The sequence below is a fragment of the Somniosus microcephalus genome, chromosome 9 (assembly GCF_052327205.1).
Source record: "Somniosus microcephalus isolate GS21.2 chromosome 9, FLI_Smic_1.0, whole genome shotgun sequence".
Lineage (NCBI taxonomy): Eukaryota > Metazoa > Chordata > Chondrichthyes > Squaliformes > Somniosidae > Somniosus > Somniosus microcephalus.
In genome coordinates this window covers 142,755,385-142,827,473 of record NC_140995.1, presented here as the reverse complement: position 1 = coordinate 142,827,473, position 72,089 = coordinate 142,755,385, and the positions used below count along the sequence as shown (strand labels likewise).

Here is a 72,089-nt window from a genome sequence, read left to right as displayed (position 1 = left end):
GATTATAGAGGTCATTTAGTGGTTATTAAGACCAGTCCCGCCTGTTGGATGCGGGACGGAGTCGGGACCATCAGACACGCCTGAGTTAAAATTGCTCGGAGTCGGGAACCAGGCGGGGTGGATCCCGCCCGCCAGTTTCTGCGATTTTAACCCCCCGCACGCCTCCAAGCCCGACTCCACGGCTCAATAAAAATTGAGCCCTTTGAGTTAGGATTTTTTTGTTGAATATCTCTAAATTTAGTTTTTACTTATCTAAATTTAGCTATGTCTGTCCTCTTGGCCTGACCTAGCATGAAATAATATTCTGGGTTTGTTTTATTATCTGTATAATGTAATGTTTTATATACTTTAACAAGCCCCCCCCCATATTCTTCTCTCTAGACTTTATCCTTGTCTAATCTTTTCTCGTAGCTCGTTTTTAAACACTAAATCATTCTTGTTGCTTTTCTCTACATCCTCTCTAATGCATGTACATCCCTTTTGAGGTATGATGACCAAAATTATACAAAGTAATTCTAAATGTGGTGTGAGCCGTACGTTATAAAGCCTCAACATAACATCTATAAGCTTTTCTGACTATATATGCCAAAAAATTATTTGCTTTTTATAATTGCTTCTCACATTGTCTCAGCGTTGAAACTGACCAGTCCACTGTTGCTCCCTGATCTGTCAAAGCCGACCAATGCTAATTCTATTTATTTTACATTTGTGTTTAGGTAGCAAAAAGATGGGGCTGTATTTTATGATTTTGAGAGAGTACATCCAGACAATGTATTATTTGATTACTTATTTTCCCTTTGTCTTTGAACTTTTTCAAAATGTTTATTTTTATCAGGAGGTGTTTCAATGACAGAGAAAACAAACTGCTAACAGCAGCGCAGTATTACAGATTGTTATCTTTTTGTTACAAACATTTTTCTTGTATTTAATGTTGACTTCAACATTTAATGGTCAGATATTTAATAAACAGTTTTGCAGTTGGTGGTGAGCAAAGTACAGTTTGTGTGCCATTCCGCGGGGGATGTGTATGATGGGGAACGGGACTCAGATGGTGCTGACAATAAGGGAGGCAGCAGAGACTTCACAAGGAAACCTATGCAATGTATTTGCTCTTCATAGATGACAAAAATAATGTCAAAGATTACAGATTTGCAATCTTCTTAAAACATCTGGGAGTCTAAATTAATTTTAAGGTATTGGTCTAGGAACAGTATGAATTGGATTAATCATCTTAACTTAAGTCACTGATCCAGATAGTCACAAGAAAAAATTATAGTGACTATCTAAGCCACTGCATTTCTTTTTTTTTTTGCATTCATTTGCCCTTTTGTGATTTCCTTTTCTATTGTCTTGTACTTGTCTCCTTTTCTAAAAGAAAACTTTCTTGGCATTCATTTTCACCAAAGTGAAAGCCTCCGTTCTTGTTTGCTAGCAGCAGGAATTACAGCAATTACTACTATGTAGCACTGTAACAAACCTCTGCAAAGATCGTTTAGTTGTATTTGAAGCTGCTTAGAATCAATACATCACAGGGTTGAAAGCTGTCACAATTTGATGTACGCAAACCTCTCTATTTGTTTGCCTTGTACATTTCTGTCACTTAAGAGGGTGACACCGTACTTTGGTGCTCCAGCATATTGTGACACTGAGTGATTAGACATGAGTTTATACTTAGGATTTTCCTTTTGATGAGTTTATATGCAGCAGAGATTTGGGAATGGGTTTTAAATTATATTTACTGTTACAAATACATATATATTTTTCATATGATCAGCTCTGGTAGTTATGTGGAAAAAAGTGAAGATGAGCAGTAAAATTCAGCAGTAAATTAAAAAATTTCAAGCAGCAAAATAGGAACCATAAAATGAAACTATCACACTTTAAATATATAGTGTACCTTTGTTAAATTCAGAAAATGCTTAATCTAACAATACTGTGCATATGTTTAACGACCTATTTGTACCATTAAAAGTTGTAGTTTTTAATCTTGCTCCTGTGCAACTATAATGTGCAGAGTAAACCAGGAAAGTTCACATTATGTGATAAGCAGGTAGCAAGAATTTGTGTGCGTGCATGTTCCAACAGACTTCTGCGTAAAGACATTTCTCCTAAATTCTCTCCGCACTCTTGGTGACAACTTTAAATTGATAAATCCTCATAACTATAGTTTACCATCCCTCGCATTATCCTGGTCAATCTACACTCTTGCCCTTTCTGTAATGGGGTGTCCAAAACAGCGCAAAGTACTCTAACTGGTGTAATCAATGTTTTGTACAAATCTTTCATTATTGCCTTAATCTTGCACTGTGCTGAATACCCTTATTTATAAAACTCAAAATGCTTTTTCACGGTATTTTCTACCTGCATGTGGCACTTTTTAGGGAATTATGTATATGAACTCCTAAGTCTCATTGTTTATCCCCACTCTTCAGTGTCTTTCCATTGAGTTTATAACTCCCATTCCTTGTTCTACCTCACACCTATCCAGATTGCAAGCATGTAACTGGATATCAGTACAACATTAAAAACTGTCAAACAAGACTTGATTAAAAGAAATTCTTTTCCCACTGAACAATGGATAATTGTAACAGACCCCCAGTTAAAATATAAGAACTGTTAGGAATGTAAAGCTTTGAAGTTTGTCCCTCTAGTTAATACTTCAGATAGAGCTGGGTAGGAATAGGGTTGATAGCCGTAAAGATAATTACAGATCAGAAGTAATTATGTGCATTACTGTATATTGATTCCTGAATTGCTAGGAACATGGAAACATCACGCCAGAAAGGCAACTGGCAAATGATGTGTACTGTAGGATTTACAGTTAAATAGAAATTCTGGATGTTGCTTGATTTATCTTTGGGATGTGCCTTTGAATTCTCTGGGCACAGTGATGAAGTTCATGCAACATTTTCAAAAATAATTTCAAATTGAAGTCTGACAAACTTAGAAAACAGTTATGTTTTACTGATGTGTACAATTCTGGCAGCTCATGTAGACATTCTGAAACCTTTTTCTTTTCACAGGGCAGTGGGATACAAACAATATGGTTGTCAGTACCGAGACCAAATTCTAGATGTACTCCGAAATACAGCTGAACACTGTGATTCTTTGCAGTGTTTTTTTTTAATTCACTCAATGGGTGGAGGTGAGTAACATCTCTTTACAAAGCCTTTGCCAGCAAACTGCCTATTCCAATTTTTAATTGATTATAGACTAGAACTAAATTACTAATTTTTTAACTGTCTGAACTTACTAAAGAAAGCAAGTGGCTCGAGGTAAAATTATTATGCTCTGACTATATAGGTGAATGAGTGTTTTTACCTACTACAACAAATATAAGCATCTAATGGGAGCATAGAAACAAGAGTAAGCCATTCAGTTAGATCATGGCTAATCTGTACCTCTAACTTCATTTACCCGCCTTTGCTCCATATCCCATGATACCCTTTCCCAACAAAAATCTATCAATCTCCGTCTTTGAAATATTAATTGATGCAGCATCCACAGCCTTTTGGGGGAGCAAGTTCCAGATTTCCACTACCCTTTGCGTGGAAAAAATGTTTCTTGATTTCACTCCTGAATGGCCAAGCTCTAATTTTAAGATTGTGCCCTCTTGCTCTGGATTTGCCACCAGAGGAAATAGTTTCTCTGTATCTATCCTATCAAATCCCTTTATCATTTTAAATATCGTGATTATATCACCCCTCGACTTTCTAAACTCAAGGGAATACAAACCAAGTGTAGGCAACCTGTCCTCGTAATTTAACTCTTTAAGCCTGGTGAATCTGCACTGTACTCCATCCAAGGCCAATATATCTTTCCTGAGGTGCAGTGTCCAAAACTGAACGAATACTCCAGATGTGGACCCACCATGGTTCTGTACAACTGAAGCATCACTTCCTCAATTTTGAATTTCAACCCATTGAGATAAAAGCCAACATTCCTCTAGCCTTTTTGATTACTTTTTGTACCAGTGCACTAGCTTTTAGTGAGTTGTGAAGGTGTTGACGATGGTTTGGAGTTCGACCTCCGAGTGAGCGCAGACGCAAGCATCGTCTGCATACTGTAATTCGACGACAGAGGATGGGACGACCTTGGATCTGGACTGGAGGCGACCGAGGTTGAACAGTTTCCCGTTTGTTCTGTAAATTAGCTCCACTCCAGCGGGCAGCTTACTGAGGGTGAGATGGAGCATTGCAGCAAGGAAGATCGAGAAGAGCGTTGGTGCGATGACACAGCCTTGCTTGACCCCAGTTCGAACGTGAATTGGGTCTGTGGTGGAACCGTTGGTCAGGATCACGGCTTGCATGTCGTTGTGAAGCAGGCGGAGGATGGTGACAAACTTTTGAGGGCAGCCGAATTTAAGGAGGACACTCCATAATCCCTCACGGTTGACAGTGTCGAAGGCCTTTGTGAGATCAAAGAAGACCATGTACAGCGGTTGGTGCTGTTCCCTGCATTTCTCACCTTCACCGAAGCGTATGAGAGCATGGGCCTTACACTAAACATCCGTAAGGCAAAGGTCCTCTACCAACCTGCCCCCGCCACACAGTACTGCCCCCCCCCGTTTATAAAAATCCACGACAAGGCCTTGGACAACGTGGACCACTTTCCATACCTCGGGAGCCTACTGTCAACAAGGGCAGACGTCGACGACGAAGTCCAACACCGCCTTCAGTGTGCCAGTGCAGCCTTCGGTCGCCTGAGGAAGAGAGTGTTTGAAGACCAGGACCTCAAACCCGGCACTAAGCTCATGGTCTACAGAGCAGCAGTGATACCCGCCCTGCTGTATGCCTCGGAGACATGGACCATGTACAGCAGGCACCTCAAAGCACTGGAGAGGTACCACCAACGCTGCCTCCGCAAGATCCTGCAAATCCATTGGCAGGATAGGCGCACCAACGTCAGTGTTCTCGCTCAGGCCAACATCCCCAGCATCGAAGCTTTGACCACGCTCGATCAGCTCCGATGGACGGGTCACATCGTCCGCATGCCTGATACGAGACTCCCAAAACAAGTGCTCTACTCAGAACTCCAACACGGCAAGAGAGCCCCAGGTGGGCAGAGGAAACACTTCAAGGACACCCTCAAAGCCTCCTTGAAAAAGTGTAACATCCCCACTGACACCTGGGAATCCCTGGCTCAAGACTGCACAAAGTGGAGGAGAAGCATCTGGGAAGGCGCCGAACACCTCGAGTCTCTTCGCCGGGAGCAAGTGGAAGCCAAGCGCAAGGAGCGCATGTCAACCCAAGCACCCCACCCACTCGCCCCTTCAACCACCGTCTGCCCCACCTGTGACAGAGATTTTAGGTCCCGCATTGGACTCATCAGTCACCTGAGAACTCATTTTTAATGTGGAAGCAAGTCATCCTCGGTTCCGAGGAACTGCCTAAGAAGAGTGAGTTGTGTACATGGACACCCAAATCCCTTTGCTTCTCCGCAGCTTCTGATTTGTCTTTCTCAGATCCAAATTGAATGACTTCGCACTGTCCCACATTTAATTGCATCTGCCATATTTTTGCCCACTCAGAGTCTGTCTATGTCCCTTTGTAATTTCCTGCTCCCATCTACACAACTTACATGCCTCCTTAGTGTCAGCTGAAAACATGGATATACAACTCTCTGTTCCTTCATCCAAGTCATTGATATATATATGGTGAAAAGCTGAGGCCCCAGTACAGATCCCTGGGGAGCACCACTTGACACATTCCACTAACCAGAAAATATTATTTTAACCCTACTCTCTTGTCTGCGACCTCCCAACCTGTCTGCAAACATAAGTCAAAGTTAACTATCTATTTGCCTCAATTGAATCTTGGATAATTTGTTTAGTGCAACAGGTGATGCCTGACCTGCTAAGTATTTCCAGCATTTTCTGTTTTAATATTAGTAGCATAAGCTTGTTTTCTAATCTAAATTGAGATATAGAAGTTTTAACATAAATTGTTTTTAGGGACTGGTTCTGGTCTGGGTACCTTTGTGCTGGGCCTTTTAGAGGACGAATTCCCAGAAGTCTACAGATTTGTTAATTCTATCTACCCTTCTGCTGAGGATGACGTTATCACCTCGCCTTATAACAGTGTTCTTGCCATGAAAGAGCTGACTGAGCATGCGGATTGTGTTTTACCTGTTGAAAACCAGGTATGCATAGGAATTTTTCAGGATACATATTTCAACACTAAATATAATTACAAACAACTTAAATTTATATAGTGCCTGACGTAAGAAAACTACTAGGCACTTGGTCTAAGCGTTAAGCAAAGCTTTAATCAACTGTTTTACAACATGGAGGTCTAGTTGTGTCCTTCACTAGTTCCTGTTAAGAATGTCCTGCGCAAGCTGGGCCCGAGTATTTATACTTTCCCTGGACAGCGCCACCCGTAGGCCGCTCAGTATTATTTCATAAGTCTTTCTCTGATTCATGTCAGTGCCTTTAAGGTAAGAAAACATGCCAATGCGCTTCACAGGAGTGTAACTCGGGAAAAATTGACACCGAGCCAAAGAGGGGATATTCGGACAGGTGACTAAAAGCTTGGTCAAAGAGGTAGGTTTTAAGGCGCATCTTAAAGGAGGAGGGAAGCGACAGGTTTAGCGAGAGAATGCCAAAGCTGAGGGCGTAGACAGCTGAAGGCATGGACACCAATGGTAGGGCGAAGGGACTGGGGGATGTATGAGGCCAGAGTTGGAGGAACGCAGAGTTCTTGGAGGGTTGTAGGGCTGGAGAAGGTCACAGAGATGGGAAGGGGCAAGGCCATGGAGGCCTTGAACACAAGAATGAGAACTTTAAATTGGGACATTGGTGAACGAGCCGATGTAGGACAGCACATCGTATCTCACCGGGGTGATCGGTGAGATACGGGCAGCAGAGTTTTGGATGGGCTCAAGTGTATGGAGGGTGAAAGATAGGGGCCGGCCAGGAGAGTATTGGAATAGTCGAGTATGATAATAACAAAAGAATGGATGAGGATTTTAGCACCAGATGGGCTGACGCAGGGGCTGAGAATGGAAATGTTACGGAGGTGGAAGTAGGCGGCCGTTGTGGTGGAGATGATTATGGGGTCACGAGTTCAGCTCAGGGTCATATAGGATGACAAGGTTATGAACAGTCTGGTTCAGCCTGAAGCACTAGCCAGGTTGAGAGATGGAACCAGTGGCGAGGAAGAACAGAGTTTGGGTGGGAGCCGAAGATGATGGCTTTGGTCTTCCCAATGTTTAATTGGAGGAACTCCAGACTGGATGTCAGACAAGCAGGCTGATGACATGGACAATGGAGGGGTCAAGAGAGGTGGTAATGAGGTAGAGCTGGTTATCATCAACATACATGTGGAACTTGACTTCAAATGGTGTCATCAAGGGGCAGCATGTAGATAAGAAATTGGTGGGGGAAAAGGATAGATCCTTGGGTGACTCCAGAGGTAACTGGGTGGGAAGAGAAGCCATTGTAGGAGATTCTCTGCCTACAAATGGATAGATAAGAGTACCAAGCGGGTAGTCCCATTCAGGTGGACAACAGAGTAGAGGCATTGGAGGAAAATGACATGGTGCACCATGTCAAAGACTGCGGAGAGGTAGAGTAGGATGAGGAGGGATAGTACACAGAGGTCACAGTCATAGAGGATGTCATTAGTAATTACCCGTTAATTATATTTACCCCCATTTGAGGAATATATTGTTACTGGGATTCCTCTATTTTCTTCACAACACTTTATTATTGATTTTGATCATTGAGGGTTATATTTGAAAGTTTTTAACTGTATCCAGTAGCAGCCTAGTCTGTGAATGATGCTGTGTGAGCAGTATTGCAAAATATGTTCTCTTTATCATTATCATAGAAATCATTGTGTTATTGTCAGATTTTGCCTTTATTTATGTTTCAGGATGCAAATTGTGGCAAATTGACAGTGTTGCTACAGTTTCTGAGCGCAAAATAGTACAGAAATTAAATCCATATCTCTTGTAGTTATTACAAAACTTGATATGCAAGGCTGAGCTCATATTACAAATGAGGAAGCAGGAAAATGGTAGAAAAATGCAGCCAACAAGTAACCGAATGAGTGGAAGAGAAAAAAGCAAAGAAAAACGTAATTAATGTACAATGATGCAAGGAAAATAATTCAATTTGAAGATAGCATGAGAAAATTAGGTATAACAAAAGGCGAGAACCTCGAAAGTAAATGGGAGCAAGAAAGAATCCAGTCAAAACCTGAATGACTAAAATCCCCATAATTCTTAGTAAAAGGGTCAGATGCTCAGTGTAAACTTCACTTTAGATATTGATGTTGGTGACTAGAATAGAAGACATTCTGTTGGTTTCTAGTCATTAAATCTGACTTTTAGGGAGTTCTGACCCTTTATGTAACTAAATCATTTGTTTGATGCTATTGAAATGACATCAGTTTTGCATTTGATCTTAACTCTCATGTCTCCCAAAAAACTGGCATTGTTGAAAATACTATTTTTCCTTTGTGTGTTCTTAGTAAGCACTTGTGTAAATACAGGCATGAATGTTTTTGAAAACAAATCATAATCTATTAATTATATATTTTGCAATTTATAGTCTGACGGTCTACTAATTTGAGTTAAGTCATATAAATAAAAGTGTGAACATAATTCCATTTTTTTTTTAAAGTACTATCAGATAATTTGAATTAAATGACTTTGAATTAAGATGAGTCGACTGTACCAACCATAATGGAGTGGACCATCTTGGCGAGTAATGGAATTTACAGGATAATTGAAATTTCCTGGCAAGACTCCCCTTCGTTGCTCTGCTTCTACTAGCAAGATCAGATAGAACAGCTGTCCTCGCACCATCAGCTAATCTGTCTGCTCAAAGCAACTGTCTGCAATTCTGAGCATGGTATTGTAGTGGTTATGCTACTGGTAGAGTAAACCAGAGGCCTGGGCTAATAATCCAGACAATGCGAGTTTAAATCCACCGTGGCAGTTTGAGAATTTGAATTCAGTTTAAAAAAAAAAAAAAAAAAAAAAAATCTGAGAATAAAAAGCTGGTATCAGTTTAAAAAAAAAGTGACCATGAAGCTATGAAAGATTGTTGTAAAAACCCAACCGGCAGCCCCAAGCTAACCTCTTTCCCTCCCCGCGATCGGCCGATTTCCCCAACCTCCCCCCGGCCTCCACGATGTCTCCCCCTCCCCTCTGCTGCCCGGCTACGGCCTACCAGCAAAGGCCTTCCTGCCTGACAGCAAACAAGCCTCTTATCTGGCTGGCTCCTGTCCGGGAAACAGAGAAATGTTTTTTTAAATGAGCTCCCGTCGCTAAATTTGGCAGAACCTCCAGGTTACCCACATTTCAAGGTTTCCTGGCCCCTACGATCCTCCCTCGCTTCCTCCACGCCTCCCTGTAAATATTGGGGCCTGTATCTTCATTCATGTGATTAGTTTTTGCATATGGCACTAAATTTTAAAATGTAGATTTCCTAAACTTTATCTTTTTTTCTTAAAACCAGTCCTTGGTTGATATAGTCAATAAAATCAATCGGATGGCCAATTCTGGTAAATTAGCATCTGCAATAAAACTGCAAAGTACACTGATCTCTGGTCAGACTGAAGTCAAACGGCAGGAAAAACCATTTGATGCTATGAACAATATTGTAGCTAACTTGCTGCTCAATTTGACCAGGTGAGTGATCATTTAATATATTAATAATTACAATATTCCTACAATGTATATAAGTCAAGGTCAGTGTGGTCTCCTAGACTAGTTTTGATCACCTAAAGGGGTGAGAGAGGAATTTTCCAGATTTTATCCCCCCAATTGGCCAGGGTTATTTTCTGGTTTATCACCTCTTCCAGGAGATCACATGGTGGGTAGGGAGTGTCTGTTTATGCATCACGACTATAGAACAGGCTGGATGAATCAGTTGGTCTTTTTCGGTCCGCCACTTTCGTATGTTCATATGTGTACGTCAAAGGCAGATGCTTCCATGGGTAAATAGGAGCAAAATAGAGATTTACAAAAGATACATATGGTCAATATAAGAGCACTAATACAGAAGACAATTGAGAAATATAAAAAGTATAGAAGGGAAATGAAAGGGGAGGTTGGTTAGCCGGGTATGTAAGGAGACTTAAAATCAAGATAAAGGGAAATAACCAGGGCTTTTATAAGTAAAAGAATGGTCAAAGAAGGGTGGGACCATTTGCAGATGAAGAGGCCACCTTGTATTTGAGAGTGAGGGAATGACAGAGATACTTAATAAGTATTTTGAAACACATTTTATAAACGAAGGTAAAGATAGGACTTGGGACCACCCAAAGAGGATATAGGAAAGCCAATACTGGAGACAAGGATTCAAAATTATACTGTAATAAGTTATTGAGACTAAAAATATAAAAGTCACCAGGTCCGGATGCCATGCATCCTAGACAAGTGGGCAGACACTCGGGAGTATCCTTAGAAGAATAAAGGGGTAATTTTGAATTTTTTTTGCATAGAAGCTTATTATAACATTGAATGCCTTAGCAATAGTGGCTTTTGAGGCAGAACCTCTATCAATCTAAAAGTGAATTGGATAAGTATTTAAAACAGGAGAATATAAAAAGATACAAGGATAGGGCAGAGAAGTGGGATTAGAGTAGCCATGTTCTGTTGAAGAGCGAGCAGTGGCACAGTGGGTAGAATGGCAGACTTCTGTGCTATAAAGCCTGTGGCCTGCACCACTGCGGGTGCTGTGATGTTGTGCATTATAAAAGTGCCAGTTGCAGGATAGTGAACCTATAATTTCAGATTTTATCCGATGATAGTAGTTGCTACAGTTGTTTGCTCCTGGGTAACAAATAAGGCAGAGAATCGTGACTCTTGTGTTTAAAATATTAAGTGGATTAGCAAGCCAAAGCTGTTTATTAAATATTGTTGGAAAAGGTTGGAGCTGAAGAGAAGATCATGAAATATTCCATTATGATTTACAGCAGATCGTAAAATAGCAAAAGTTTGTTAATTGCTTGAGAAATCTCAAACTGTATTCTGTCATATGTTGTGAAATCAAAATCTATTGTTTTAGAATGTTGTCATTATTTCATGCAATGAATGCTGGAACAGGTGATCTCATTGCAGCCAACTTGTATTCTGTAACTGTGCTTCAAAATTCTCCAGAGAAACTTGGCTCTTAACACAATGGTTATTTAAACAGTCCTGCAAATCTTTTCCTCACTGGTTGATACTTCTGACTAGATCTATCGATTATGACTTTTGAAAATGAAGAATTATGTTTAGTAAGCAGTGTTTATCTAATGCTTTACAAAATCAGTGGGCCTTGAATCTTTTTGTGTGTTTACAAGCATGCTGTGAAATGTAATTGACCCCAATTTTTATATTAAAAAAACCACAGCAATCTGATACATCCCCATTAGGAATTTTACTGACCAAATATTTTCAGCTATCGTTGCATATCAATAGACTTATCTCTCCATGTTCCCTCTACTTATGCTCCTCTCCAGTGCATGTGAGAAATGTAGTTTAGCTTTGGATTTTAGCATTATGAATATAACAGTTTACAAAAAAAAGTTTAAAGCGCCCATACCATTTAATTGTAAAATGAGAATTCCCAGCAGTATTTATATGTAACAGAAACACAGATCTGGCACTTTTGTTTATGTAAGTGAGATTTACTGCTCAGAGATCCAGCTAGTTACTGAGATACTACTGGTTTTGCATATGTAACATGAACAGTAAAATTGACCATTTGAATCAAGATTTACTATATTGCAGTTTGTTTAATTCTGTGTTTGTGTGCTAGTAGTTGACGCGATGGAATAGTTTCTGATGAAGCAGATGTTTTTTTTTCAACAACTGTTTAAAAGCCCAAGTTTGTGTAGATCGTTACTTGTATTAGTTTATTTTCTCTTGTTTTCACTGCAGTTCTGCCAGGTTTGAAGGATCCCTCAATATGGATCTTAATGAGATCACCATGAACCTGGTTCCATTTCCACGGCTTCATTACCTTGTTTCTAGTCTAACTCCTTTATACACCCTGGCTGATGTAAACATCCCTACAAGAAGGTAGGAGTTTCACCAGCAATTTTAAGAAAAATTCATACTACTGCAAAGTCATATGGTTCTGCGTGTTATTGGTATCATGATTGGGGTCATGCAAAAAGTGGTCTTCGGTGTGATGAATAAGACTTGAAGGAGCTACAGAATTTGTGTTGATTTAATTTGCTGTTTAATAACAACTTGTATTTATATAGGAAATACTAGGGAATACTATGTCCAAATATTCCTTAGAGAAGAAAAAATGGATACAAGAAGAGAGGAAAGAGCCAATGGTTGGGTTTGGGGGATGAGGCCAAAAGAGCAGAAGAGAAACGTGTTGAGAAGATTCTTGATAGCATGAATGGAGGAGGGAAGGGAGTTCCAGAGGGGAGGTATGTGATGGCTGAAGGAATAGCTATCAATGCTACAATGTAGAGCGCAGAAGAACAAGCAATAGACCAATGTCAGAGCAAAGACTGTAAGCAGGGTCATAGAGCTGAATGAGGTGACTGAGGTATGGAGGCGTTTGAAGGTTAAAAAAAAAAGGTTTTGAAATTGATACAAAGGAGCCCAAGGAACCAGTAGAGCTTGGCGAGATCTGGGGTGTTAGAAGTATGGAGCTCTGTGTAAGTAAGGACATAAGTAGCAGTATTCGGAATGAATTGTAATTTATGGAAGGAGGGAGGCTAGCTAGGAGAATAGAAATATTGAGTCTTGGGATGGGACTCTTAGAAGCAGTAGCAAAAAGATGGAGGTGGAGGGGGGACAATGTTTCGAATGTAGAAAAAGGCTTCTCAGTGACAGATCTGATGCGAAGAAGAAAATTAAGCTCCAGATCAAGGAACTCAGAAGGTGGCAATTCAGAAGGCTGACTGACTGAAGAGGAAATGCTCATTGGAGCTGACAGGAGTCAAAAATGATGGTTTCAGTTTTGCTTAGAGTTTGATTCATTCGTTCAAAACTTGATGTCAGTTAGAGATTGAAACAAAGGCTTAGAATCAAAAGAGGAGGTGGAAAGGTAAAGTTGTATGTCGTCAGCATACATGTGGAACCTGATTTTGTGCTTCTGGATGATGTCACCAAGAAATAGCTCAGGATTGCTGCTGCTAATTGCTGGACCTGTTGCACTGCCCAGCTTGGATCAGCTAATTCAACACAGATGAGTGTTCAAACTTGTGACTCAGTACCACTCCTGTAGTATATTTACCCGCTGAATCATCAGAGAGGGCTTCATGGTCCCTATTCATAGGATTAACAGATAGAATATGTCTCTGTATTGTAAGGAACCAAAGATCTCTGGAAGCTCTCCCAAAGTTTTATTCTACAAAAGAGTTAGTCCGTAGAGCCCAGCTGTTGGTCCAAAAGAATGGTGCCCATGAAGAGATACAAGCACTTTGAGCTGGGAGGAGACTAGAAGAGATAGGCTTTTGGAATACAGATTCACGATAAAACATATTTACATTTTTTTTAAGGATATTCAGGTTAATAATGCACTTTTTCTTGCCATTGCACAATAGCTGTGTTGAACTAGCAGTACTGATACTGTGCTGCTTTATGTTGCTGCTGATTTATAACCCAGTCCTGCAGGTTTAACACAACTTATAATGTGAGGAAGATGTATTTATATTTATTGGGTTTGACGTGTACTACGTATAGCAAACTATCCCATCATTGTTCATTTCTTCATTTAAACAGATTGGATCAGATGTTCACCGATGCTTTTAGTAAGGATCACCAGTTGATGCATGCAGACCCGAAACGTAACCTGTACCTTGCCTGTGCACTGATGGTCCGGGGAAATGTTCAGATTTCTGATCTTAGAAGAAACATTGAGAGGTTTGAAGGAAGCATGTGTGCACGTGCTAAACCACAGGCTAGAAATTCAGCATTGGCCCGGGGTTGGGGCGCTAACTTTTGCGAAGTTGGAAGTTTAGCGCCAGGCGCTAATCAATCTCGCTGCCCGCTAAATTCAGTCTTAGCGCTCAAAGAATGCAGGGGAGCACTAAATCAAGCGTTAATAGCATATGTGAGTGGTGTTAGGCTCCAAGCGATAAGGAATATGAGGTGTTGTGTAATCGGGAGTGAGCATTGACGAAGGCACCTTCTAGCCATTAAAGGGGTGGGTCACTGGAGTCTGCACACCAGCCCCCAATGATTCGGGGAGTGCAGAACGACGATATGCTGTGGGATGAAATGCTAATTCCTTTGACGTCCCGCAACACTCCAGGACTAAGCAGCCTTTTTTGGCTGCGGCTACATCCTGCGCTCTCTGGCACTCATAACAGAAGTTCCTTGACAGCTGGAGAGCATTCCTTTAAGTAGCGCCCCACCAGCTGGCTGGTTCACGCCTCTGCTCCCAGGCGCTGTCAGCGCGAGGCGGTAAGGCGGGGGGCGCTACTGAAGTTTGCAGATCGGGTGACCAGCGAGCGCTCGCTGACGTCACGATCTGCATGGCGAAAGGTGCCGAGGCACTAGCTGTTATCGCCAGTGCTACGGGGCCGGTGAATTTGCCGTGCTGCGCGGGATTTGACCTGCCTGAACGCTAACTGGGGGTGCTAACATGCCGAATTTCTCCCCCCACATCTTTTGCTGTTCCATTATGTTAAATTAGCATAGCTGTCTTTCATTTGTAAACTTCATACTTAACAAAAAAAATTTTTTAGTCAAATCACTTAATTTTAATAATTGTTAGTTATTCAAAAAAAATTAAGGCAGGATTTGATACTAGATTAGGAATTATATTCATAGAAAAACATATTCTTTCATATTTTCAAAGCTCTGTTATACTATATTTTAAATTAAATTTGTACTTTCTACTAGAGTGCACAAACAGCCATAGGTGATGTTTGAAAAATAAATTATCATACAGATTGCGATTAGCAAAAGTATAAAACTGTATTTTTTATATTTTTTCTTTAAAATGTTGCCAATTTTCTCCCCATCTGAAAGCTTTAACTTGTCGCTGGGTTCCATGGTGATTGAGCACCCTCTGGTACTTTGCACAACCACCCATTATTCGCTTGTGAACCTTGATGGTGAGGATCAGCAGACCATTTGCTGCTGGATGGGCAAAGAGGAACGGCATCAATGCTGAGCACGATCCTGTCTTGCCCAATATTCACTTCAAGCAAGAGTTTCTGGAGAGTAATGATGAGCAGGAGTGCAACCAATTTCCCCCTCCTTAGTCCAGGGGTATTGAGACCAGCCTGTTGCTGTCCCTAAGATTGGCTAATTGAATTCAGACTGGGAATCTAACCTAGGGTCTTCCTGGTTTATATGAATCAATGGGTAAATTTCCTGAGACTCCAGGAAGCTCTTTTTTTCAAAACACATTACCTAAATTAAAGCTTCCAGGTGCAAAACCCAGGTGAACCGTGAGTTAGATACTGCTCTTTTCTCTTAAAGCAGTTTTCAGTTTCAGCTGTTCTTTCCCCATATGAAAAGAACAAACTGAAAACTGCTTTGTTAAAAGAAGAAAATTAAGTTTTGCATGTTATCCATTCTTGTTTTGAAGGAGCAGATTAGCTGTCAGTGATCAGAGCTTTAGTAGATAGTTAATTTAAAAGAATATAAGAAAGAAAAAAGCCTCTTTGAGGAAAGATAGTTGACTATTGACCAAATTCTTAAGATTTCTTGCAATTTTGCTACAATGATTACTTAGTAGTAGCTTTTTATTTCACTATATTTTGCAGCATCATTGCATTTGGACCTCTGTGAAAACTATAGTTACAAATCACATTCTCAATTGAGTGATGAGAGAATAACCTAATGTATTTCTCTACAGGTTGAAACCTTCTCTCCAGTTTGTCTCGTGGAATCAGGAAGGTTGGAAAACAAGTCTCTGTTCAGTACCTCCAGTGGGTCACACTCATTCCTTATTGGCACTAGCCAATAATACCTGTGTTAAATCTACCTTCACAGATCTAAAGGATCGATTTGTAAAACTTTACAAGAAAAAGGTAAATTCATCTAGTGTGTATATATATAAAAATATATAGAGTGAGAGATTGGATCTTGTCCTCTTTTGAGGAGCTCTAATTAGCATTTAAAGCCATTGATTTATAACAGGCAAAACCAAATTTTGCTTCATAAATCCTGTCATTAACAACTTTTTTACACATACAGGTAATTACATTTTTCCAATGCAATTTGACTACATATTGATAGGCTATTGCTATCAATCACAAAATGTTTCAGTCAATTGTTTTATTAATGAGCCATGCTAATTTTGTCATTTCAGGCTCACATTCACCATTACCTCCATGTGGATGGAATGGAGCAAAGCTGTTTCACAGAAGCGAACAATTCTTTGTCATCCCTAATAGAGGAGTACAACCAGTTGGATGCTACTAAAGGGCTAACGGTCATCAATGCACCCCGACTTTCCATTGCAGTGTAAAATATATAGTGAAAGCAAGAACTGTTAAACCAATATTACTCGGTAGTAATTTAATTTTGTATAATATTGAAATAATCAGGTGCACAGGTATAGACATCGAAGGTGTGCAAAAAGTAACATGTTGCTCAAGTCCTGAAAGGTTTGTACAACTTGGTTTGTGCCAGATGTAAAGATATAAAATGTGTCCTGTGCAAGGTTCTGAACAGCGTTCTTCAGTATTTCTGAACGATTCCAATATTTATTTCAAAACATTTGCACTGTTTCTGTGATGAATTGGCGAGTCATCCCACATGGAGCATTAATATGGCAGATAGACCAGGGAAGTCCTAAATTCAATCCCTGGCATGCTTGGTAAGCTTTTCTCACCTGGGACAGTGGTAGAATCACTGAATTGGCCTCAGTGCTTAAAAGATAGGAAGAGAAAAATCAGTCAGTCTACCCTCTTCTGGTTGCTATTGTGTGATCCTTTGTGGAAATTGTGTATCCATGGATGTCACATGAAGAAACAACTGGGATTAGCTGTAATATCTTACATGATTAAGTATTGACATGGTTCCTCATTCTATTGATACTTTGTATGGTTATACATGGAAATTAGCTACTTTAATAATATAACAGAGGGTTGATAATGTACATAGAATTACACCCCAGTATTGGTATCCTCCTTTTGGAAGGGAGAAAATTTGTAAATAGAAAAATAAATACTGCCATTGGGTTACAGTATGTAAGGATATGTTCCTCGCACCCACAGTTCAACATTCTGAAGGTCTCTTAATTCCATTTTAGTGCACTGCAAGGAATTGAACTAACACTTCAAAATATGTTGAATTGTTTGAATTCCAATACTTAAACCCCTTTCCTCAGTGCTATGAAATTGGAACATCTGAGCAAACTTACTTGGATGCAAATAAAATCCTTTCTGGATTCCATTAGTATTTATTTTAGTTTGTATACTTGTTTGCTTATATTAATAACTACATTTTAATCATTTTTACAAATGATCTGCACCTGAAACTTTTTTGTCATTTTTGAAAAATGAATGAAACACCAAAGGTAACTTTAGTAGTTTCACAAGTATTCCAGCTTAATGGAGTATTAATGTTTAACAAGATGGGTATATATACTGATTTTTGCATGATTATTTAAAGTAATTTAGATTTACACATCAGAATCCAATTTTTAGGTTTTGTGCATATGTTACTGGCCAAAGAATTTAGGGGGGAATTTTTCAGGGGGGTTAATGGGCACATTTGGTGGTGGTCGGCTGGGAAAATTTTTACATCATTAGAGAGATTGTTAAGAGGCATTTAAATAGTATTTTAAGCTCACCTTTAGATTTTTAGAGTTCGCCAACGGCTCGGGGATCACGTCAGGTAAGGAAGTCATATGTTGTATCAGCATGTGATGATTTCTTTACTTGACAGCTGCAAATGGTCTATAAAAGCTCCCATTTCATAGGTGTTCACTTTCCAAGGTTAGAAGCTGTTGCTTACTGCATTTGGAAGACAGATTAAGCTTTATGCAGCTCGCAAGTGTTTGGAGCAAACTCTGCCTGCGATTTTTCTGGCACTCAGAGGGTGGGTTCGGAGACGGGTCAGGTGTTAAAGTTGTAATGATTGATGGCGGGTTGGAAACCCGCCGCAAACCCACCTCCGTGTGAGTTTCAAGAGTGTCGGGTCTGCGATTTCATAACAGACCTGACACCAAGCAGCGGGTAAGAGATTTAAGGCACTTCACTCCTTGTTAAGTACTTGTTAACTGCTATTTTGACAGCCTTTTCCTATTTTCCAACATTTTAATCGGGTTTCACGACTTTCGGAGATCACGCCAGGTAAGTGTGTCGGGAGGACCAACGAGCTGGCTACTTCACAGCTGCAACTGCAGTCTAAAAGCTGCACTATCACATCTGCTCAATTTCAAATGTCAGAGGTTGCTGATTTCACGATTTGGGAGACACATTCTGTCTTGAGGCTGTAAGTGTCTGGTGTTAACTCTATATCCACTGTCATCTGCATTGCTGGACATAAAAGGCGCCCTCACCCTTCACTGCCACCTCAAATTGTGAGCACACAAATGGCAACGATGTCAAACATTCATACAACATTAATTTATTCCAACATAATAAAAGAACAGAAACTTAACATTGAATTCTATCAGAACACCCAAGTGAGTACCCTTGTGATTATGTGTCAGCTTTCTCTTATGCATGCTTCTACGTTCTGCTACCCCTGTGGTTTCAGCAGATGTAGAGACAGCCTGCTCACTTCCCTGCTGCGCCTGCTTAGACTCCTTTGGTGGTCGTCCTCTGGGTTTTGGAGCCTGTGAAGGCCCCGCCAAAGTCTGCTCCTGCTGCAGCTGCACAGGGGCAGACTCTGCCATCACTGCTCGGGCAGTCATCTGGGGCTCTGACCGAGAGGTTGGAGCGCGTGGAGAGGAGCCCCACTTGCATGTCACCTCCCACCATCACCCATCTCATGGGCCACCCGCACTTCTCTGCTAGCAAGTAACTGGAGAGCACCTTGCTGCACATCTGTGGGGCCATGAGGACCCATCTCTGTATAGACAGTCCTCATAATGGGGACGTCCATGGACCTCTGGTTCCCCTCCATGATAGATGCCCATCTATCGTCCATGGCTGACCATCTATTTAGAAGAGTCACCATGTTGATTTGAGTCTGGCGATTTAGGTCCTCCATGGAGGTTGCCATCTTTGCCATGGTGGGACCTACATTCGCCATTGCATGCACCACGGCATTGTTTATGTTTGAGATGGACTCCTCCATTCCTTGCACACTCGCACTCACCATGGTTGCAAACCCAGTCAGAGCCTCCTGCACTTGTTCCTGACACTCCAGCAGCGCGCTTTTTCTGGATGGCCCCCGAGGCTCAGCGTCTATATGCAGCTGAGCAGAGCTAGGAGCGTCCTGCAGGCTCCAGCAAGGACTCTCCACTGCTGTCCCTAACTCCACCATCTGCTCTTGCTCACTCGTGCGTTGTGATACACCAGGTGACAACACTATCTCTCAAACAACCCACCGAGGTGTGCATCTCTGCTCTGGTGCTGGGTGCGATCATTTCTGCTGACGCTGCTCCCTCAGAGGATGCAGCATCCTCTGAGGAGTCCTGTTCTTCCTCCTGGACAGTAGGAAGGGGGGCTTTTGATGGTCCTGTGGGAGAGTAAAGACAATTTTGACATGTGATATGTAGATTGCAGATGCATCCCATTATGCACATGATGAACATTCAATTTCTAATGACATATGTGTCACTCATGAAAGCCAAATAAAATGGATGGAGAAGCATTGTCACCAGGTTGTTCAACTGAGCCTGTCTCTCCGTCCCCACTTTGAGCTGTTCCACTGATCCCACAATGTCCAGAGCGGCCTCCTCAGCGTGGGTGAGCTGTGATAAGGATGGTGGCCCTCCTCCTGTTCTCTCCCTCTTATTGTGGCCTTTCTTTTCCTGTAATGAAGGAAAGAAGTGGAGTTTCAGTGGGAGTGGTGGAATGAGTGTAAAGAATGGATAGGATGCATGTTTAGAGGGAGACTGTGAAGGAGTGGGTTCCCATTACGAAATTCCCTCCTTTTGAGTTGTATGTTGTCAGTGTATAACCTTGAGGGTATGAAATGGTGGTGCGTGGTGGTGGTAGAATTGGTTGAAACGGCCGCGACGTGAACGCTTCTATCTTGACCTTCAAGAACCACATCGAGAAGACAAAGGCAAAAGTGAGCGCACGAAACAACATCCTGAATAAGCTCACTAACACAAGATGGGGAGCAAGCCCGAAAACATTGTGAACCAGTGCACTTGCTCTTTGCTATTCCACTGCCAAATACGCCTGCCCTGCATGGGAAAGGTCTACTCATACCAAGAAGATGGATGCTGTTCTGAATGCAAGCTGCTTATTTATCACAGGTTGCTTAAAACCAACAAACACCAACAGCCTATATATCCTGGCGGGTATTGCTCCCCCTGATATAAGAAGAACGGTAGCCAGCAAGAAAGAGCGACTCCGTCAAACATCAGATGAGAGGCACCCTCTGCATTGTCATACACCTACACCCAGCCGCCTAAAGTCAAGGAAGAGCTTCATGAACAGTGTTGTTCCATTACAATCAACCTCATCTGAAGCCCGCATCGCCATGTGGAAAGACCGGCTCGCCAGTCTTGAACAACCCCCAGCGATAGAAATTTTACCTGATGAAAGCCTTCCCCCAGGAGCTAATTGCAACTGGGCAATCTGGAAGTGCCTTAACAGACTTAGGACCGGTGTAGGTTGCTCAAAGGTGTCACTAAGCAAATGGGGATATTCAACCAGCCCGACAACTTGTGAATCTGGAACTGAGGCACAGACTATGCAACATCTCCTGCAATGCCCATCGTTAGAGGAACCCTGCACTGTTGCAGATCTTGCCGAATCCAACAACAAGGCGCAAAAATGTGTCCCGTTCTGGCTGAGCTATGTATAGACTGTCCGTGGACACGATAAGAAGAAGACCTTGAGGGTGGGTGTGAGGGGTGCATAGTAAGATGGGGAAGTGATTCTGAGCATAGGGAGAGAGGAATGGGGGATGGTGCAAGGGATGTTGGGTTGAGTTAGGATGTGCAGGAGTAGGGTTAGCAATGCAGAGTGATGGGGATGTGATGACGGGCACAGCAGAATTAAGGTAAGTGTGCGTTTATACTCATTTTTCCAGAGCGCAAGAGATCATTGAACCTTTTCCTGCATTGGACCCAGGTGCGTCTGTACATAGACCTGGCACTGACCTCAGCTATTCACAGCCAGGCTGCCTTTGCCTGCTGTGGAGGTTTCCTTCTTCCACCACCTGGGTATAGGACCTCCCAACGTCCTCTGACTCCCTCCACTAGGACATGGATGGAGTCTTCGTTGAAGCGGGGCACTGCCTTCTGTTTCTCTGCAGACATTGTGGAGAGCAGCAGCAGTCAGAAGCATCAGAAACAATGGGAGATCTAATTGTGAAATGGCCTCCTTAAATGCACTGGCTGCAAACGCAGCAGCATATCAGTTCAAGAGACCTGCACCATTTGATCAGGGCAGGTAACCCACATGGCAGGCTTAACTAGCCCAATTAACCTAAAATTGTGTCAGCAGGCCGGCAGTGCAACCAGAACTCGCCGACTACCGTTCCCAACGCCAACCTGCCTCCAAGCAGAAATCCAGTGTCACCTCATTGGAACAACCTCTCGCCATTGACAGATCGCTTCTGTCATCTTAACCTCACCTGCGATCTATTCCATTAGCATTATTGCCCTTGAAAAAAATCTCACCTTGGTCCTCAGAATCCCACCACGATCAGCCCCAACACCAGCAGCACCAGGCACACCAGTAGCACCAACAACAACACCAACCTTCTCCGCAATCAGCTGGTGCTGCACAGGACACCAGGCATCAGCACCTGACCACATTGCTGCCAGGGATGACCTCACCATAGCCAGATTTACTTCACTTGACACTGTGCACCCTGGCTGCCACATGATGCGCCAGGTTGGCACCATCCCACACCAACACCATAAAGCATCCCTACAATGCCCAAGTCATTCCTTTCACACTCATCACCATTGCAGGGGTTACCGTTATGTCTCACCATTCACTGCAACTCACTAAGTCGCTTCCAAACGTGCACACAAATCTGTCCAAGAACGCAAAGTGTTGAAAATAAAGATTTCAATGTTTGACAGCACATTAACAGAAATGTCACATGAACATTGGCTAAAACACCCAAGTGCCTACCCTTGTGTGTTAGTTGATATGATTGGACTAGGATGAGTGTGAGGGGTTGTCTAGTGAGATGGGGATGTGATACTGTAGATAGAGATGGATGGGTAGAGGTGCAAGGTAAGTTGGTGTGAGTAAGGATGTGCAGGAGTAGGGTAGGGAAGGCAGAGTGATGGGGATGTGATGAGTGGCACAGCAGGATGAGGTTGAGTGTGGCTTTGCAGTAACATTTTGTGATCTACTGAGATCATTTGAAAGGTTTGTGCCACTGCAGCCTGGTGGTCCTGACAACATGCCTGCTTGTGTCCTCCTGTGCAATGTGCAACCAGGCTATGTTGATGTCCTGTGGGGTCTCTTTCCCCCCCCCCATGGGAAGGGAAGAGGACCTCCCTGAGTGCTGTGACTCCCTCGTGACTCCCTCCTAAGCATTTGGAGGGAGTCATGGGAGAGCCTGGGTGCAGCAGTGCTGGTCAGTGTTTGCAGCACCTCAATGCTATAGAACACTGACAGCAGAACTGTCAAAAACAATTTGCACATGGTCCCTTTAAGGAAACCAGCTGATGACGCATCATCAAGTGATGTCACCAGACCCGCTTCCTTCAATTGGCCAGGAAACGCACAGGGCGGGATTAACAAGCTCAACCAGTGTAATGTTCTTTTCACAGAGCGGGCTGGAGCCAGCAGCGGGGTTGCACCCCACCACCGACCCTGGCCGCACTAGACACGCCTCGGTAGGCGAAATTGTGGCCAGATTTTCTGACTTTTCTAGCATTGATGATCATTCTATTAAAAATCATTTTGTTCAATTACTTGCTATAGATCTTTCACTATTATTTGGCCTATGTATAATATGCACTTCCCACTTTGAGCATAAATTTTGGAAAAATGTATTTATGTACAATGCAGCTCCCACCCCATTGTTAACATAACTTATACTGCCATGTACTCACTAAAGCAACCACAAAGCAAAGAAGATTAAAATAGTTAGGTAGACAAAATGTATGACAACAGAGCTGTTGGGTACAAGTTCCAGGTGTGTAGTGTCCATAGTTTGGACCTTTTGCAATACTTTTTTTTTATCTCATGTAACTGGGTTAACCACAGCTTCCATGATGTACTGAAACTTGCATCTTTTAATCTCTCTCACACTGAGCTAACATAACCCAGTTCTAACAATAAGCTTGATTTAGGATAAACTGGTTACTGAAGACCCTGTAGAACACCCACTGTCAATTCAGTAGGTCGAAATTAAAACTAGTCCACTTTGTAAGTAAACCTGATCAGTCATTTAGCCAATACAAGTAAGCGATTCACAGAAACAAAAGGAGCCCAGGCAAAATACTAAACGGCATAATGCTTGCATAAGTGAAATGGAAGCAGTTCAGAAGGGATTAATGTACTTGTTTTCAAATGTTAACTTTTCCATTCTTAACGCCAAGCGGTACAGCAAATGCTGCTTTCAGCTTTTCTCAGTTTCTTGGAAACTCTATAGTTTCCTATTTATTTGCTTGGAATTATATAGTAAAACTCAGATTGAAGAGAACATCAAAATCGAAAAGGAAACTTGGTAGGCTTTACATAGCTACACACACAAATGCAATGCAGCTGACAATTTAAAAAAAACTTATTTCATACAAGTTATGATTATCTGGGATACGCTGCCTGAAAAGGTGGTGGAAACAGATTCAATAGTAACTTTCAAAAGGGAATTGGATAAATAACTGAAAAATAAAGTTTGCAGGGCTATGGGGAACGGCATTGATTGGACAGCTCTTCCAAAGGGTTGGCACATGCAAGATGGGCTGAATGGCGTATGCTATATGATTCTATGCTGTCATTTTAGCCAGTTGCTTAGACAGACAAATTTGTTTTGGGGAGATATTGCTGCTCACTTCTTACTTACAATCTGACCTGAAAGTGAGAAAAAAGTGTTTGTATTGCACAGTTAATGCTGGAGTTGCTAAACTTTAATGAGCGCCAACACGCTTCGACTGCCATTACAGAAAGCCATCTTTCTTGCTGTAGCTGGTTCTGCTTTATAATGACCCAAAGCGGTGTTGGTTAACTTTGTTACTTTGTATTCGTCCTCTGAATCAGATACCACTGAGGTGATTCATTTTCTATTTTGGTGGTTCACCATCTGTAGTGTGTGCACAAGGCTGCTGGTCTGGACACTTCCGACAGTAAGACAAGAATTACCTTCCACCTTCTTGGATCTTGGAAGTCACTTCAAATTCCTAACCCTTGGGTCCAGCGCAGTCGCTATCTTTAGCCATGTGAGTTTGATGTTTTCTTTGTGTTTAGATAAGTCTGCAGCGAACGAGTTCTTAAGCTGCACAACATGTTGGATCATCATCTGAGCCAACCATAACTGTGCAATGAATGGCACAGTGTGGATAAAACATGGAGCAGGAAATCTACATTTCTCTCCCAAGGAGCTTGGTCACATACCTGCTGGGCTCCAATAGGGCTTCCAACTTTCGGAGTTTTTCAAATTCAACATGTGTAGGCACTGCTAGATTGTGCTTCTGAAAAGCTAGTGTGACTGTGATATCTAATCTATTTCTACTTACATTTATATGGTGCATTTCATGACCACCGGATGTCTCAAAGCACTTTAAAGCCAATTAAGTACCTTTTTGGAGTGTAGTCACTGTTGTAATGTGGGAAACACGGCAGCCAATTTGCACACAGCAAGCTCCCACAAACAGCAATGTGATAATGACCAGAAAATCTGTTTTTGTTATGTTGATTGAGGGATAAATATTGTCCAGGACGCTGGGGATAACTCCCTTGCTCTTCTTCGAAATAGCGCCATGGGATCTTTTATGTCCACCTGTGAGAGCAGACGGGGCTTCGGTTTAATGTCTCATCCGAAAGACAGCACCTCCGACAGTGCAGCATTCCCTCAGCACTGCACTGGAGTGTCGGCCTAGATTTATGTGCTCAAGTCCCTGGAGTGGGACTATGAACCCACAACCTTCTGACTTGGAGGTGAGTGTGTTACCCACTAAGCTACAGCTGACACACATTATTTGCAATGTGAGTTCCACCTAGTTGAAACATCTTGTATAAGAGATTCTTGTTTCTGTCCATCTGTAGATTGATGTATTTCTTGTACTGGACTATTAGCTGGGCTATGTTTGAAACAAGTTTTCTACATTTTGCCAGTAAATTTTGGAAACCGGCATCATTAAGCGCTACTGTGATTGATTGCTGTAGACTAAGTGATGTGTTCCAATAGCTAAAGATTGGCTGCTGCTATCATATTGTGTGCATTGTTGGTACCTTGCCTTGTATATCCTAATCTTTCACAACATCCAAGAAAAGCTCTGCACATGTTTCAGCATAGTATCTCTCTTTGCTATGTTTTACTGTTAGCACAGAAGACTGTAGTGTCCACACAGCCTGAATCAGGCGTGCTGTGATTCCAAGTTAGCTGCATTACTCATGGACGTCTAGTAATCACCAGTCAAAGCAACAAGTGGCATGTTCTTCAGTAGAACTGATTTTCTTGTTTCGTTATATAAATTGTCTATTTGTGATGGTTTCTCCGGAAGGTGAGGTATACGACTGATTGAAAGATGCTATTTGATTAACATTTCTTAGCCTTTTATCACTTACTATGTTGATGGGTTTGCAGTTATCCACCTTGCAATAAAATTAATTATATTATCGTACTTGCAGCGATCCTGAATTTCTAAAAGAGTACTCTGTCAAAATTTGCTGTTGTATTGCCTGCAGCAGAAAAATTGCCAAAAAGTTTATTTTGAGAAGTGAAGGCATGTTTAACACGCTTGATGGTAGAGCAGACTAGATGTAATTCTATGATAGTGGAACTCAGTTTGACAGTAAATTCAGGTAGCCGCACAATAAAAAGATTAATCGTCAAAAAAATTAACGCATTCATTGCAGGTGTTAACTGCGATTAATTGTCAGTCCTGTAAGGTTTGCAAAATTACACATTTTCCCCCAAAGTAAGAAAGGAGAGATATTGGACTGTTTGAAGGAAATATTGGGCCAAAGGGATTTTAAAAATCAAAACCCCAGGAAGATTTGGCTGGTTTAAAAGGCATGTTCAGACTTGCGAAAAGCTGTGACACAGGGAAGGTGGGGTGGGCCCCCGAGTTTGGATATTGGGCCATCTGGGAATGTCCTGGGCCACCTCAGCCTTTACATAAAGACAATGAAACCTGTTCCCGCCGAAAATCGCAGAGCCAAAGTACATGAATAAAACAATACATGCCCACAGCAACACAAAGGAAAGAACATGGCCCAAGAGGAAACAACAATCAAACAGCAGTCCAAAACCAATCAAAGAGATTTACAAAACGTTTTACATTATTAAACTGGTTTCAAGGCAATCCTGAAACCAGTTAAAGGCCAATTAAGAATAGATGGGCTATCCCCAAAACTCGTTAAAGTTTTAAAACATATTAAAAATAACGAGCCCGCCAAATTTAACAAAGAAACCCAAGATTTGGCAGTCAGATAAGCCAGGCCTCAAACCAGTATAATTGAGACCTGCTTTTTCAGAGTTCACAACAGTAAGATCAAGTTCATCAGGACAGTGAGATCACCAAGACCAGATCAGCTCATCAGAAGTCAGCGAGAGCACAGTACCGTTCATCATCAGGATCGGAGACTTGGAGAAGGAAGAAGAAACAGAGATCGTGGCAACCAAAGGCTTCAAGAAATCAACAACTACCAATATTACCACCAACCAGGTAATATTGGGCTGTAGGATTCGCAAAATTGGACTTTATATTAATAAGGGTCAAATGGCAGAAGAGGCCGTGATTTTAAAGACTTTTAAAAGTAGCCCAGAAAAAGGGGCATACAAAATGGCCACCATACCATGTGACCAGCTTATTGGGACACTTTAAAATGGTTCCTGCGCAACCTCAGACAGCTTTGTGGATTCAACCTACAGCAAGTTCTGGAAGCTGTTTCTGAGAGAACGAAACCAGACCCACACATATACATATGGATTAGATGCAGATCCAGTCAAGATCGGCCTGGAGACAGAGGCCATCAAAATGTTGACCCAGACAAAAGGGGACAATTTCATATTCATGAGAACAGCACCCAGGACTAGATAACGAGATCAGCAGGACATTAAAAACAATGAAGGTAATTCCAGACCAGAGATGGGCCTTTACCGGCCATTTAAGACATTTTAAAATATAATAACTACCCCGCTGTGCTCCCAGCCCGCCAAAAGTAAAACAAAGACTAACCTGATTTTGGGCGGGAGACAGAAGTTTCTGGAAGAAAGTTATATCTGGAAGACTTTTCGGCAATTGGATAAGGGGCTTGAAGAGCTGGAACACAGACAAAGCTTGGAGACAGTGGCAGCTGGATGAGAGTTTGAATCACAGCCAGAAGAAGAAGCAGGCACTCGCAGGAGGAAGAAGAAAGCCAACATCAAGAAGGCCGTCTCGAAGCCAGCGTCCCGCCCCGGGGAAACACATCGGGAGATCATTGACCATCCCCGGGCCGTTGCCGGAACGAGAGGCCATCGACCCAACTTGGGAGAAGAGACAAAAAAATAAAAACCCCAAGAGAAGAAACCTTCCAGCCACCCCGGCTCGGGAGAAGAGATAAAAAAACTGAAGAAGCGATGGGAGCCAGCCCAAGGCTCCTCTAACCAGGGTCGAGCCGACGATCCTCGACCCTGCCGACATCCAGGCCCGCTGGTGTCCAGCCGCCCCCTGACCCCCACCTCAGGAGAGAGGTGTGGCGCAGCTCGCAGGGGCTCCACGATCCACGTGGAGACAAAACGCCTGAAAGGACCAAACACAGACTCGATTTCAAAACCTTGCACTTCCTGGTGGGATTGGTGAGCATGTTTCCGGCCCTTCACAATCAGATCTAGATAGGTTTAATAAGGGGGTGGATTTAAGGGTACAATTAACAGGAGTTGTCCCTCGATGTTCCGTGTGTTTCCTTATTTCATGATGATCTTTGTAGAGTATAAGATGCCTGTATTTGCCTTAGTTAGTACTGTGTTGTTATGATTTGTTTTGTGTTTTTCCCTCCCATGTACTCTCTTATCTGCTTGCATTTGATTTGATATTTTTCCTTATGCAATAAAATTTCATTTTGTTTCATCAAACTTGGTCTACAAGAGTTTTCTCTACATTGTAGTTCCTGCCCCTAAGTCCAGAGCATAGAATCTAAGGGGCGAGTGGGTCGAACCACTCAAGGTTTTACTGTGCAAGAGAGAGAGGCCTCTAGAGAGAGAAACCTCAGGGAAATCTCTCAAGGAAAACCCCTTACAGGGCCACCGCGACCAACAAGAAACCAACCACCGAAAATTCAAAAATTGAAGACTTTTTTCCACTCTACAGGCTAATCTGACTTACCCCAGGTAAGATTTTGACACAAAAGACCCTAAAACTTAGCCTAATCAAAGAAAATTGGGTACTCACCCGATACATCCAAAGTGAGCAGCTAACCGCATCAGCGGACAAACCCAAACTGAAGACCCAATGCAGATGCAGTCTTCTACCACATCCGGGGTACGGCAGGCCCCAACCGCCATGACTAAGGAGAACCCCGAAATCGCAAACCTCTACAATCTGTCAAGAAAGTCATTTGGTGAGCATTTCCTGGTCCTCTGGATTTTAACTTAGTTAGGATAGTGGGTGGGAGGGTAAGGGATTTTGGTCTATTGTAATTCTCTCTCGCATATTCTGAGTGTTCCCCACCCTTTTAGAGCATAAGTTTTATTGTATTATATATTTTCCTGTCTCAAAATAAAGATCTCGATTCTTTTGACCAACCCAGGTGTCTGTTGCAAGTTCATTACAACCCCCAAATAAGTCCAAAGTCCAAAACAAAAAGGGAGTGGGAGCGATTCAAACCGCTCAAAGGTGTCAGAGGTGAAGCTGACCAAAGACCCACACCACCACCCCTTACAGTCCGAGCAGTAATACGCTGCTATAGTGTGTGTGTGTGCGCAGACCTGGTCTATCACATCTTGGGCATCGTAATTGAGATACAAATCATGTACCACATTTGATTGGCTGAAGTTTCATTTTCATAAAATTGCAACAAATCACTACTGAATTGCTAGAAAATGTACCAATCAAAAGTGTATACAGAACCATTTGGAAAAACTACCTAAGCATGAAAACAACTAATTAATGATTTGAGCAGTGAACAAAACCTGCCAATAAAAAGGGGGAAATATTTTTAGCCTCTTGCATTCTCACTGCTGCGAAACCTTGTACTGCAAATAAAGTTTGTATTATTACAAGGATATAAAAATTACAAAATTGACTAGAAAGTGAATACATTTGATTATATTGTAGCATTTTTTGTGTGTTGGAAGTCTGCCTCCGCAGAATCTTGGGTTATCCATTGTCAGTTTTATGAAAGAACTAAAAAAAAGTAGCAGAGTAAAACTCCCATAATTGAAAGCAAAACTGACCATTCACAAAACATGCTTGGACTTGCTGTTTGTAGGCGCACAAATAATAGAGATGCACTGACTGCACTAACAGACAGAAAGGCCTGAATTTTGCCAGCGCTCAGCAGACAATATGGGTGATGGGTCAGCTGTTAAATTTTAAATGATTGCCAGCGGGTCAGGAACCCGCTGTCAAAACGCGCACTCTGGATTTTCCCGATGTCGGGTCTGCCGGCGCTGAGCAGACCCTACAAGCAGTGGTGGGGAATGTAGTGTATGTAACCTGTACCACCTTAAGAGGATACCTTAAGGTGATGGACTACTTTTTGATGGCTCCTGTACATTGTAGTACCGGTGGTGACCATACCGGTATATAAACCCTGCGGAGCAAAGTGTATCCCAGTTCAGCCCTGACCCTCAATCACTAAAGACCTGTTTAATTATTTCTGTAGTCTGTGTCCTGTTATTCAGCATAACTACATTTGAAAACACAGACTCAACAGGGAAGACAATTAAAATCATTAGTGGATTGTTTACAGCCAGTTATAAATGGTTTTTTCACAGCTTTTTGGATTTGACAGGTCGCCCACCGGCTCTTGCTGTGCCTAGACCTCGTCTGTGAAGCTGAGGCGGGAGGTCAGTGGCCATTGAATCAGCTGTTGAGTTGACCACTTCAAATGTATTGTAAAAGCTCCCATTTTAGAGTTTGTGGCTGAGGGAAAATATCTCTTTCTCACTGCATTTCCACAACAGATGGAAGTTGATGAAGCGTCACGCCAGTATCTCATGATCAACACACATAAGGGCTTATATCGGTATAATAGACTGGTTTTTGGAGTGGCATCGGCTCCAGCGATTTGGCAAAGGGCCATGGAGCAGGTATTGCAGGGAATCCCAGGCACACAGTGCTACCTGGACGACATCCTGATTACAGGAGATGACGATAAGGATCACCTCGCGAATTTGGAGCAGGTGCTCATCAGATTGAAAGAATATGGGCTCAGAGTTAATCGCCTGAAATGTGAGTTCTTTCAAAAGCGAATCTCGTACTGCGGCCACGTCATTGGCCAGGAGGGGCTCCATAAGTCACCTGACAAGATCGAAGCTGTTGTGAAAGCTCCTGCACCGGAAAATGTATCCCAGTTGAGGTCATTCCTTGGGTTGGTTAACTATTATCACAAGTTTCTTCCAAATTTATCCACGGTGTTACACCCGCTAAACACTCTTTTGCAAATGGGAATACCATGGAAGTGGAGCGATGATTGTAAGCGGGCTTTTCAAAAGAGCAAGACACTGATCACCTCTAAGGAAGTGTTGGCTCACTTTAACCCAACGCTGCCTATTCGCTTAGCTTGTGATGCTTCTCCATATGGTATCAGGGCAGTGCTCTCACAAGTTTCCAAATGGCTCGGAAAGGCCAGTCGCGTTCGCATCCAGATCATTGGCCTCCGCTGAGCGCAACTATGCTCAGATAGATAGGGAGGCTCTCAGCCTCGTGTGGGGAGTTAAGAAATTTAACCATTACCTGCAAGGCCAAAAGTTTACGCTGCTGACAGATCACCAGCCGTTGGTTTCCATCTTCAACCGTAAGAAGGGTGTTCCGGTAATGACGGCGCAGAGGCTTCAGAGATGGTCCCTTTTCCTAGGGGCATATCAATATGATATTGAATTCAAAGGTACAAAGCAACATGGAAATGCTGATGGGCTGTCGTGCCTGCCACTACCTACAGCGGAAGAGGCACCGGCAGTTGACCCTGTCGAGATATTTCACTCGACCATCATCGAATGCTTACCAGTCACCAATGCGGGTATTGAGAGAGAGACCCGAAATGACCCGACACTGTCTCGGGTCTACGACTTGACAGTGAAGGGATGCCCAGCACATGGCAAACCACTGTTACCAGCATTCTCAGCCAGACGAGAACAGCTGTCCGCATGTCAAGGAACATTGATGTATGGAACAAGGGTGATTATTCCTCCTAAATTAAGGGAGAGAGTTCTGAAAGAATTGCATGAAGGTCATCTGGGGGGAAGTCAAGATAAAAAGCCTTGCTAGGGCTTATGTGTGGTGGCCAGGTATCGACAAACAAATAGAGGATCTGACTAAAAGCTGCTCAGGGTGCCAGAAAGTTCAAAATGCACCTCCAATTGCACCGCTGCATCCGTGGGAATGACCTTCAACCCCATGGCAACGTGTGCATATCGACTTTGCAGGTCCATTCATGGATTCCATATTTTTGATAGCAGTAGACGCACATTCTAAATGGCCAGAAGTGATTAAGATGTCGACCACTACCTCTGAGAAGACGATCGCAGTTCTAAGAACCATATTTGCAAGGAATGGGTTGCCGGAACAAATATGTTCAGACAACGGACCACAGTTCGTGTCAGAAGAATTCCAGAAATTCATGAAAAAGAATGGGGTGAAACACTATACATCTGCCCCATACCATCCGGCTACAAATGGGTTGGCCGAGAGATTTGTACAAACGTTCAAAAAGGCGATAAAGGCCATGAGCGAAGACCATATTCCACTACAACACAAGGTGGACAATTTCTTGATGGCGTATCGAAACGCCACGCATGCAGTGACAAATCAAAGCCCTGCCATAATGTTCTATAACAGGAGGTTGCGGTCCCGGTTGGATTTGTTAAAACCCAATGTGTGAAGGGAAGTCGAAAACAAGCAATTCCAGCATGTAAATAACAAGGCCACTCGTAGTTTCGAAATAGGACAACCAGTGTTGGCCAGGGACTATAGGGATGATAAATGGCAATCCGGAACAATTTGTGCCCGACAAGGACCCTTGATGTACACGGTAGATGTTGGAGAGAACGTAATACGATGTCATGCTGACCAACTTGTGGAATCGAGAACAAGGGTCGACCCCATGTCTACGGCAGAGACACCAGTTGAAGAATTTATTGAGCCTGTAGCATCTACCTCAGACTCGAACGTACATGATGATGTTCAATCCATAGGAGATCAAATGGATGAGTCATCCCAGCAACGAGAACCAGAGACCCCTGAAAGGCGTTATCCGGCCCGGATCAGGAGGCCTCCTCAGAGACTGAATCTTTGAACAGTTTTGTGTGAAAATTGTATATATGTTATCCATGTAATGTTTAATTTGGGGTGTACACTGTTAAGCTAAAAGGGGAGGAATTGTAGTGTATGTAACCTGTACCACCTTAAGAGGATACCTTAAGGTGATGGACTACTTTTTGATGGCTCCTGTACATTGTAGTACCGGTGGTGACCACACCGGTATATAAACCCTGCGGAGCAAAGTGTATCCCAGTTCAGCCCTGACCCTCAATCACTAAAGACCTGTTTAATTATTTCTGTAGTCTGTGTCCTGTTATTCAGTATAACTACATTTGAAAACACAGACTCAACAGGGAAGACAATTAAAATCGTTAGTGGATTGTTTACAGCCAGTTATAAATGGTTTTTTCACAGCTTTTTGGATTTGACAGGTCGCCCACCGGCTCCTGCTGTGCCTAGACCTCGTCTGTGATGCTGAGGCGGGAGGTCAGTGGCCATTGAATCAGCTGTTGAGTTGACCACTTCAAATGTATTGTAAAAGCTCCCATTTTAGAGTTTGTGGCTGAGGGAAAATATCTCTTCCTCACTGCATTTCCACACCAGATTTACCATGCTGCAATTCAGTCTGACCTCATTACATCTCTCACCATTGACAGATCAGTTCTGTCATCTCTACTTCACCTGCCATCTATTCCATCAGTATGGGTGCCCTTAACACTCTCTCACGTTGGTCCTCAGAATCCCATCACGATCAGCCCCAACACCCGCAGCACCAGGCACACAAGCTGCACTGAGAACAACACCAACATTCTCCACAATCAGCTGAGGCTGCACAGGAAACAGGGCATCAGCACCCAACCACATTGCTGCCCGGGATGTCAGGGATGGCCTCACCATGGCCAGATTTACTTCACTTGATGCTGTACACCCTGGCTGCCATATGATGTGCTAGGTTGGCATCACCCCACACCAACACCATAAAGCATCCCTACAATGCCCAAGCCATTCCTTTCACACTTTCACAACATTGTAGGTGGTACTGTTGTGTCTCACCATTCACTGCAACTCACTAAGCCACTTCCAAAGGTGCACATGCATCTGCCCAAGAGCACAAAGTGTTGAAAATAAGGTTTCAATATTTGAGACCACATTAACAGAAACTTTACATGAACATTGCATAAATCACCCAAGTGCCTTCCCTTGTGTGTTGTTAGTTGGTATGATTGCACGAGGATGAGGGTGAGTGTGAGGGGTGGCTAGTGAGATGGGGATGTGATAATATAGATAGAGAGGGATGGGTGGAGGTGCAAGGTAAGTTGGTGTGAGTAAGGATGAGCAGGAGTAGGAGAGGGAAGGCAGAGTGATGGGGATGTGATGAGTGACGCAGCAGGATGAGGTTGATTGTAGCTTTGCAGTAATGTTTTGAGATCAACTGAGATCATTGAAAGATTTGCCCCACTGCACCCAGGTCCTCCTGATGACATCCCTGCTTGTGTCCTCCTGTGCAATGTGCAACCAGGCATTGTTGATCTCCTGGTGAGGTCTCTTCCATCCATGGGAAGGGAAGAGACCCTCCCTGTATGCTGTGACTCCCTCCATAAGCATATGGATGGAGTCATGGAAGAGCCTGGGTGCAGCCCTGCACCTTTGGACAGTGCTTGTCATTGTTTGCAGCAGGACACTGACGGCACAAATGTCAAAATTAATTTGGCCATGGTTCCTTTAAGGAAACCAGCTGATGACGCATCATCAAATGACGTCACCAGACCCACTTCCTCTAATTGGCTGGGAAACGCACTGGGCGGGCTTAACAAGCCCAATCAACGGGAAGTCATTTTGGAGGTCGGGTTGGATCCAGCAGTGGGGTCGGGACCCATCACCTACGTCACCTGCCATGGACCCACCGAGTTCGGTAAAATTACGGCCAAAGAAAGAAGTTATAATTATATTGCACCTTTCATGATCTTGGGATGCCCCAAAGCACTTTACAGCTAATAAAGTACTTTTGAAGTGTACTCATTGTTGTAATATTAGGGAGCAGCCATGGAAACCATTTTTTAGAAGCAATGAAAGTAACTGCAGTTTGTTTATTTTCTCTTTGGAAGCTACTAGGATCTCGGAGGACTTAAGTGCACAGAGTGATCCCAAATGGAGTGCTTTTAGACAGGGTGCTAAATTGGGAATTTGGAGAGAGTGAGAATTCAGAGTAGAGGGGAGAGCGAGAGGAGTGGCCAGAGATAAAGGTAAGCCCGAGAGCCCGGAGGGATTGCAAGTGTCAGGGAATGAGGTAAGTGATGTCAGCACAAGGGAAGAAGCTGAAGAGAAAAAAAAACAAATGGGTGAGTAGCTGGTGATTTTTCATTTTTAAGTCTTGAGTTTATTTCTGTTAAGTTAGTTAATCTATTAAGTAGAGGCATGGCAGGGCACCTCAGTCCCGTGGAATGCACATCTTGTACCATGTGGGAATTCCAGGATGCTTCCAGTGTCCTGGACAACCATGTGTGCAGGAAGTGTCATCAGCTGGAGGAGCTCGAGCTCCAGGTTTTGGAGCTTGAGCAGCAGCTGGCGTCACTGCGGTGCATCCGTGAGACTGAGAGCTACGTGAATAGCATGTTTCAGGAGGTGGTCAACCTGCAGCATAAGGGTGTGCAGGCAGAGAGGAAATGGGTGACCGCCAGACAAACAAGGAGGACCAGGCAGGTAGTGCAGGAGTCCCCTGAGTGCATCTCGCTCTCCAACCAGTATTCATGGCGAGGGCGATGGTTCCTCTGGAGAGTACAACCAGAGAAACTATTGGGTGGCTCAGCTGTACAGTGGGGGCGGGGGGGGGGGGGTTGCGGGGGAGGAAGATTGGCAAAGCAATAGTGGTAGGGGATTTGATCGAGGAATAGACAGATGTTTCTGTGGCCACAGATGTGATTCCAGGTTGGAATGTTGCCTCCCTGGTGCCAGGGTCAAGGATCTCACTAAGCGGCTGCAGAACATTCTGAGGGGGGAGGATGAAAAGCCAGAGGTCATGGTCCATATCGGTACCAGCAGCATAGGTAGAAAGAGGGATGAGGTCCTGCAGGCAGATTTCAGGGAGCTAGGAAAGAGATTAAAAAGCAGGCTAAATGCTAAAGGGATCAAGGGATATGGGGAGAAAGCAGGGACAGGGTACTGAATTTGGATGATCAGCCATGATCTCATTAAATGGTGGAGCAGGCTCGAGGGGCCAAATGGCCTACTCCTGCTCCTATCTTCTATGTTTCTATGTAGCATCTCAAAGGTAGTAATCTCTGGATTACTCCTGGTGCTACAAGCTAGTCAGTATAGAAATAAGAGAATAGAGCAGATGAATGCGTGGCTGGAGAGATGGTGCAGGGGGAGGGCTTCAGATTCCTGGGACATTATGTCTGGTTCTGGGGGAGGTGGGACCTGTACAGGCCGGACGGGTTGCACCTCAACAGGGCCAGAACCAATATCCTCGCGGGGGTTGGGGGGGGTGTGTTAAACTAATTTGGCAGGTGGGTGAGCACCAGGATGTAGCATTAAAAAGGAGAAACAAAGTGCACAAAGGATTGGGAGAGACAGATAGCACTAGAATCATAGGATCATAGAATGGTTACAGCACAGAAGAAGGCCATTCAACCCATCGAGCCCGTGCCGGCTCTCTGCAAGAGCACTTCAGCTAGTCCCACTCCCCCACTCTTTCCCTGTAGCCTTGCAAATTTATTTCCTTCAGATACTTATCCAATTCCTTTTGAAAGCCGTGATTGAATCTGCCTCCACCACCTTTTCAGGCAGTGCATTCTAGAGCTGAACCACTCACTGCGTAAAAAAGTTTTTTCTTACGTCGCCTTTGAGGTGAATGAGGTGAGTCAAGTGGAGCAAGTGTCAGTAGGGGAACATTTAGGGAACAGTGATCACAGTATCATAAGCTTTAGATTAGCTATGGAAAAGGACAAGGAGCAATCTAGACTAAAAATACTTAATTGGAGGAAGGCAAATTTCAGTGGGTTGAGAACAGATCTGGCCTAGATAAATTGGAATCAGATTGGCAGGCAAAACTGTAACCGAACAATGGGCCTCCTTTAAAGAGGAGGTGGTTTGGGTACAATTGAGATACATTCCCACAAGCGAGAAAGGTAGGACAACTAAAGCCAGAGCTCCCCAGATGATGAAAGAGATAGAGAGTAAGATGAAGCAGAAAAAGAGTGCATATGACAGATGTCAGGTTGAGAATACAAGTGAGAATCAGGCTGAATATAGAACATTCAGAGCTGAAGTGAAAAAGAAAATAAGAGAAGCAAAGAGAGAGTATGAGAATAGATTGGCAGCTAACATAAAAGGGAATTCAAAAGTCTCCTATAGGCATATCTATATATATAAACCGGTATGTCCCTCTGTCTGTCTCTCTGTCTGTCTGTCTGTCTGTCCGGCTATACAATCAAAGGTTATAGAGTGTACCTACACATATGTTATATCAAAAGAAAGCTTATCATTAGGGGACTCTCATAGGTATATTTACTTTTTGGTTGGACAAAAATTGTGCCGATGGTATACAAAAAACGTTCAAAATTCCACTCATTATCCGCTCATTAGCATAGAGTGACGTGAAGGTTGACCAATCGTACAGTCGAGCGACCCGACGGTCGACCAATCGCTGCGTCACGGGGGCGGGTTCATTGCGTGTGCGGGCGGGCCATCCTAGAGTTGAGTGACGTGACGATTGACCAATCCTACACTTCAGTGACCTGATGGTTGACCAATCGGTGCATGTGTGGGCGGGCCTAATCATTCTCAACTGAGGTGAGTGTCAGCCATCTTGATTCTTAACAAGTCATTTCTTTTTCCCATCGGGGTTTCATCTTTAAAAAAAAATACAAACATTTCAGCCTTTTCCTCCACACTTGCATTGGAAATACGAGGGGGGGGGGGGGTGGGGGAGGAGAACGTTTAATGGATTTTTCCCCGCTTTCATTACCGACTTTTAAAAATTTTACTTCAGTTTTTTCCTAAAAATATAAATAAACTCTCTGTTCATAGCTCCTTATTTCTTTCAGGGTTTTATCTTTTTCGGCTCCTTCTCCTCACGTCACCTAGCAACAGTAACCAGGGAAGCCTCAGTCCAACATGACAAGGAATGACTACAACTACCAGCATGCTGTGTGCGTGCTGCACATGCACATTCAGGGTGTAACTGGGCGTGCTCCGACTCACTCGCTCCCTTCCTCCAGTCCCGGGCAACGTCTCAGGCCCGAGACACAGAGTGCGGTAGCGCAGGCCCAGCTGCAATTGGCGGTCTTCAAGCCGGCTCGGGGGGGGGGGGGGTCCGGTGCTCGGGAGGGCAGGGGGCGGGGCTCGGGAGGGGGGGAAGGGTTACCCCGGCAACCGGGCCCGGCCGTCTCTCACAGCCTCAAGCCAGCTCATGTCCGTTCCCGGGGCTTGGCTCCATTTGTGGCCGCGGGCCACTCGCCCTCTCTCTCTCCATTCCTCTGTCTCTCTTTCCTCCCCCCCTTCCCTCTCCCCCCTTCCCTCTCCCCCCTCCCCCTCCCCCCTCCCCCCCTCCCTCCCTCCCCCTCCCCCCTCTCCCTCCCTCCCTCTTTCTCACTCCCCCTCTCCCCCCTCCTCTCCCCCTCTCCTCTCTCCCCCCCTCTCTCTCCCCCCTGCCTCACCCTCTCTCTCCCCCTCTCTCTGCCCCCTCCCTCCCCCTCTCTCTCTCTCCCCTCCCTCCCTCTCTCTCTCTCTCTCTGCCCCCTCCCTCCCCCTCTCTCTCTCTGCCACCTCCCTCCCCCTCTCTCTCTCTGCCCCCTCCCTTCCCCCTCTCTCTCTCTGCCCCCTCCCTCCCCCTCTCTCTCTCTGCCCTCTCCCTCCCTCGCTCCCTCTCTCTCTCTCTCTCCCCCCTCTCTCCCTCTCCCCCCTCTCTCTCTCCCCCCAGTCTCTCTCTCTCCCCCGAGTCTCTCTCTCTCTCTACCAGTCGCTCTCTCTCTTCCCCCCCCAGTCGCTCTCTCTCTTTCCCCCCAGTCGCTCTCTCTCTTCCCCCCAGTCGCTCACTCTCTTCCCCCCCAGTCGCTCTCTCTCTCTCTTCCAACAACAACATGCCCTCAAAAAAGCCTCGACACCGCCGGGCACTCCAGCTAGTAAATAATAAACTAGTAGAAAGAAGAGGGGTGGGGCCGATTAGGGACCAAAATGGAGACCTACGCATGGAGGCAGAGGGCATGGCTGAGGTACTAAATGAGTACTTTGGATCTGTCTTCACCAAGGAAGAAGATGCTGCCAAAGTCATAGTGAAAGAGGAGGTAGTTGAGATACTGGAAGAGATAAAAATTGATAAAGAGGAGGTACTAGAAAGGCTGTTGGTACTTAAAGTTGATAAGTTACCAGGACCGGATGGGATACATCCTAGGATGCTGAAGGAAGTTAAGGAGGAAGTTGCAGAGGTACTGGCCATAATTTTCCAATCCTGCTTAGATACAGGGGTGGTGCCAGAGGACTGGAGAATTGCAAATGTTACACCCTTGTTCAAAAAAAGGTGTAAGGATAAACCCAGCAACTACAAGCCAGTCAGTTTAACCTTGGTAGTGGGGAAGCTTTTAGAAACGATAATCAGGAACAAAGTTAACAGTCACTTGGACAAGTTTGGATTAATTAAGGAAAGCCAGCATGGATTTGTTAAAAGGCAAATCATGTTTAACTAACTTGATCGAGGTTTTTGATAAGGTAACAGAAAGGGTTGATGAGGGCAATGCGGTTGACGTGGTGTACATGGACTTCGAAAAGGCGTTTGATAAAGTGCCACATAATAGGCTTGCCAGCAAAGTTGAAGCCCATGGAATAAAAGGGACAGTGGCAGCATGGATCCAAAATTAGCTAAGTGACAGGGAGTAGTGGTGAACGGTTGTTTTTTGGACTGGAGGAAGGTATACAGTGGTGTTCCCCAAGGGTCAGTACTAGGACCACTGCTTTACTTGATATATATAATAATGACCTGGACTTGGGTGTACAGGGCACAATTTCAAAATTTGCAGATGATATAAAACTTGGAAGTATAGTGAACAGTGAGGAGGATAGTGAAAGACTTCAAGAGGACGTAGAGAGGCTGGTGAAATGGGCGGACACGTGGCAGATGAAATTTAACGCAGAAAAGTGCAAAGTGATACATTTTAGTAGGAAGAACGAGGAGAGGCAATATAAACTAAAGGGTGCAATCCTAAAGTGGGTGCATGAACAGAGAGACCTGGGGGGTATATGTGCACAAATCGTTGAAGGTGGCAGGGCAGGTTGAGAAAGCGGTTAAAAAAGCATTCAGGATTCTGGGCTTCATAAATAGAGGCATAGAGTACAAAAGCAAAGAAGTTATGATGAACCTTTATAAAACACTGGTTCGGCCTCAACTGGAGTATTGTGTCCAATTCTGGGCACTGCACTTTAGGAAGGATGTGAAGGCCTTAGAGGGGGTACAGAAAAGATTTACGAGAATGGTTCCAGGGATGAGGGACTTCAGTTTCGTGGATAGACTAGAGAAGCTGGGGTTGTTCTCTTTAGAGCAGAGAAGGTTGAGAGGAGATTTGATAGAGGTGTTCAAAATCATGAGTCTAGACAGAGTAGATAGAGAGAAACTGTTCCCATTGGCGGAAGGGTCGAGAACCAGAGGACACAAATTTAAGGTGATTGGCAAAAGAACCAAAGGCAACACGAGGAAAAACTGTTTTATGCAGCGAGTAGATAGGATCAAGAATGCACTGCCTGAAAGGGTGGTGGAGGCAGACTCAATTGTGGCTTTCCAAAGAGATTTGGATAAGTACCTGAAGGGAAAAAATTGCAGGCTACAGGGAAAGGGCGGAGGAGTGGGAGTAGCTGAAGTGCTCTTGCAGAGAGCTGGCACAGGCTTGCTGGGCCGAATGGCTTCCTGTGCTGTAATCATTCTATGATTCTATGAACCACCAAGCTGGTGCGAACAAAGAACTAATTGCAGCCACCAAGAAGAGAACTCCAGGTCAGTCAGGGAGCTGGATGTGTTAATGTACTGTCATCCATTCCAGAGCATGTGTTATTGTAAATAAAAAAAATAAGACTTGCATTAATATAGTGCTTTTCAAGACCTCAGGATGTCTCAAAGTGCTTTACAGCCGATTAAGTATTTTTTTAAAGTGTAGTTATGTAATGCAGGAAATGTGGCAGCCAATTTGCACACAGAAAGCTCCCACAAACAGCAGTGGAATAAATGACCAGATAATCTGTTTTAGGTGTTGGTTGAGTGATAAATATTAGCCAAGCCACTGGGAGAACTTCCCAGCTCTTCGAATAGTACTGTGCGATCTTTTACGCCCAGCTGAGAGGGCAGATGGGGCCTTGGTTTAACATCTCATCCATAAGACAGTGCAGCGCTCCCTCAGTACTGAACTAGCTGTGAACAAATTTAGTCAACTGAACAATAAATCTGTGTATCAACATGTGCAGAATAATGGATATTTAAATATAGTATTTGCAACTTAATTGCAGCAATGCATTAGATATGTTCCTTTCAGTGCTCTGCAGCCATTACAACTATCTGTTTTGAAACCTATCTATGAAGAAGCTAGTTATACAGCATCACAAGCAGTGACTTTTTATTATTGTACCTGTAGATTTTTTTGATACTGACTTTTATAGGAGAGGGTTTGTGCTGAGCTGTACAAAGCTCAACAAAAATTCAATTTAAAGAAAGACTCATGCAAAAAAACTGATTATACATATATGCTTTACAAATGGATCCTGTTTTACAGGACATAACAGAGTAAAATAGGGCTCTGAAATGAAGAAGGTATTTAGTCTTGTGGGAGATGCTGCACTTGATTTTTTTGTTGCTGTAGAACTTTTGGAGATTGGGTTTTTTTCTCTGTAGTTTAGCTGCATAAACATAGACATGGTATAAGCAAATTCACATTCTTCCAACGAGAAAACATGTACAATTGTTTTTGTTCTCTATGTGATTGACTACAGCAGTCTCAGATCTGAGAACATGCCCTCTGAGTCAATACAGGCCTGTTGACATTTGCAAGATGTGATCCACATCATCTTCCACATGATAATTCCTCCATCAGTACAGTTAAATTCTACTTTCACAGTTTTTTCTTGGTTAGGAACACAGCAGCGGGAATCTGAGCATGCACCACAGTATGTCGGTCTATAATTTCTTCTACTTGTGCAGCCAGAGAGAGCAAATTTTTCAGGCTTGGTATGTTGGAATGTCTGTAGACACTTCTTACCTCTCTAAAAGGAAAAAGGAAAAATGTAATGCTTATTTGTGTGTTTGTTAATCAATAAACAGTCCAACCAGAGGATGATAGAAGCCTCTAGTTATGCTATTTTGCTAAATAAATCAAGATCACACTTCCTTGCACTGGTTTAGCATCCATACTTGCACTATTGCCAATTTTGAAAAGGCAGCTAAAAGCAAGAAACTATTATTAAGGGAATCTTCCATTGTTTTGACCAGAATTGTCAACTAAACCTAGAGCCCAAAAATTCCACTCTTCTTTGGGTGGAATTCTGGTGTAGTTGATGTAGAGACACTAGAATTTGGGGCATTACACAGGCACTTCTTCTACTCACTGTCCAATATCCTGGATGCAGTTTAGAACATAAGAACATAAGAAATAAGAGCAGGAGTAGGCAATACAGCCCCTTGAGCCTGCTCTGCTATTCAATAAGATCGTGGCTGATCATCGACCTCCACTCCACTTTCCTGCCAGATCTCCATATCCCTTGATTCCCCGTGAGTACAAAAATCTATCTATCTCAGCCTTGAATATACTCAAAGACTCAGCATTCACAGCCCTCTGGGGCAGGGAATTCCAAAGATTCACAACCCTCTGAGTGAAGAAATTCCTCCTCCGCTCAGTCTTAAATGGCCTACCCCTTATCTTGAGACTGTACCCCCTAGTTCTAGACACTCCAGCCAGGGGAAACAACCTCTCGGCATCTACCCTGTCAATCCCCTTCAGAATCTTGTATGTTTCAATGAGATCACCTCTCATTCTTCTAAACTCCAGAGTATAGGCCCATTCTACACAATCTCTCATCATAGGACAGCCCTCTCATCCCAGGAAACAATCTAGTGAACCTTTGTTGCACCGCCTCCAAGGCAAGTATATCCTTCCTTAGATAAGGAGACCAAAACTGTGCACAGTACTCCAGGTGTGGTCTCACCAAGGCCCTGTACAATTTTAACAAGACGTCCTTACTCTTATACTCCAACCCCCTTGCCAACATGCCATTTGCCTTCCTTATTGCTTGCTGTACCTGCATGATAGCTTTCTGTGTTTCTCGCACGATGACACCCAAGTCTCTCTGAACACCAACATTTGAAAGTTTCTCACCATTTAAAAAATATTCTGTTTTTCTATTCTTCCTACCAAAGTGAATAACTTCACATTTCCCTACATTATACTCCATCTACCACCTTACTGCCCACTCACTTAGTCTAACTATATCCCTTTGCAGACTCTTTGTGTTCTCCTCACAGCTTACTGTTCCACCTAGCTTTGTATCATCAGCGAACTTGGATACATTATACTCGGTCCCTTCATCTAGGTCATTAATATAGATTGTAAATAGCTGAGGCCCCAACACTGATCCTTGCGGCACCCCACTAGTTACAGCCTGCCAACCTGAAAAAGATCCATTTATCCCTACTCTCTGTTTTCTGTCCATTAACCAATCCTCTATCCATGCTATTATATTACCCCCAACCCCATGAGCCCTAATCTTGTGTAATAACCTTTTATGTGGCACCTTATAGGATGCTTTTTGGAAATCCAAATATACTACATCCACTGGTTCCCCTTTATCTACCCTGCTAGTTATATCCTCAAAAAACTCTAATAAATTTGTCAAACACGATTTCCTTTTCATAAAACCATGTTGACTCTGCCTAATCATGTTATGATTTTTTAAGAGACTTGATACCACTTCCTTAACAATGGATTCCAGCATTTTCCCGACGACTGATGTCAGGCTAACTGGCCTGTAGTTCCCTGTTTTTTTTTTCTCCCTCCTTTCTTGAGTAGCGGTGTTACATTCGTGACTTTCCAATCCACTGGGACCATTCCAGAATTTAGGAAATTTTGGAATATCAACACCAATGCATCCACTATCTCTTCGGCCACCTCTTTTAGAACCCTAGGAGGGCAGCACAGTGGCATAGTGGTTAGCACTGTTGCCTCACAGCACCAGAGACCCGGGTTCAAATCCAGCCTCAGGCGACTGTCTGTGTGGAGTTTGCACATTCTCCCCGTGTTTGCGTGGGTTTTCTCCGGGTGCTCCGGTTTCCTCCCACAGTCCAAAGATGTGCGGGTTAGGTTGATTGGCTATGATAAATTGACCCTTAGTGTTAGGGGGATTAAATACGTGGGGTTACAGGGATAGGGTGGGATATGTGTCGGTGCAGGCTCGATGGGCCGAAATGGCCTCTATCTGCACTGTGGGGTTTCTGTGATTCTGTGATTCAGGCCGTCAGGTCCAAGCGATTTGTCGGCTTTTAGTCTCATTAGTTTCTCTAGTACTTTTTCTCTACTTATATTAATTACGTTAAGTTCCTCACTCTCGTTAGACCCTTGGTTCCCCACCATTTTTGGTATGCTTTTTGTGTCTACTACTGTGATATTTGTTTAACATTTCTGTCATTTCCATTTCCCCCATAATAATTTCTCCTGTTTCAGCCTCTAAGGGACCAATGTTTACCTTTGCTACTCTTTTCCTTTTTACATACTTCTAGAAACTCTTACAATCTGCTTTTATATTTCTTGCTAGTTTTCTCTCATTCTATTTTTTCCCTTTTTTCAATTTTCTGGTCAACCTTTGCTGGTTTCTGAAACTCTCCCAATCCTCAGGCTTATTATTATTATTTGCAACATTATAAGCTTCTTCTTTCAATCTAATGCAATCCTTAACTTCTTTAGTTAGCCACGGTTGGATCACTTTCCCCGTGGAGTTTTTATTTCTCAATGGAATGTATTTTTGTTGAGAATTATGAAATATTTCTTTAAATGTTAGCCACTGCTTATTTACTGCCATACCCTTTAATCTATTTTTCCAATCTACCTTAGCCAACTCACCCCTCATACCTATGTAATTGGCTTTATTTAAGTTTAAGACTCTAGTTTCGGACTTAGGCAAGTCACTCTCAAAATTAATGTGAAATTCTATCATATTGTGATCACTCTGCTCCAGAGGATCCTTTACTATGAGATTGCTAATTAACCCGGTCTCATAACACAATGCAAGAGGGAACTAGATGTAATATCTCCAAGCTTGCAGACAACACAAAGCTGGGTGGGCATGTGTGCTGTGAGGAGGATGCCGAGAAGCTCCAGTATGATTTGGACAGGTTGGGTGATTGGGCAGATGCAAGGCAGATACAGTATAATGTGGATAAATGTGAGGTTATCCACTTTGGCGGCAAAAATAGGAAGGCAGATTATTATCTGAACGGCAATAGATTGGGAGAAGGGGAAGTGCAATGAGACCTGGGTGTCCTTGTGCACCAGTCGCTGAAGGTAAGCATGCAGGTGCAGCAGGCGGTTAAGAAGGCAAATGGTATGTTGGCCTTCGTAGCGAGAGGGTTTGAGTACAGGAACAAGGATGTCTTGCTGCAGTTGTACAGGGCCTTGGTGAGACCATACCTTGAGTATTGTATGCAGTTTTGGTCACCTTATCTGAGGAAGGATGTTCTTGCCATGGAGGGAGTGCAGCAAAGATTCACCAGACTGATACCTGGGATGGCAGGAATGACGTATGAGGAGAGATTGGGTCGATTGGGCTTATACTCGCTGGAGTTTAGAAGAATGAGAGGGGATCTCATTGAAACTTATAAAATTCTAACAGGACTAGACAGACTAGATGCAGGAAGGATGTTTCCGATGGCAGGGGAGTCCAGAACCAGGGGTCACAGTCTAAAGATAAGGGGTAAGCCATTTAGGACAGAGATGAGGAGGAATTTCTTCACCCAGAGAGTGATGAACCTGTGGAATTCTCTACCATAGAAAGCAGTTGAGGCTAATTCATTAAATATATTCAAGAAGGAGTTAGATATATTTCTTAAGGTTAAAGGGATCAAGGGATATGGGGAGAAGTCAGGGACAGGGTACTGAGTTTGGATGATCAGCCATGATCTCATTGAATGGCGGAGCAGGCTCGAGGGGCCGAATGGCCTACTCCTGCTCCCATCTTTTATGTTTCAAACATAGCCAGTTCCCTGGTTGGTTCCATGACATATTGGTCTAGGAAACTGTCCTGAATGCATTCCATTAACTCATCCTCCAGACTACCTTTACCAATTTGATTTGTCCAGTCTATATGAAGATTGAAGTCCCCCAAGATTATTGCATTACCTTTGTTGCAAGCTCCTACTATTTCTTGATTAATATTCTGTCCAATGGTATAGCTACTGTTAGGGGGCCTATATACTACTCCCATCAGTGTTTTATGCCCCTTGTTACTCCTTATCTCCACCAATACTGATTCTACTTCCTGATCTTCCGAGCCAAGATCCTTTCTCGTTACTGTCCTTACGTCATCCTTTATTATCAGGGCTACTCCCCCTCCTTTTCCATTCTTCTATGCATCATGTTTAAGAATTTTTGATTTTTTTTTTCTTCCTTCATGGTAACAATTTGGGAATGAGCTGTGTTTAAATGTTGATTTTTTTTAATGAATTCACTAGTTTTTTTAAAAAACTACAGCAATGAACATGTGTATTAAAGCCAGATGAGTCAGTTTGTGGAATGTCACAGCATACTGTTGATGGAGGCAATTCAAAATATGAAACAACAAATATGAATAGCAACAAGGACATTTCAAAAGTGTCTAATTCAAAAGAGATCGAGCATGAGTTAGCAGGGTTATCAGCTAAAGAAAAAGCAAAGGAGAGAGAGTTTCAGCTAATAATAGTGAGAGTTTCAAATACAGCTTGAGCAATGTAGAATGACAGAAGGGCAACGCAAATAGGAAGAAGGGCAAGAAAAATGCAACCTGCAGGGGGAGTGTAGTGTATGTGCCTTTAAGAGCCCCATGTGTACTGTAATTCCGGTAATGTCCACTCGGGCTATATAAGCCTGTATATTATGTTGTATCCGTTAGTTCCCCTCCAGACTTTGCTTAGTAAACACCTATGAAACCAACTTCTGTCTTCAGTGTCTCTATCAACACACAGACACAACAGTGGCAACAAAGTGGAAACGGACTTACCTGCAATTCGGCAGCACCTCAAGGACATCGATTCCTCTGGCGTCCAGAAGAATCAAGAAAGTGAAAGAAGCTGTGGTTTCACCAGCTGGCCAAGCTGGTGGCAGGTACTGCGCTAATCCTTCCTGGGCGTCAGGCTGGGGCTCCAGCGGCTGGCTCTACAGCTGGGCCAAGCAGCGAAAGCGGAGGCAAGCAATAACAGACGGGGAGGGAGCACTCGGGAGACGGCCGGCGCTGCAAGCAGGTCGGCGTTCAGAACTAGAGAGAAAGTCCAGCGGGAACGAGTCTCCAACTGTAAATAAATAAATTAAAAAAGAACGGAAACCGCGGGAAACAGCGTTGTCATCGGCAGCAGTGGCGGGAAAGCACGGGAAGCGCCATATCTTTTCTGCAGAAAAGAAAGAAAAGCGCGGGAAGCGCCATATCTTTTCTAAGATGCCTAAGGCTGGCAATATTGATGCTTTTAATAACGAGATAGAGGATTGGACCACATGTGGAAAGAGTGGAGGTATATTGCACTGCAAATGGAATAGAAGATGAAAATAAAGCTTCAGTACTGCTAAATCTAATGGGCGCAAAGACATACGGGCTGTTACGAAATTTAATCACTCCAGCCAAACCAAAGGACAAGAATTTTGAAGAAATTGTTGATACCCTACAGGAGCACTTAAACCCAACACCGCTGCTGATAGCGGAACAATTCAAATTCTTCAAGAGAAATCAACACAAGAATGAAAGTAACGCTGATTACCTCACCAAATTAAGAAAGCTATCAAAACACTGCCAATTCGGGGCAGGGCTAGCAGATTATCTTCGAGACAAATTTGTCTGCGGTCTCTTAAGTGAAGGAACACAGAAAAGGCTGCTTTCTGAAAAAGATTTAACACTGGACAAGGCTTTCAGTATGGCTGTATCATACGAAGCAGCCGCAAGAGGAGCTGCAGAGATACAACAAAAGGCACAGGACTTCGGCACCCATGAAATGACACAGGGTTTCGAGAGATGTTATCGCTGCGGCAGATCCACCCATGACCAGAGGGACTGCTGGTTCAAGGACAAAGCATGCAGGCAATGCGGAAAGATTGGACACATTGCACGGGTATGCCGATCTGGACAAAAAAAATCCACAGACAGGAAAAAAAAATCAATAAAGAAAAGTACAGAAAGGTACAAATGATGACGGACAGTAGCTCCGAAGACCAGAAGAGCGATAACGACTCCGAAAACAAGAGACTAAGCTGTCGCAAATTACATAATGTACTTGCCAAAGATGATTACCAGACCATTTGGGTTACCCTCACGATAGCAGGGTCCCCAGTTAAAATGGAGCTAGATACAGGATCAGCTCTGACCGTCATAAATCGACGGGATTACGAGCGGATATTTCCGCATATACCTTTAAAAGACACATCCATTATCTTGAAAGCATATACGGGGCAGAAAGTATACCCCAAAGGAAAAATAAGGGTGCCTGTTGTATAAAACGGCAAGGAAATACAAAAGTTGTATTTATACATTCTACAAGATGGTGGCCCACCGCTGTTGGGACGTGAATGGATCAGGAAAATACGTTTAGACTGGCACTCCATTCAGGCACTGACAGTGACCAGTAAGAAAAAAAACGATGATGATGTCATACCTGAACGATTAAAAGACATCTTGGCCAACGCCAAAGAAGTGTTTCAAGAGAAACTAGGAACCTTGAAAGGCATCACCGCCTCAATAAAAGTGGAAGATGCAGCAGTTCCCAAGTTTTTTAAAGCAAGACCGGTGCCATACGCAATTCGTCCAGCAGTCGAGGCAGAGCTGGAGAATTTGGAAAAAACAGGCGTATTATCCAAAATAGATTGGAGCGAGTGGGCAACACCCATTGTTCCAGTCATGAAGAAAGCATTGAATAATGATAAATCTGAAGAACAGAGACAAATTTGCATCTGTGGAGACTTCAAGGTGACGGTAAACCCGGTCCTTCACACAGTACAGTATCCTCTTCCGAGGATAGAAGATATTTTCGCCTCACTATCCGGAGGGAAACGTTTCACCAAAATTGACTTGGCACAGGCATATCTACAGATGGAGGTTTAAGAGGCCTCTAAAAAATATCTCATGATAAATACACACAAAGGTCTGTACCAGTACAATCGACTGGTTTTCGGAGTAGCATCCGCTCCAGCTATCTGGCAAAGAGCTATGGAGCAAGTCCTCCAAGGGATTCCGGGGACTCAATGCTACCTAGATGACATCCTTGTAACAGGAGAAAACGACAACGAGCACCTTGCCAATTTGGAGCAGGTGCTCACTAGGCTGAGAGAACGGGGCCTACGAGCAAATCGCCTCAAGTGCGAATTTTTCCAAAATCAAATATCATATTGTGGCCACATAATTAATAAGGAAGGGTTGCATAAGTCACCTGAAAAAATTGAAGCGGTCATAAAAGCCCCAGCACCTGAAAATGTTTCACAATTAAGGTCGTTCCTGGGATTAATAAATTACTATCATAAATTTTTACCGAACTTATCAACTCTTCTACACCCTCTTAATGAACTGCTACAAACAGGAGTAACTTGGAAATGGAGCGAAGACTGTAAACGTGCCTTCCATAAATGCAAAGACTTAATCACGTCCAAAGAAGTTTTCGCTCATTACAACCCATCACTGCCAATCAGACTGGCATGCGATGCATCCCCTTACGGCATAGGAGCAGTATTATCACATAAATTCCCTGATGGCTCGGAATGGCCGATAGCTTTTGCGTCACGCTCATTGAACTCAGCTGAGCGTAACTATGCCCAAATCGACAGGGAAGCACTCAGCCTGGTATGGGGAGTGAAGAAATTCAACCATTACCTACATGGACAAAAATTTACCTTGTTGACTGACCATCAACCCCTCATCTGCATATTCAACCCTAAAAAGGGTGTTCCCATTATGACAGCGCAAAGGCTACAGAGGTGGTCCCTTTTTCTAGGGGCACACCAATACAACATAGAATACAAAGGATCAAAACAGCATGGGAATGCTGATGGGTTATCGCGCCTACCATTGCCAATGGTAGAAGAGGCACCTACAGTAGACCCAGTGGAGATGTTCCACTCAACCATAGTGGAATGTCTACCAGTAACAAATTCTGCCATTGAAAAGGAAACGAGAAATGACCCGACCCTCTCACGAGTCTACGACTTAACGGTGAAGGGATGGCCAGCACATGGCGAACCACTGTTGCCAGCATTCTCGCAGAGAACAGCTGTCAGTATGCCGAGGAACCTTGATGTGTGGATCCAGAGTGTTGATTCCACCCAAACTCCAGGATAAAGTGCAAAAGGAGCTTCACGAGGGGCATCTGGGTGGAGTGAAAATGAAGAACCTAGCCAGAGCGTTTGTATGGTGGTCAGGTATCAATGGAGACATAGAAGAATTGACCAAGAGCTGCCTAGGATGCCAGAAGGTCCAAAACGCTCCACCCCAAGCCCCTCTACATCCATGGGAGTGGCCCTCCTCTCCCTGGCAAAGGGTACACATCGACTTTGCTGGTCCATTTATGGACTCAATGTTCTTAATCGCGGTTGATGCACACTCCAAGTTGCCGGAGGTAATAAAGATGTCCTCCACCACCACGGAAAAAACCATCACAGTATTAAGGACCATATTTGCCAGGAATGGGCTGCCGGAACAGATCTGTTCTGATAATGGACCGCAATTTGTGTCCGAAGAATTCAGGAAGTTCTTAAAAAACAATGGGGTTAAGCACTACACGTCCGCCCCATACCATCCCGCCACCAATGGATTGCCTGAAAGGTTTGTCCAGACCTTCAAGAAGGCCATAAAGGCCATGGGTAATGAAGACATAAAACTTCAGCACAAGGTGGATAACTTCTTGTTCGACTACAGGAATGCAACACATATGGTTACAAACCAAACTCCCGCCATGATGTTCTTCAATAGAAGCCTAAGATGCCGGCTGGATTTGATCAAGCCCAACATCAGAAGGGACGTGGAGAACCGGCAATTTCAACGCATGAATGAAAGGCCAACTAGAACCTTCCAGATAGGTCAACAAGTTTTGGCCCGGGACTACCGTACCGAGAAATGGCAGCCTGGAACTATCTGCACACGACTAGGACCGCTGATGTATACCGTGGACATCGGAGAAAGCATAATAAGGCGCCATGCTGACCAAATCATAGAGTCATCCGAAAAGGGACAACCTACACCACAACTCTATACACCTAACGATGAAGTAGAGATACCCATATCTACCTCCGATCCAGTGATATTGGAACCCGATGAACCCGACACTGGCATTCAAGCCGAATCAGCCTTGCCAAAAGAACCTACTACACCACCAGAAACCACTACACCACCGAGGCGTTATCCGGACCGAGTCAGGAAGCCTCCAGAGAGACTGACTTATAATTAATTAACTGCAGCAATGTGTATATTATTTTTCTTATAACATGTAATTAATAATTACTTAAAATATTATGTACTGGTTAGCTAAAAGGGGAGGAATTGTAGTGTATGTGCCTTTAAGAGCCCCATGTGTACTGTAATTCCGGTAATGGCCACTCGGGCTATATAAGCCTGTATATTATGTTGTATCCGTTAGTTCCCCTCCAGACTTTGCTTAGTAAACACCTATGAAACCAACTCCTGTCTTCAGTGTCTCTATCAACACACAGACACAACAGGGAGGGAATGATGCAAAGCTGAAGCGAATGAGTAACAAAAAGTGCCAGCTTGAGGCTGACCAGAGGGAGAAAGAGCATCGTCATATTCTTGAACAGACAGAGAGGAACACTCATCTAGCTGGCTCATGCCACGTCATGAATGAACAACTCGGAGCTAGCAACTTATCCCACCCCGGGTGAGGCCAGAGGTTGCCATCCAAGCAGGTCAGAGATCTGAATATAATGGGATCAGTGCCTGGAACTTCCACAGGGCTTCTCTCAATTATCCACTGTAACTTTGACAGAAATCAGGAGAAACGGGGTAAATAGCCATTTATGGTGGAGAACCTGTGTGGAAATTATGACCCTAGGTATTTTAAATGGGGTAAGTTAGGACACAAGGCGAACCACTGCTGGACTCTTGTGATGCAATCTCAGAGGCCTTGTGAGCTCATAAGGTATGCGACGGTCAGTAATGTGACGATAATCAATGTAGGTAGAGGATCGATCTCCTTTCTCAAGTGGATGTAAAAGATCCCCCAGCACTTTTCAAAGAAGAGCAGGAGTGGGGTGGGGGGGGGGGGAGTTCTGCTGGTGTCCTTACCCACAGTCACAGTAAATGGAATGCACAGAAAGGGGTTGAGAGACACTGGTTTTTCACAATATTTATTAATGCCAGGTGAGGGGCTAGCATAATTTAAAGACCAAAGTTGCCCACATTCAGGGACTGCAAGTAACCACAGAGTTTGGCTGGAATATTTTGGCTATGCAGGTATCATCCAAGCCATTCAATGTCTTAATAACGAATGATATGGACACCAAAGGGGTGATAAACAAACAGCTCAGGGTAAAGGAGATCAGAACAACACAGTTCAGGACTGGCCTTATTGGTTCAGCACAGGCATGAGCAGAAGTTGCTGAGTGAGTTTAGGGTTCTAGGGGTTCCTGCACATAAAGAAAATCGATACTAAGGTGATTTTGGGAGGATGACTTGCTGGGCCGTCTGTGCACTTACAATTTCCTGAGATGATCTCTCTATTGGGAGTGCAGGAATGGAGAATCGCACTTATAATTACTGCTATGTTTTGGGTACTTTACACTTTTTTACTCCAGTTATTTTTGGTTTCTGTGTGTCAGAATACTCCCGAAGGTGAGCCCTAGGTCCTTGTGTCTTTGAGAATGTGTCCACTTATCATAGAATGGTTACAGCATGGAAGAAGGCCATTTGGCCCGTCAAGCCCATGCCGGCTTTCTGCAAGAGCACCTCAGTTAGTCCCACTCTCCTGCCCTTTCCCCGTAGCCCTGCAAATTTTTTCTTTCAGGTATTATCCAATTCCCTTTTGAAAGCCGTGATTGAGTCTACCTCCACCACCCTTTCAGGCAGTGCATTCCAGATCCTAACCACTCGCTGCGTAAAAAAGTTTTTTCTTATGTCGCCTTTGGTTCTTTTGCCAATCACCTGAAATCTGTGTCCTCTGGTTCTCGACCCTTCCGCCAATGGGAACAGTTTCTCTCTATCTACTCTGTCCAGACCTCTCATGATTTTGAACACCTCTATCAAATCTCCTCTCAGTCTTCTCTGCTCTAAGGAGAACAACCCCAGCTTCTCCAGTCTATCCACGTAACTGAAGTCCCTCATCCCTGGAATTATTCTCGTAAATCTTTTCTGCATGCTCTCCAAGGCCTTCACATCCTTCCTAAAGTGCAGTGCCCAGAATTGGACACAATACTCCAGTTGAGGTCGAACCAGTGTTTTATACAGGTTCACCATAATTTCCACGCTTTTAGCCCGTAAGCTTTTTTAACTGCTTTCTTAACCTGCACTGCCACCTTCAACGATTTGTGCACATATACCCCTAGCTTTCTGTTCATGCACCCCCTTGAGGATTGTACCCTTTAGTTTATATTGCCTCTCCTCATTCTTTCTACCAAAATGTATCACTTCGCATTTTTCTGCGTTAAATTTCATCTGCCACGTGATCGCTCATTCTGCCAGCCTCTCTATGTCCTCTTGAAGTCTATCACTATCCTCCTCACTGTTCACTATACTTCCAAGTTTTGTGTCACCTGCAAATTTTGAAATTGTGCCCTGTACACCCACATTCAAGTCATTAATATATATCAAGAAAAGCAGTGGTCCGAGTACCGATCCCTGGGGAACACCACTGTAAACCTTCCTCCAATCTGAAAAACAACCATTCACCACTACTCTCCTGTCACTTAGCCAATTTCATATCGATGCAGCCACTGTCCCCTTTATTCCCTATTATGTAGCACTTTGTCGAACACCTTTTGGAAATCCATGTACACCACGTCAACCGCATTGCCCTCATCAACCCTCCCTGTTGCCTCATCAAAAAACTTGATCAAGTTGGTTAAACACGATTTGCCTTTAACACATCCATGCTGGCTTTCCTTAATTAATCCACACTTGTCCAAGTGACTGTTAATTTGGTCCCTGATTATTGTTTCCCCACTACCGAGGTTAAACTGTAGTTGCTGGGTTTATCTTTACACCCATTTTTGAACAAGGGTGTAACATTTGCAATTCTCCAGTCCTCTGACCCACCCCCGTATCTAAGGAGGATTGGAATATTATGGCCAGTAGCTCCGTGATTTCTTCCTTCACTTCCCTCAGTGTCCTGGGATGCATCCCATCTGGTCCTGGTGGCTTATCTACTTTAAGTACAACCAGCCTCTCTAGTACCTCCTCTTTATCAACTTTTATCCCATCCAGTATCTCCTCTACCTCCTCCTTCACTATGTCTATTGGCAGCATCTTCTTCCTTGGTGAAGACAGATGCAAAGTACTCATTTAGCACCTGAGCCATACCCTCGGCCTCCATGCGTAGGTCTAATTTTTGGTCCCTAATCGGCCCCACCCCTCCTCCTTTACTATTTATATGCCTATAGAATACTTTTGGATTACCTTTTATGTTAGCTGCCATTCTATTCTCATACCCTCTCTTTGCCCCTCTTATTTTCTTTTTCACTTCTCCTCTGAACTTTCTATATTTAGCCTGATTCTCAGTTGTATTCACAACCTGACATCTGTCATGCGTGCTCTTTTTCTGCTTCATCTTACTCTCTATCCCTTTCATCATCCAGGGAACTCTGACTATAGTTGCCTACCTTTCCCCCTTGTGGGAATGTACCTCGACTGTACTTGGCTTGATATCTCATTAAAGTATCGTAGCAAAACGTGGGTATCCTTTCTTAGACTACTTCAGCTATTCTCTGCCTCAAGAATCCTCTGTTTTCAAAAATTGTAGAATAATTGCAATAGACTTTGTTTTGGCTTTAATTACAAAACAAATTTATTAAACTGTAATAGAACAAACAAATAGTAGCAATGGAAAAACATTTTTACAGTAGTTAAACTTTTCTAACTCCTCATAGAATAGAAAATAATAAATAGTTTGCAACTCTGTGCCAAAACTATAATATAGTTTCTTACATAGTGATTCTGTTTTCCTTTCATCAACTTCAGGGTTTATGTTGATCCTAAAGAGAAAGCTTGGGGAGTTTATTGGACTGAAGATGCCAGAAAAAACATCCCGCAGGGAGAAAAGCTGCAGTTTGAAGGTAATTGAAGTCCTTGGGATTAGTTAGTTTTTGTTTCTTCATATCTTTGGGGCCTTTGGCAGACCAACAATGGAACCTGCATGTGCCTAAAGGAGGGGGCAAGCTGAGTGGAATTCTTGGGGTAGTACGGGGACGCTCCAGACATGCCCCCAAATTATTGGATGTGGGGTTGTGCGAGGAAGAAAAGCCCATCTGTGTGGATTGGGATTCCAACTGAGCATCCAGGTTCTTTCACACATTTTGCACCCACCCTCTTTTTGAAAAATACGCAATTTCTGCCCTTCCCCAATCAACAGTTTCAGGCCCATTGCGTTTACATACCAATCCCATCTCTGACTACCAGATGGCCCAGTGGTATGCCTGTTATTTTCAGGTGGTGTCTTCGTCACTGTAGTACATGAATATTTACTTCCATGCAATCAAATTAACTTTTTATCTCTCTATCACTCTCTCTCTCCCCCTGAAAAAATGTTGCTAATGTGACTGGTAGATTCTTTCCATTGTGATTTACCTTCAGATTTTTCAATATGCTTGTGTTGCAAGGTCGAATAAAGCACAATCTACTTTCTCTCCCAAGTTCACACTTGCTGTTGTCATTTGTCACTCTGACTGAAATTCCTATGTCACAGGATTTTGAACATGTGCTCCATGGAGTTGTTTGAAGCATGCATTTCTTCCGCCATATTACTGGTCTTGCCTTATAAACTGGTAATATAAATAAACATAGGACTAAGACATGTCAATACAGAAATTAATTTGTCTTCAGATTCAAGTTTAAGGCCCATGGTATTAAAGATGAAGTAATGGCATAGAGAGAGATGGCTGAAGGATAGAAAGCAGAGAAGGATGAAATAGATCTTTCTCAGATTAGTAAGATGTAGCTAGCAGTGTGCCCTTAGGATCTGCATATACATAAATTATTTGGACATGGATATAGAGAGATCACTCAAAATTTGCTGACAACAGCAAATTACACCACATAGCAAACTGTGAGGAAGAATGCAGAAGATTACAGGATATAGAGAGGTTAGGGTATTGGCAGATAGGTAGCAACTGCAGTGAAATAGTTTGGAAAATAGAGAATGGAAATATAATCTAAACAGTAAAATTCTCAATGGACTGCAGGAACAGACAGCTAGGGGTACAGATAAAAAAAAGATCTTTAAAAGCAAGATTGCAAAATAACTTTAAAAGGGTTCATGAGTTTTATATAAAAGAGAATTTAATACAAGAGTAAAGAACCAAAGATGATTCTGTACAAGACAGTCGCAGTACTATGTTCAGTTTTTGGCAATGCCCTGAACCTACCTGCATTTCTAGGGCAAAGTCATTAGCCCACCCCTGATGTGCCCCCAGCATGCACTTGGAAACAAGGAACTTCAGCAGTGAGAATGACTACTGGCATTGGAGCCCTCTGGCTACTGTCCAAAAGCAGTGCCAATCTCTGTCCTGAAAGGAAAGCAGGACTTATCTTGGGTCCTCGGGCCTTTGTTGCCTGTCCCCCTCTAATCCTTCAACCGGAGAGCATTATTTCCACTTCATTACCATGGACCTTACATTACTTGTGCCTGTTGTAGGTGCACGTACTCTTACCACTCCAAAAATCGCAGGACAACATCAAGGGAATGACGACCCATGTGTCATGGTTCTCTGCCTCTTTTCCTCACTTTGCACTTTGGAACTTAAAAATCAACCCCTCTACTGGAGCCATGGAAAAGGTGTAATTTACTAGGATGATACTACGGAGGAAAGAATTGAAAAACATGGACTGCATTTCTTTGGAGCAAAGAAGGTTAAGGAGGGAGCTGGTAAAAGAATTAAAGTATTTGAAAGGATAAATAGTGAAAACATTATGTCCACTGGGTGGCAAATAGGTAATTAGAGGGCATACATTTTGGATTAGCATAAAGAGGAAGGTTAGGAGATTTTTTTCCATGCAAAGAATGATCAAAATATGGAATGTATTACCAAAACTTTCAATTGAGGCTGAGTCAATCACAGCATTTGAGAGGGAATCAGGTAAACACTTGAAAAGGAAATATTTGAAGCATGCAGGGAAAGAGCAGGAAAATGTGATAGTAGATGAGTAGATAACATTGATGTATAGTTAGCAGTGGCACAAGCACAATAGACCAAATGGCTATTCGCACTGCCCAGCTCTCTCCCCATACAGGGCTATGGGATTCGTTTTGGATTGCTCGAACAAAAAGCTGGCTCAAACCTATTGGGCCAAATGACTTCCTTCTGTGTTGTAGACTTCAATAGCTCTATGCTTAAATTTCTGTTCCGTTTAGTAAAATTATAATACTGTAGTTAAAACCAGAAGGGAAACGTCATTATAACTTGTCAACCCTGTAATATTACTCTATCCATCTATGACACTAATAATAGAATTGGGAGGAGGAAAGAAGTGATACATGTGGCTGTGTAAACATTTTCATATACTTTGTAAGTCTCGTTATGGAAATAGAAAATGAGAGGGACATCTTACTTTACTTTACCAGACATCCCGTCCAAATCTATCGTTACTTCAATAGTTTTGGAAAGACCCTGTTAGGATATGTAAATAATTCTTTTAGCTGATCATGTATTAATTATAGTACTGTACTTTATTAAACAATATTAATTTAGCATGAAAGCTGATGGAATATGATGAAATAATATACAAAGAGCATGTTGGGAGGTCCCACTGGTTCTGATAACCAGTTGGTTGGGATACATCCATGTGATCCTTGTGTGCCACAAAGTTTTTACATTTTCAAATGATGTTAAAATGTTAGCAATATTTTTTGGTCTTACTGCTGTACTAAATCTTTACGAAATCAAAACCCCTTCCTGGACAGGATTAGTTCTCTGATTATGTTATCCGCATAATATTTAAACAAAGTTATTCAAAAAAATAAATGTCGGTGTTCTAATCCCAGATTTCAAAAAATTCCCTTGCCTTATATAAATAAATGTAACTTAACAAAAATAAGCAATCTCTGGTGTGACTGTTTAAAATTCATTTTTCTTGCAATCACATACTAACTCTCATTTTAAAAAAAAATGAAAATGCTGAAAATTTTACATTCCTTAAATGTTAGAATCAGCTATCTTAAAAAAGGCTGCATTATAAAACAATTCTATGCCAGTATTACATGGTCTGTACTCGGTGCCAATTTTTCTTTTTATTTATTTGGATTTTAATTCCCAGTTTGCCTGTTTGAGTCTTTTTTCTTCCATATCCACAGATTTGCAGGCTCCTTCAATATCAATGCTGTTCTGTGATTTTTCTGAGAGCACAAATGCCAAAAAGGGCCTATGAGTAATCCAGGCTATTCTACCTCGAGTGGAGGCATCGCCACATTTTTGGCTGGCTAAGAACTGACCAAATCCATCACACACCTGTCAGACAAGTCGAAGTGCTATCCATTGACTTAGCTGAGTATGACCAAATGTGTTACTCCTTCACAACTGAGGTATAAACATTATTTACATTGGCAACCACAAGACTGTGTGAACTTACTTAAATCACCTACCAGACATTACTCTATATGCTGTAGCCTGCTGACTCTTCCCTCCAGTCTCATCACAAGTGGACTTTTCACAGCAATATTCAGCGCTCTTTATGGCCTTGGGATTTCTACACTGGCCAGCTGCCAATTTCTTTGTACAGGTAGGCGTACATCCAAACGCACCATTCACACATGTGCATTTATAGTGGCAGTGAGGCTGGAATGTCTGACCATGCGCATAATAGATTCCATTTAACGCACACCCAACTCCAATAGTATCTAGAGAAAGCAAAGAGCAGTTTGAGAAATTAATAAGTAAATGATATATAAAATATAGGTGTCAAAAGTATAATTGCCAATCCCCATTTTTGAAACCCTTTAAACAGATAAATATTTCACTACTGTCCTAGCCTATTGGCTGTGCAAGGTTCTAACCAACTGAATTTTGATTTCTGTGGCTTTGAAAATGATAATAAATGGGCAGTTAACTACCATGTCAGGAGAGAGGAGAGAATATTCTAGATGTTGACAACATTTCTGCTCACTTATAGGAAAGAAATTGTAAATGTGGCAGAAAAAGGGTTTTGACAGAACTTTCACCAGTGATATATATTTGTGTGAAAACAATTTTTCACACACTCAAAATCCACCAATGTTATTAGTTGCAGCTGATTGGATATCTGGGGGTTCTCTTGCCCAGACAAATGGCGTAAACATTTACACTGTTTTATCAGGGTTTCTGTTGCTCTTCCACCAAAGGGGTGATGAGTAGGAGAAATTCACCCCCCCCCCTCCTCCTTACTTCTGCAAGTTGAAATTTTTGTGTTGTCATGCTGGATGATTAGGCAAGGAACTCTGGCAGAACTTCCCTTTTCAAATACAGTGGAAAATTTGCCATAAGTGCCCTTTCTGCCAGTGTCTTGGATAATGGTCCCTTATAATGAAGGCTATTGATTTGTGGCTTTCATGGTAAAATAGTCAGAATCATCCTTTATTATAGTAATTAAACTTGACTTATTCAATCACTGCAAAACAGTGGCCCTGTCTATAACCATTCATCAAGTATCAAGTTCTACTGTTTGAAAATGTGACACATTCACAGATCAAATATCAAGTATAAAATAGAGTAACAAATTACATTGATACTGTTGCTTTATGTGTTTAAAGTATACTATACTGATGTGTCTAGTGATTTTTATTTGAACAAAATTGTCCGTAATCCAGAGTCACTCAGCATTTAAAATATGAGGCAGTAATCATGTCCAGGAGTTCAGATGATATAAGACACGAGAATGATGTCATTTGCACTTTGAGATTAAATTACTCTCCTAAATTTACTGAATAATTATATACAACCTAGTGAGTTTTCTTTTCTGTACAGTGACTTGTTTTCATTGCTGTTGAAAAACTCACAAGCGTAGAATTAGAAGGAATTTTAGTTTCATTAAGAAGTACTGAATTTATGATGTGAGCTGTGTGTTATAACCCTCTTATTTTCAATAATGAACCGCAGAACTGTTCAGTCAGTGAGTTGCTGTGACCAGGATGGGCATAAATGTTACACAACTCCACAATTATGTTCTCCCAGCTGTCTGCCCAATATCATTCTTCCATTCAGGTCTTCCTGTAAGCAATCCCACCATTTTAGCTTTTGTTATCCATACAGTTTTCCCCCCTCTAACACCCACTCCATCATCTTCTAAGGCTACTACTCTCAGATCATACATCACTTGAGCCCTGCCCATATTATTCTGCTCACTGTATTTCACTCTGTTATTTGTACACAGGCTACACTTTCTCACCATTTCACTTATTGGGTGCGCTGATCAAGTTAGTAAGACAGAAGAAGAGAGAAATGATGTTGAAAGAGATAGAACATACAGTAAAGCGGAGTTTAGCATTGAAAAGCCTCAAAGTAGGCAGAATGTCTTCCGATGTACTAAAAGGGTGGGGGACCCGAAGGGCTTTAGAGTGGAGAATTCAGAAAGTACCTTACATTTGGAAATTGGCAGTAATTGTTCAATCACATCTGGAACAGGTCAGGAAGGAATATAAATATTCCAGAGACAATAGTGTGCTTAGTATGCCTCAGTCATCTCATAAGGTAGGAAACCAACCAAAAGGAATACGTTACCACTTGGAATAAATCCAAGAACTCTTGAAATAAGTACGTGGATGTAACTACAGGCCCATTTCTCGGTGTCTCAGTCTGATGATGCTGAGCTATTTTTTTCAATGAAAAGTCTTGAGGCTAGGAACTACTGTTGGTGGCATTAGTGAATAAATGCTTAACGTGTTGCAATTACACCTCCATCCATTATTTTGGCTGTGGCTTTAATCCATTTATTTTAAATGGGTTAATGCCTCTATTAAAAAAAGTAGACAGAAGAATGTTAAGTGTTTGCTAATATTGGTGATTGTAATTTCTAATGTAAGGTTTCCCTTCAGCCCTTCATTCTTCAGTTCTTAACTAGTCACTGTTTCAATACCGGTCCGTACTAAATAGTTAGGTGCTTTTTGGCATGGATCATTTTTTACAGTTCTGCATCCAAGGCTCAGACTAAGGAATCAGACCAAAAGAAGTCAGACAACAGTCCAAAGATGTGTGATTTGTCTGTTAAAACTTTGAAGTAGGCTATCTATTCTACTTTTTCCATCAGGCATTTAGAGCTGACATTCAGACAGTTTCTTCTGCTTATGTGGGGAAGCATCTTTTGCACCAACTGGTGCATGGATCCTGACATAAGGAATCATGGTTTTGGCATTGGCTATCATGGATACATATATTAGGAGAGATGGTTTGGTCTTTGGCTCACCCTCAATAGTGAAAGAATGGAGATGCCAATGGCACTATCTTTTGCAGTACTTTCAGACTCTCAAAGTCTCAGGATCCTCCTGCCTTGTATGACAGGGACTACAAGAGAGTGAGCCCAGAGCAGCATTAACCGAGCTGGGAGGGTAAGAAGTAGAAAGATTCAAAGTGTGACATCACAGGAAAGCAGGGAAGCGATTGGTTGGTCAATATTTCTCTTTTTCTTGGGTATTGGTTTAAATTAAAAGCCTGGATTAAAAACTAAGCATTCAAAAATTAAACACTTAATTAATTAAATACATTAGAGATGGCAGGGCAGGCGATGTGTTACTGCTGCAACATGTGGGAGCTGTACGACCACGGCGACCACATTTGCAGTAAATGTTGGTTGCTTGAGGAACTTCGGTTCCATGTTGATGAGCTGGAGTCCAAGCTTCAAACACTGCGACACATCAGGGAGGGGGAGAGTTACCTGGATGCTGTGTTCCATGAGGCAGTCACACCCCTTAGATTAATTAATTCAAATTTGGTCCGTGGTCAGGGACAGGTGGGTGTGACTACAAGCGAGGCAGGTATGGGGACCCAGGAGGGAGTGTGGAGGAGCCTCAGCCCTTGCTCTTGTCCAACAGTTACGAGATTCTTACTCTCTGTGTGGGCGAGAGCAGGAACTGCAGTGAGGATGAGCAAACTGACCACAGCACCGTGGTACAGGGAGCCATTCAAGTGGGGGGAGCAAAATGAAATGTGGTAGTTGTACAGGACAGCATAGTTAGGGGGACAGCCAAGAACATGAGCCCCAAAGGCTGTGTTGCCTGCCTGGTTAAAGGATAAAGGGTAAAGGACATCTCCTCTGGGCTGGAGAGGAACTTAGAGTGGGAGGGGAAATATCCAATTGTCATGGTCCATGTAGGTACCAATGACATAGGTAGGACAAAGAAAAAGGTTCTGCTCAGAAGATCAAGATGTAGAATTAATTTGGGTGGAGATAAGAAATAATAAAGGTAAGAAGTCACTGGTGGGAGTGATCTATGGGCCCCCAAACAGTAGCCACACTGTAGGACAGGATATAAATCAAGAAATAATAGAGGCTTGTAAAAAAGGTACAGCTATAATCATGGGAGATTTTAATCTTCATATTGATTGGACATAGCAAATTGGCAAAGGTAGACTTGAGGAAGAGTTCTTAGAGTATATGCGGGATGGTTTCTTGGAATATTATATTGTGGAACCAACCAGGCAGCAGACTATTTTAAATCTGGTAATGTGTAACGTGGCTGGATTAATTAATGATCTCAAAATGAAGGATCCTCTTGGGAAGAGTGATCATAACATGGTAGAATTTCAATTCAGTTTGACGGTGAGAAAGCTAGGTCTCAAACTAGTGTCCTGAACTTAAAGAAAGGTAATTACAAAGGTATGAAGGCAGACTTGGTTAAAGTGGACTGGGAAAATATATTACAGGGTAATACTGTAGAAAAGCAGTGGCAAACATTTTAGGAGATATTTCATAACTCTCAGCAAAGATATATTCCAGTGAGAAAGAAAGACTCTAAGAGAAGGATGAACCATTCGTGGCTAACTAAGGAGATAAAGGTTGGTATCAAATTGAAAACAAAGGCATTCAATGTTGTGAAGAATAGTGGCAGGCCAGAGGATTTGGAAATTTTTAAAAACCAGCAAAGGACAACTACAAAAATGATAGAGAGAAGCTAGCTTATGAGAGTAAGCTAGCAAGAAATATAAAAAACAGATAGTAAGAGCTTCTACAGGTATATAAAAAGGAAGAGAGTAGCTAAAGTAAACATTGGTCCCCTAGAAGATGAGTCTGGAGAATTAATAATGGGAAACAGAGAAATGGCGGAGACTTTGAACAAATATTTTGTATCGGTCTTCACGGTAGAAGACACTAAGAGCATCCCAATAATGGATAATCAAGGGGCTATTGGGGTGGGGGGTTGGGGGGGACTTAAAACAATCACAATACTAGAGAAAAAGTACTAGGCAAACTAATGGGACTAAAGGTGGACAAGTCCCCTGGACCCGATTTCCTGCATCCTAGGGTCTTAAAAGAGGTGGCTGCAGAGATAGTGGATGCATTGGTTGTAATCTACTAAAATTCCTTGGATTCTGGAGAGGTCCCAGCGGACTGGAAAACTGCAAATGTAATGCTCCTATTTAAGAAAGGAGGGAGACAGAAAGCAGGCAACTATAGACCAGTTAGCCCAACATCTGTCATTGGGAAAATGCTGGAGTCCATCATTAAGGAAGTGGTAGCAGGACATTTAGAAAATCATAATATAGTCAAGCAGAGTCAGCATGGTTTTATGAAAGGGAAATCATGTTTGACAAATTTGCTGGAGTTCTTTGAGGATGTAATGAGTAGGGTGGATAAAGGGGAACCAGTAGATGTTGTGTATTTGGATTTCCAGAAGGCATTTGATAAGGTGCCACATAAAAGGTTACTGCACAAGATAACAGCTCACAGGGTTGGGGTAATATATTAGCATGGATAGAGGATTGGCCAACTAACAGAAAACAGAAAGTCAGGATAAATGGGTCATTTTCAGGTTGGCAAACTGTAACTAATGGGGTGCCACAGGGATCAGTGCTGGGGCCTCAACTATTTACAATCTACATTAATGACTTGGATGAAGGGGCCGAGTGTAATGTAGCCAAATTTGCTGATGATACAAAGATAGGTGGGAAAGCAAATTGTGTGGAGGACGCAAAGAATCTCCAAAGAGATATAGATAGGCTAAGTGAATGGGCAAAAATCTGGCAGATGGAGTATGAGGTGGGAAAATGTGAGGTTATCCATTTTGGTAGGAAAAATAAAAAAGCAAATTATTATTTAAATGGAGAGAGATTACAAAATGCTGAGGTACAGAGGGATCTGGGGGTCCTCGTACATGAATCACAAAAAGTTAGCATGCAGGTGCAGCAAGTAATTAGGAAGGCAAATGGAATGTTGGCCTTTATTGCAAAGGGAATGGAGTATAAAAGTAGGGAAGTCCTGTTACAACTGTACAGGGCATTGGTGAGACCACACCTGGAGTACTGCATACAGTTTTGGTCTCCTTATTTAAGGAAGGATATACTTGCATTGGAGACAGTTCAGAGAAGGTACACGAGGTTGATTCTGGAGATGAAAGAGTTGTCTTATGAAGAAAGGTTGAGCAGGTTGGGCCTATACTCATTGGAGTTTAGAAGAATGAGAGGGGATTTTATTGAAACATTCTGAAGGGGCTTGACAGTGTAGATGCAGAGAGGATGTTTCCCCTTGTGGGGGAATCTAGAACTAGGGGGCATAATTTCAGAATAAGGGGACACCTATTTAAAACGGAAATGAGGAGGAATTTCTTCTCTGAGGGTCGTGAATCTTTGGAATTCTCTTCCCCAGAAAGCTGTGGAGGCTGGGTCATTGAATATATTTAAGGTGGAGATAGACAGATTTTTGAAAGGTAAGTGAGTCAAGGGTTATGGGGAGCAGGCAGGGAAGTGGAGTTGAGGCCAAGATCAGATCAGCCATGATCTTATTGAATGGCGGAGCAGACGCGAGGGGCCAAATGACCTACTCCTGCTCCTATGTCTTATGTGTGTTTCTGACTTGCAACCCACAGGCAAACCATATTTTGGTCACCACCATCCCTTTGTTCTTATACTAACAGAAGCTCCTCACACCTGCAGAAAACTTGGATGTAGTAGTAGATTAGGCATTAGAAGAAGCACACTTGCAAGGTCATCAAGCACATGATTGTGAATATCACCTAATAAATTTTCCTTAACGTGGACTGCTTCTGTTGGGAACAGTAGTTTTCTACAATTTCCCCAATTGGTAACCCAATGTTTGTGGGAAAAATTTTCCATTTGAAAAATGAAGAATAAATGTTCTGCCTTTTTGCCGGACATGTAAATACTTTAATGTACTACAGATGTTGCACTTTCGAAATACAGATATGCCATTCTTAAGGGTATAAATGTGTCTAAAGTAGACAGACTGGGGTCGATTTTGTCGAACCTGTCGGGAAGAAGGCGGGACTTTCCCTTTCGGGTTCCTGACCCGCCTACTTCGACGTCCGGCCAATCCGCGTGATTTTCCCTTGATTGACCTTGTTGAGCCCGCCCAGCGGGCTCAGCAGGTCAATTAAGGGCCACCCGGCAACAGGTGACGTCACAGACTGAAATTTCATCTGTCAAGGTTTCTGACAAATGAAATATCAGTGTTTTACAGCTGTTTGAAGCTGTCAAACACTGACAGTCTGATTTCTAAGATGAGTCCTTCTGCGCATACTCATTTAGAAATCTCAGCAGCACTAAAAGCTGAAGGCTGTCACTTTTGACAGATCGCAGCCGTTCAGCTTTCAGTTCCGGCTGAGTGCTGCGCTCCCGACGGCTACAGGAAGAAAGGCTGTTAAGGTAAGTAAAGGTAAGTAAAAGTTCTTTACACACTTTAGACACACCAAACACACTTACCTTTACACTCATGCACCCATCACTCACCTGAGTGCCGACATCGCGACTCCTCCAACTCATTCAACCCGACGGCCCGCTGCTCTAACCTGGCATGGTTTGGAGCCGTCGGGAAACCCACACGAAACCCCTCAAAATGGGGATTAGGCTAAAAACTGCCTGTTAACTACCTGTTAACAGGCAGCTAATTGGCACTAATCCCTTCCCGCCTGGTTTCGGCGGGTCCCAGTGCGGGGCAGGTACCCGCCGCCCCTGAAACTTACGTGGGGCAGGGTTTTGGGCGGGATGGTGTCGGGACCCCCAAAGTCGGGATTTCCCCCCCCGCACACGCCTGAAACCCCGCCTGACGGCTCCCCGAAAATCTAGCCCACTGTCTTTCTTTTCAAAACAAAAGTAACATTGACATAACCATTGCATTCAAATATAATGATAGAGTGAATTAAAAGATTCTAATTCATTATTTTCATTATTGAACAGAAAATTACTGTTGGGGTTTAACTTACGTGCACATACTCCAAATTCATACTTAGGCCTATCACCAGAATAGTCACAGTACAAGTCCTTGTGAGGGTCACAGGTGTCCGCTTCAGTGCAGAGCTCCCCAAATTGCTTTGCACAGGTTTTGCAACATCCACAGCCATCAGTTACCAGACTTACTCCAGGTGGACATAAAGGTTTGCGTGGGCATTTGCACGGCCATTTGCAAAACTGTCTGCGTTCAGGAGCTTCTTCAAATTCTGCTGTCTTCCTTCCAGTTTTCAGAACTGCTTGTTGTGCTTGACTCTGTTGTATTCTGCATAATAACTTAGATACAGTTAAAACCCTTGAGGAACATGATCTTGTCTCAAAGATCTACTGTTGTGATGTCTTTTTAAAAATCGAACGGTAACAAACAATTCTCATTTACTTTAGTGTCTTTGGGGAAGAGTTTCCGCTTGTTTTCATTAGTAATAGTCGCACAATCTAGGCGGAATCAGCCGAGCCAGCGCATCAGATCGAGGAATTTTAAACGTAAGTGAGTTACGCTCAAAACCTATTATGGTCGTGTTTTCTGCGATCTTTTATGCTGGTTTAAGATTCAATTCACCTGGTTCAGGTCCCGCCCACAAAACTAGCCTTGCCCTCCCAGATCCAAATTGCAAGATTCCACCAATTGGGCTGGTTAGGGAAGGCTCTTCAAATTGCACTAATTTTCATGGGTGCACAGGCACTAATAGGCACGTTTAAAAAGTTTTTACATATCAGAAATATTTAATTTATTAAGACTGATGACTAGTGTATGCCACTGAAGCTATTAAATAGTTTAGTAAAGTTTTTTAAAGTCATTTTCAGTGAGGTTACTCACAGGTGGAGGACTGCACACCTTTATTAAAAATATATATTTTTGTGATAAACCCATTTTCAGCTGTATTAGTAAAACTGCACCAAGTTATCACTCTTAAATACTTTTAATGGAAAGAAAAAAAAAAATAATTATGTTCTATTACGCTGCCCGATTATGCTGGTTTATTGAAGATTTTACGGTTGTGATTATGCAAATGAATTTTATCGGAAACTTGAACTGCAACCTAACCAGCGCAATTTCTAACACATTTTGGGTGTAATTTCCCGATTGCGCCCAAAGCAAAAACTTTTCCCCCTTGTGATTATTTGTGGCTCTTTTTTTATTCAAAGGAAGTATTTTTGATTAAAAGCAAAGGGCTAATGGCATAGTCTGTGGAACTTGGCCTATCTGGTGAGTCCATCTCTGGATGGCTTCCATTCATCTGAAAGGGGATTGATATTCATTTTCAATTGTGGATGCCAATCCTGGTGCTGAAATAAATAAAGTTCAGTATTACTCCCCTTCCTGAGACTTAATGGGTAAACACACACTGTGATTTGCTGAGGATCTGTATAGACCCAGAAGTAGACTTGACCTGTGTTGAATTAGCTAATCTCAGGGTAGTGGTCAGAGTACTCCAGTTGGCCTCAATGTCCTTGGTTTAGTGAGGGAACAAAGTAGGTATGGATCCTACTGCTGCTTATGCAATAATCCTGGCAGAAAGTGTGCAAATCTTAACATTGGTTGAGGACAACACTAGACTTTGCTGAAATGTGTTCATGGTTAAATAGGCTGCCAGCACTCATTGTCCAGATCACACATTAAGATGTGGGAAAGATAGTAGAAGGTTGCCAATATCCATAGGTCCATAATCTAGACCGAGTCAACACCTCCAGGGAAGGAGAAGTGTAAATTGGAGGAAATTCCATGGTCAGTATTGTATGAGACCTGAGTCATGGCTAGTGCTGAACTTTATATTTTGCTTATTCCCACTTGGATAAATAGGAGCTGTTCAAAAATGAATCCATTGGATGCATCATCAAAGCCCATCTTTTCTAAGTTAGAACCTAAGTTGCACAAAGTAGAGCACCTCTTGTCAAGTAGGAGACCTTGTTACATATGTTTTTAAAGTGTTTTAAGGGGAATACTTCAGATTGAAAGTACTTTAGTGTTTCTTTTTAATGTTAAATTTTACCAGGCTTCAAAATGACAAAAACCTACTACCCATATGATTTTATTTCAGTCTGCAATGTAATGTCCAATATTTCTACAAGCCAATTAATGAATGTTTTTGAGAAATTGGTACAGTTGGCTTCAGATAAACAAATGCCCTGTTCAAACATAATTCTGACCCAACTACAAATGTTCCACTATACCGAGCCATATTTTATTCATTTCCATTTTATAGAATTACTAAGTCAAACATAACATTTAAATAGTAATTTCTTATTCCACGTATGTTACACTGTGTTTCACTTTTTACATTCAGCATACTGAATATAGTTATTGCACTGTCAAATTCCACCCAGATACATCAGTATATTTTGGATGTGTAAACAATTTTATGCAAAATGTGTTTTGTTAAATATTTTGGCCTAGAAATTCAGTATCGCCACGTTTGGGGCGCTACAGCCGGGCGTTCGCTAAATTTAGTGCCCGGCGCAACTTAGCGCCACCTTCGCCGAAATTGAGTTACATCGCTGCTGCGCTAAAGCAGGCGATGCACGACTATCATAAGGCGCTAAGCCGGCGAGCCGAGGCGCTAACACCGAGGGCGGGCGCAGCGCAGGTGCGGCGAGTTTCTGAATGAAGGCAGACACGCTGGCGCCGGTCAGCTCTTAAAGGGGGAGGGTCGACTTGTTTGGCTGCCACACCCGGCACACTGCAGCCCTGAAGCAAGGCCTGACCATTGCTGGTTCATCAGTTCTATGCCCAGGACCATGGAGAAGGTTAGGGAGCGAGCAGAGCGCTTCAGCGAGGGTGCCCTGAGGCTACTGGTTGGCGCAGTAGAGCGCAGGTGACCTGTCCTCTTCCCTGACAGTGGGAGGAGGCCGCTTCCCAGCGAGTACCGAAAAGCCTGGAGGGAGGTGGCAAACAGGGTGACCACCAACAGCATGGTTGCCAGGACTGCACTTCAATGCAGAAAAAAGTTCAACGACCTCACTCGGGTTGTCAGGGTGAGTACCCTTTCCACTATCCTGTTCATCCCTGCATGTGCACCTCAGTTTCTGGCCAAAGGGACCTGAAAGCCCCAATGCCCAGCCCTCATCCAAGAGCTATGGGACTCTCATGAAAAGCACTTGCACATTCAGCACTTTACACACTGTCAGGGCTATTCCACCATGGGAGGCAGTGCAGGCAAGATCAGGCCTTGACACTGTCAGGGCTATTCCACCATGGGAGGCAGTGCAGGCAAGATCAGCACTTGACACTGTCAGGGCTATTCCACCATGGGAGGCAGTGCAGGCAAGATCAGCACTTTACACACTGTCAGGGCTATTCCACCATGGGAGGCAGTGCAGGCAAGATCAGGGCTTGACACTGTCAGGGCTATTCCACCATGGGAGGTAGTGCAGGCAAGATCAGGGCTTGACACTGTACTTAGAGGCCGTCCTTTCTCTTGCAGGGCAAGCTGGCCCACAATCGCAGGCAGCAGCTACAGACCGGGGGAGGCTGTCCTGACCTGAAAGAGCTCAGCGACCTGGAGCAGCATGTGGAGCGCATTATGGCAGGCCAGCTGATTGGCCCCGTCACCAGTGGAGATGCCGACCCTGTTCTGGACAGCAATGGTAAGGTCATCACCTTTTTGACCTCTCTCTTTCCACTTGTGCCTCACACCAGCATCCTTTGCCACTATCGAACCAATGCAGTGCATAGCAGCACTCATGCCTCCCTCGCTGCCGCCCTGTCCTCACTCTAAAGCAACTCTTGTGCCTCCCTGCTTTCAGATGCTGATTCGCCAGGTGAGGAGGCGGGCCCTCAAGCTGCCACTGTCAGTGATTCTGAAGTCGAGCAGGAGGAAGAGGAAGCCGGCCCATCAGTGCCACCCTCAGCCGAGGCAGCCCATGGCCATGATGGGGACACGTCTTCCCTGGAGGGGAGCAGGGGAGAAGGATCTGAGGAGAGTGAAGCTCCGGGGCCCAGCGGGCTGCAGCAACGCGGGAGGGGTGGGGAAGCTCGGCGGCCTTCTCCCCGGAGGGTGAGTGCAGCCTCCAGTCCTGCTACAGTGAGCGCAGAGGAGGTGCGGCTCCTTGGTGAAATGGGCGCCCAGGCTGAGCGCAGGCACACTGAGCTCATGGCTGCAGTGGCAAGGATGCCTGACTCCATAGAATCACTGGCAAGGAGTGTTCAGGAATTCGGGGCAGCACAGGCCAGGAGTCTGCAGGACTTCGCGGCAGCACAGGCTAGGAGTCAGCAGGACTTCGCTGCATCACAGGCGGCTTCCAGCCAAGTGCTCAGTCGTGCCGTGCATTCACTGGCTGGTCTGATGCAGACACAGATCAGGGCCACACGGGCACTAACTGCTGCCACCCTCGCTGGATCGGCCAGGCATCGCCGGGGCCCTCGCCGCGCCGCAGCAGCCCAGCAGTCGGTGCTTCAGCAGATTGCTGCGCATGCTGCAGTGCTGACCCGTGTGAGTGCCAGTGTATCAGCCGACCAGGGAGTGCCTGTGCTTTGTCAGGTTGGCAGCATTCCTGCAGCCAACACTGCCACTCCTCCACTGCAGCTGCCACCACCCGTAGGACAGACTGCTGCTGCCCAAGCAGAATTGGAGCAGTCAGCAGCCGGGCCCGCCAGGCCCAGAGCTGGTCCAGGCCGTCCCCCAAGGGCATCTGCCGTCTCACCATCTGACCATCAGCAGCCTTCCCCCAGCCTTGCTGCAGCCACTGGGGTCCCTTTGAGGAGGAGCTGCAGGGCAGGAAGGGGCCATTCGCGGAAGCGAGGCGGATCACCCTCGCAGGGGAAAAAGTAGAAGGTGTGGCCAAATGTTATGTTTATATATGAAGGCCGAGAATGTTTTTTTTAATATATGAAGGCCGAGACTGTTGTGTTTGTTTTTTATATGAGGGCCGGGAATGTGGTGTTTGTTTTTTATATGAAGGCCGAGGATCATGGTCATTTTTGTTTAACTTTTTTTCATTTTCTGAAGGTTGTGAGACCCAGTTATGTCTCTGACTGTTTTTTGGGGGGTTTATCTGAATTAGTTTGTCATGCGGGAAGGGCACAGAGTTTGCACAATAAAAAATTTTCATTTTTAATATTGTCCATGTTTGCACTTTGAACTATTTGTTGCCTTGACTGGCTGAGGGTTTGCGGAGCAGCTCCATTCATGTTCTTTCAGTGGCACAAGCCAGTCCCTGAGAGGGGGCCTAGAACCGAGTTGCAATAAGCCGCCGATGGACGGCCCTTGCACTTTGTGCCTCCCTCCCGTCTTGGTGGTGCTCCTCCTCCTCCTCCTCCTCCTCCTCCTCTGGTGGTCCTCCAATGTCTGCTGGCAGTGGCTGAGTCCTGAGGATAGCCAGGTTGTGCAGCATGCAGCACACTACAACGAAATGGGAGACTCGCTCAGGCTAGTACTGTAGGGCTCCTCCGGAACGGTCCAGACAGCGGAACTGTTGCTTGAGCACGCCGATTGTGTGCTCAATGATGTTCCTGGTAGCTTGATGGCTGTCATTGTATCGCTCTTCAGCAGGGGTGCTGGGCGCATGGAGCGAGGTCATCAGCCAGGTGCACAAAGGATAGCCCTTGACCACAAGAAGCCATCCTCCTGGGTGAGCCTGGGATTCGAAAATGCCTGCCACAGAAGTCTGGTGCAGGATGAAGGCATTGTGGTTGCTGCCTGGACAGAGTGGGCATTGACAGCTAGTATGAGCTGCCTGTGGTCACACACCAACTGGACATTGAGCGAATGGTAGCCCTTCCGGTT

At 43.4% G+C, this 72,089-nt stretch overlaps 2 protein-coding genes across 3 annotated transcripts in view; one reads left to right on the top strand and one right to left on the bottom strand.

Moving 5' to 3' along the window:
- tube1 (tubulin, epsilon 1) overlaps positions 1-17,320 on the top strand; it is a 26,476-nt gene extending 9,156 nt beyond the window's left edge. For both annotated transcript variants that reach the window (XM_085997345.1, XM_085997346.1), the window contains 7 exons: positions 3,024-3,145; positions 5,954-6,141; positions 9,470-9,642; positions 11,881-12,021; positions 13,690-13,830; positions 15,779-15,953; positions 16,235-17,320. In XM_085997345.1, coding sequence (XP_085853471.1) covers positions 3,024-3,145; positions 5,954-6,141; positions 9,470-9,642; positions 11,881-12,021; positions 13,690-13,830; positions 15,779-15,953; positions 16,235-16,393 — 1,099 coding nt within the window. In that variant the 3' untranslated portion in view covers positions 16,394-17,320. The remainder of the gene's footprint in view (positions 1-3,023; positions 3,146-5,953; positions 6,142-9,469; positions 9,643-11,880; positions 12,022-13,689; positions 13,831-15,778; positions 15,954-16,234) is intronic.
- Positions 17,321-41,320: 24,000 nt separating this feature from the next.
- Positions 41,321-68,546, bottom strand: LOC147112742 (cellular communication network factor 6-like). Its single transcript, XM_085998214.1, has 5 exons — positions 68,539-68,546; positions 66,342-66,631; positions 58,581-58,835; positions 55,544-55,764; positions 41,321-41,833 (listed from the first exon to the last, which is right to left on the bottom strand). The coding sequence occupies exons 1-5, from the start codon at positions 68,544-68,546 to the stop codon at positions 41,558-41,560; spliced, it is 1,050 nt and encodes a 349-aa protein (XP_085854340.1). The 3' UTR covers positions 41,321-41,557.
- Positions 68,547-72,089: the final 3,543 nt, after the last annotated feature.

Coding starts and splice junctions, on each gene's coding strand:
- LOC147112742 (XM_085998214.1), bottom strand. Junction 58,836..66,341: donor TGAATTTGGAGTATGTGCAC/GTAAGTTAAACC, acceptor TGCTTTCTCTAG/ATACTATTGGAGTTGGGTGT. Junction 55,765..58,580: donor AGCATATAGAGTAATGTCTG/GTAGGTGATTTA, acceptor TTATATTACCAG/TTTATAAGGCAAGACCAGTA.